Here is a 72089-nt window from a genome sequence, read left to right as displayed (position 1 = left end):
AGGGGCCTTCTGGGGGTCAAATCTCCTCCAGCTGGGAGCCTATCAGTGTGGGAAACCGTGGGGGTCAAATATGTGCGTGATTGCATGTCAAATCAAAGTTTATGGGTCACGTACAGAGATTCCCAGATGTTTTCACAGGTGCACTGAAATGCTTGTGTTTCTAGCTCCAACAGTGCAGTTATAATACCTAGCAATACAAAACAATACACACATAATCCATAAAGTAAAAAGAAAGAAATTAAGAAATATCAGAATGAAAAATGTCAGTCTGGAAACACACACACACACACACACACACACACACACACACACACACACACACTACATGACCAAAAGTATGGGGACACTTGCTCGTCGAACACATTCTCATTTCCACCACTCCAACCGACGCTTGGCATTGCACATGGTGATCTTAGGCTGCTCGGCCATGGAAACCCATTTCATGAAGCTCCCGATGAACACTTCTTGTGCTGATGCAGTTTGGAACTCGGTAGTGAATGTTGCAACCGAGGACAGACGATTTTTACGCGCTTCAGCACTCGAAGGTCCCATTCTGTGAGCTTGTGTGGCCTACCACTTCGCGGCTGAGCCATTGTTGTTCCTAAACGTTTCTACTTCACAATAACAGCACTTACAGATGACCGGGGAAGCAATAGCAGAGCAGAAATGTGACGAACTGACTAGTTGGAAAGGTGGCATCCTATGATGATGCCACGTTGAAAGTCAACTGAGCTCTTCAGTACGGGCTATTCTACTGCCAATGTTTGTCTATGGAGATTGCCTGGCTGTGTGCTCGATTTTAGCCATGCTGGTTAAGTGTGCCTTGAATTCTAAATAAATCACAGATAGTGTCACCAGCAAAGCACCCCCACATCATTACACCTCCTCCTCCATGCTTCACGGTGGGAACCACACATGTTGTGATCATCCGTTCACCTACCCTCTCCACTGGGATTCTCTGCCTCTAACCCTATTACAGGGGCTGAGTCACTGGCTTACTGGTGCTCTTCCATGGAGGGGTGCATCACTTGAGTAGGTTGAGTCACTGACGTGGTCTTCCTGTCTGGGTTGGCGCCCCCCTTGGGTTGTGCCGTGGCGGAGATCTTTGTAGGCTATACTCGGCCTTGTCTCAGGATGGTAAGTTGGTGGTTGAAGATATCCCTCTAGTGGTGTGGGGGCTGTGCTTTGGCAAAGTGGGTGGGGTTATATCCTGCCTGTTTGGCCCTGTCCGGGGGTATCATCGGATGGGGCCACAGTGTCTCCTGACCCCTCCTGTCTCAGCCTCCAGTATTTATGCTGCAGTAGTTTATGTGTCGGGGGGTTTGGGTCAGTCTGTTATATCTGGAGTATTTCTCCTGACTTATACGGTGTCCTGTGTGAATTTAAGTATGCTCTCTCTAATTCTCTCTTTCTCTCTTTCATTATTTCTCTCTCGGAGGACCTGAGCCCTAGGACCATGCCTCAGGACTACCTGGCATGATGACTCCTTGCTGTCCCCAGTCCACCTGGCCATGCTGCTGCTCCAGTTTCAACTGTTCTGCCTGCGGCTATGGAATCCTGACCTGTTCACCGGATGTGCTACCTGACCCAGACCTGCTGTTTTCAACTCTCTAGAGACAGCAGGAGCGGTAGAGATACTCTCAATGATCGGCTATGAAAAGCCAACTGACATTTACTCCTGAGGTGCTGACCTGTTGCACCCTCAACTACTACTGTGATTATTATTATTTGACCGTGCTGGTCATTTATGAACATTTAAACATCTTGGCCATGTTCTGTTATAATCTCCACCCGGCACAGCCAGAAGAGGACTGGCCACCCCTCATAGCCTGGTTCCTCTCTAGGTTTCTTCCTAGGTTTTGTCCTTTCTAGGGAGTTTTTCCTAGCCACCACGCTTCTACACCTGCATTGCTTGCTGTTTGGGGTTTTAGGCTGGGTTTCTATACAGCACTTTGAGATATCAGCTGATGTAAGAAGGGCTATATACATTTATTTTATATTATTTTATTTGATACTCTGCGTCTCACAAAGACACGGCGGTTGGAACCAAAAATATGGACTCAGACCAAAGGACCGATTTCCACCGGTCTAATGTCCATTGCTTGTGTTTCTTGGCCCAAGCAAGTCTCTTCTTGTTATTGGTGTCCTTAAGTAGTGGTTTCTTTGCAGCAATTCAACCATGAAGGCCTGATTCAGGTAGTCTCCTCTGAACAGTTGATGTTGAGATGTGTCTGTTACTTGAACTCTGTGAAGCATTTATTTGGGCTGCAATCTGAGGCTAGTAACTCTAATGAACTTATCCTCTGCAGCAGAGGTAACTCTAGGGTCTTCCTATCCTATGGCAGTCCTCATGAGAGCCAGTTTCCTCATAGCGCTTGTTGGTTTTTCTACTGCACTTGAAGAACCTTTCAAAGTTCTTGAAATTTCCCGGATTGACTGACCTTCATGTCTTCAAGTAGTGATGGACTCTTTGTTTCTCTTTGCTTATTTGAGCTGTTCTTGCCATATTATGGACTTGGTCTTTGAAAATGGTTGAGAAAATGCCAAGATTGTGCAAAGCTGTCATCAAGGCAAAGGGTGGCTACTTTGAAGAATCTCAAATATAAAATATATTTTGATTTGTTTAACACTTTTTTGGTTACTACATGATTCCTTATGTGTTATTTCATAGTTTTGATGTCTTCACTATTATTCTACAATGTAGAAAATAGTCAAAGTGAAGAAAAACCCTTGAATGAGTAGGTGTGTCCAAACTTTTGACTGGTACTGTATATAATGTGTGTACATGAATAGAAAAGGTGTGTACAGCACTAGTTATATAGGATGAGCCATGACTAGATTACAGTATATACATATAAAGTGGGTTAAAGTATGTAAACATCATTAATGTGACCAGTGTTCAATGACTATGTAGGTAGGGCAGTAGTCTCTAAGGTGCAGGGTAGAGTACCGGGTGGTAGCTGGTTAGTAACAGTCTCTAAGGTGCAGGGTAGAGTACCGGGTGGTAGCTGGTTAGTAACAGTCTCTAAGGTGCAGGGTAGAGTACCGGGTGGTAGCTGGTTAGTAACAGTCTCTACGGTGCAGGGTAGAGAACCGGGTGGTAGCTGGTTAGTATCAGTGACTAAGGTGCAGGGTAGAGTATCGGGTGGTAGCTGGTTAGTAACAGTCTCTAAGGTGCAGGGTAGAGTACCGGGTGGTAGCTGGTTAGTAACAGTGTCTAAGGTGCAGGGTAGAGTACCGGGTGGTAGCTGGTTAGTGACAGTCTCTACTGTGCAGGGTAGAGAACCGTGTGGTAGCTGGTTAGTAAGAGTGTCTAAGGAGCAGGGTAGAGTACCGGGTGGTAGCTGGTTAGTAACAGTCTCTACGGTGCAGGGTAGAGTACCGGATGGTAGCTGGTTAGTAACAGTGTCTAAGGTGCAGGGTAGAATACCGGGTGGTAGCTGGTTAGTGACAGTCTCTTAGGTGCAGGGTAGAGAACCTGGTGGTAGCTGGTTAGTAAGAGTGACTAAGGAGCAGGGTAGAGTACCGGGTGGTAGCTGGTTAGTAACAGTCTCTACGGTGCAGGGTAGAGTACCGGATGGTAGCTGGTTATTAACAGTGTCTAAGGTGCAGGGTAGAGTATTGGGTGGTAGCTGGTTAGTAACAGTCTCTAAGGTGCAGGGTAGAGTACCAGGTGGTAGCTGGTTAGTAACAGTCTCTACGGTGCAGGGTAGAGTACCGGGTGGTAGCTGGTTAGTAACAGTCTCTAAGGTGCAGGGTAGAGTATCGGGTGGTAGCTGGTTAGTATCAGTGACTAAGGTGCAGGGTAGAGTATTGGGTGGTAGCTGATTAGTAACAGTCTCTAAGGTGCAGGGTAGAGTACCGGGTGGTAGCTGGTTAGTAACAGTCTCTAAGGTGCAGGGTAGAGTACCGGGTGGTAGCTGATTAGCAACAGTCTCTACGGTGCAGGGTAGAGAACCGGGTGGTAGCTGGTTAGTATCAGTGACTAAGGTGCAGGGTAGAGTATCGGGTGGTAGCTGATTAGTAACAGTCTCTAAGGTGCAGGGTAGAGTACCGGGTGGTAGCTGGTTAGTAACAGTCTCTAAGGTGCAGGGTAGCGTACCGGGTGGTAGCTGATTAGTAACAGTCTCTACGGTGCAGGGTAGAGAACCGGGTGGTAGCTGGTTAGTAACAGTCTCTACGGTGCAGGGTAGAGTACCGGGTGGTAGCTGGTTAGTAACAGTCTCTACGGTGCAGGGTAGAGAACCGGGTGGTAGCTGGTTAGTAACAGTGACTAAGGTGCAGGGTAGAGTACCGGGTGGTAGCTGGTTAGTGATCGTCTCTTAGGTGCAGGGTAGAGAACCTGGTGGTAGCTGGTTAGTAAGAGTGACTAAGGTGCAGGGTAGAGTACCGGGTGGTAGCTGGTTAGTAACAGTCTCTACGGTGCAGGGTAGAGTACCGGGTGGTAGCTGGTTAGTAACAGTCTCTACGGTGCAGGGTAGAGAACCGGGTGGTAGCTGGTTAGTAACAGTGACTAAGGTGCAGGGTAGAGTACCGGGTGGTAGCTGGTTAGTGATCGTCTCTTAGGTGCAGGGTAGAGAACCTGGTGGTAGCTGGTTAGTAAGAGTGACTAAGGTGCAGGGTAGAGTACCGGGTGGTAGCTGGTTAGTAACAGTCTCTACGGTGCAGGGTAGAGTACCAGGTGGTAGCTGGTTAGTAACAGTCTCTACGGTGCAGGGTAGAGTACCGGGTGGTAGCTGGTTAGTAACAGTGACTAAGGTGCAGGGTAGAGTACCGGGTGGTAGCTGGTTAGTAACAGTCTCTAAGGTGCAGGGTAGAGTACCGGGTGGTAGCTGGTTAGTAACAGTCTCTACGGTGCAGGGTAGAGTACCAGGTGGTAGCTGGTTAGTAACAGTCTCTAAGGTGCAGGGTAGAGTACCAGGTTGTAGCTGGTTAGTAACAGTCTCTACGGTGCAGGGTAGAGTACCGGGTGGTAGCTGGTTAGTATCAGTGACTAAGGTGCAGGGTAGCGTACCGGGTGGTAGCTGGTTAGTAACAGTCTCTACGGTGCAGGGTAGAGTACCGGGTGGTAGCTGGTTAGTATCAGTGACTAAGGTGCAGGGTAGCGTACCGGGTGGTAGCTGGTTAGTAACAGTCTCTAAGGTGCAGGGTAGAGTACCGGGTGGTAGCTGGTTAGTAACAGTCTCTAAGGTGCAGGGTAGAATACCGGGTGGTAGCTGGTTAGTAACAGTGACTAAGGTGCAGGGTAGAGTACCGGGTGGTAGCTGGTTAGTATCAGTGACTAAGGTGCAGGGTAGAGTACCGGGTGGTAGCTGGTTAGTAACAGTGACTAAGGTGCAGGGTAGAGTACCGGGTGGTAGCTGGTTAGTAACAGTGACTAAGGTGCAGGGTAGAGTACCGGGTGGTAGCTGGTTAGTATCAGTGACTAAGGTCCAGGGTAGAGTACCGAGTGGTAGCTGGTTAGTAACAGTGACTAAGGTGCAGGGCAGAGTACCAGGTGGTAGCTGGTTAGTAAAAGTCTCTAAGGTGCAGGGTAGAGTACCGGGTGGTAGCTGGTTAGTAACAATCTCTAAGGAGCAGGGTAGAGTACCGGGTGGTAGCTGGTTAGTAACAGTCTCTAAGGTGCAGGGTAGAGTACCGGGTGGTAGCTGGTTAGTAAAAGTCTCTAAGGTGCAGGGTAGAGTACCGGGTGGTAGCTGGTTAGTATCAGTCTCTAAGGTGCAGGGTTGGGTACCGGGTGGTAGCTGGTTAGTAACAGTCTCTACGGTGCAGAGTAGCGTACCGGGTGGTTGCTGGTTAGTAACAGTCTCTAAGGTGCAGGGTAGAGTTCCGGGTGGCAGCTGGTTACTAACAGTCTCTACGGTGCAGGGTAGAGTACCGGGTTGTAGCTGGTTAGTAACAGTCTCTAAGGTGCAGGGTAGAGTACCGGGTGGTAGCTGGTTAGTAACAGTCTCTTAGGTGCAGGGTAGAGTACCGGGTGGTAGCTGGTTAGTAACAGTCTCTACGGTGCAGGGTAGAGTACCGGATGGTAGCAGGTTAGTATCACTGACTAAGGTGCAGGGCAGGGTGCTGGGGGAGGCCGGCTAGTGGTGACTGTTTAACAGTCTGATGGCCTGGAGATAGAAGCTGTTTATTAGTCTCTCTGTCTCAGCTTTGATGCACCTGTACTGTCTCCTCCTAGATGGTGGCTCAGGTGGCTTAAGACCCTCACAAACTTCTACAGATGCACCATTGAGAGCATCCTGTCCTTGATGATCTTCTTGGCCTTCCTGTGACACTGGGTGCTGTAGATGTCCTGGAGAGCAGGCAGTGTGCCCCTGATGTTGTGTTGGGCTGACTACACCCACATCTGGATAGCCCTGCGGTTGCGAACGGTGCAATTGCCATATCAGGCGGTGATACAGCCCGACAGGATGCTCTCAATGGTGCATCTGTAGAAGTTTGTGAGGGTCTTAAGGGCCTAGATGAATTTCTTCAGCCTCCTGCTGCGCCTTCTTCACCGCACTGTGTGTGTGAAGGGACTATTTCATCTCTTTAGTGATGTGCACACTGAGGAACTTTAAGCTTTTGACCCTCTCTACTGCGACCCTGTCGATGTGGATGAGGGGTCGTGCTTTCTCTGCTGTCTCCTGTAGTCCACAATCAGAACCTTCGTTTTGTTGACACTGAGGGAGAAGTTATTTTCCTGGCACCACTCCACCAGGACGTGCGTGTGTGTGTGTGTGTGTGTGTGTGTGTGTGTGTGTGTGTGTGTGTGTGTGTGTTTGCTTAATGGAGCATGTGTAGACTCTTCAGACAATAAGCGTGCAGCTTGCCTGAGAATGGACTCCCATAGGCCCATTAAGGCATCATTCCTACAGAAAATGAATCCGCCTTGATCTAAGTACAGATGCTGGCGCCCAAATCCACCCCCCTGCAAGACATCTCAGATCAAAAAACAATGGCGTTTGGCTGCTTGTCTAGGTGTCATTGAGTGTGTTTTTGCTTTTCTGTGGGAGTGAGGGCTTTGATAATGGAAGTCTATTATCAGGGCAAGCTCAGAACATCAGATTCAGTACTGTTGTTGCGCTAGCGTAGCTGTAGACTGCAGTCTGATGACCTCAGATTGTTGTTGTTCCAGGGGGTGATCATAGCCGTAAAACATCTCTTCTCCATCTCCCCAGTGGGTAAAGTATCATTTGTCTTGGTCCCTTTGATCTTTAAGTACCGCAGAATTGATGTTTCCTCTCTCTAGCTGAAATCAACACTGTTATTTAACTCTGGATTTTAGATGAAGTCCCTCAGTGGTTGGTAGTGATGTGATTGTGGAGCGTGTGTGTGTGCGTCTGAACGTTTGTATACTCTGTATGTGTGTGTGCCTGAGAATGCTTCTCTTCCCAGAAGGAGTGAGTCAGGTACTGTTGAGTCATCAGCTGAATTGGCTCCCTTCATTGTTGATGTGAATACTGTGTGGCTATGGTGAAGGAACCAGGTTATATTAGTGTCCTTGACGTTGCCTGAACAAAAGCCTTGGGAGAGTCCTGGTCAATTGCAAACGTATGCTACCCGGTGACTTCTCCCTCAAAGCCCTTTTTATTGCACCATCTGGGCGCGTCGGCTACTGTCTTGTTATGCTAATACAAGAGGGTTACGTCCCAAATGGCACCCTATTCCCTATATAGTGCACTATGTTATGAAACACAGCTGACCAGCCCTTGTCAAAAGTAGTGCACTATATAGGGAATAGGGTGCCATGTGGGATGCTATCTAGGATATGGCAATGAAAGGATTTACGGTCCCCAGCATTGAGTGAACCGGAAATTGGAGTTTAGTTTTTGGGCAGAGATTTCCCCCTGGCAGACGATAGGCATGGCAGGGAGAGGGAGGGAGGGGAGCAAACACATACAGGAAGAAGATGTTGATAGAGTTGGCAGAGAGAAGAGGTACGGGAGTGCTGATGCACAAAGCGGGAAGCTGGCTAGAATGTGACTCTAAAGGCGTCATATCCTCATTGTGCCCTCTGAAAGAACAAGCTATGGTTATGACACACAGCTGGTTATGACATGTTATGAAACACAGCTGCTTATGACACACAGCTGCTTATGACATGTTATGAAACATAGCTGGTTATGACATGTTATCAAACACAGCTGGTTATGACATGTTATGAAACATCTGGTTATGACATGTTATGAAACACAGCTGGTTATGACATGTTATGACACAGCTGGTTATGACACACAGCTGGTTATGACATGTTATGAAACACAGCTGCTTATGACACACAGCTGCTTATGACATGTTATGAAACATAGCTGGTTATGACATGTTATGAAACACAGCTGGTTATGACATGTTATGAAACAGCTGGTTATGACATGTTATGAAACACAGCTGGTTATGACATGTTATGACACAGCTGGTTATGACACACAGCTGGTTATGACATGTTATGAAACACAGCTGCTTATGACACACAGCTGCTTATGACATGTTATGAAACACAGCTGCTTATGACACACAGCTGCTTATGACATGTTATGAAACATAGCTGGTTATGACATGTTATGAAACACAGCTGGTTATGACATGTTATGAAACACAGCTGGTTATGACATGTTATGACACAGCTGGTTATGACACACAGCTGGTTATGACATGTTATGAAACACAGCTGGTTATGACATGTTATGAAACAGCTGGTTATGACATGTTATGAAACACAGCTGGTTATGACATGTTATGAAACACAGCTGGTTATGACATGTTATGACACAGCTGGTTATGACATGTTATGAAACACAGCTGGTTATGACACACAGCTGGTTATGACATGTTATGACACGTTATGACATATAGCTGATTATGATTCACAGCTGGTTATGACATGTTATGACACAGCTGGTTATGACCAGTGGTGCAGTGGAAGGTAAACGCACTTAAACGATCCTACCTTTTTATTTTGTGCATATGGTTAACCCACCTTTTTATTTTGTGCATATGGTTAACCCACCTTTTGCAGAAAAGTGCATTGAAAGTATAGGGAGCTTTACTTTACTCACCCTGACCAGCGTTTTTCTACCTTTTTATTAGCACTATATCACTATTTATGATAGTCTCCTTATCACACTCTTCACAGTATGCCTCTTCCTTTGTCGCTCTCTCCCTATTTTTTATATCTTTCTCTCTCATGTCTCTGGCCTCTGTTCTGTCACTCACTCCCCACCCATCTCTTTTCTCTGGGCACTTGCTCCCTCACCTCCATTAAACCTGTAATGGATTTAACGAGGTGGTGTTACAAAATGATGAACTAGTCAACCTCACATAAAACCTCACATAAAAACCTACTTTAAAGTTGTTTGACATAAGAACAAAGTCTTGTTGTTGCAGTCTAGTATTTGTCTAGTCGATTTAATAGATATGGCGCTGTGCACATTTTTGTGGTAGCCATTGAAGGTCTAGCATGAAAATAATGTTTGTTTAAAGTTGAGAACTCTTCCAGATATTGCGGTCATAAGGATGATGCTCTTAATGGATTTGTTTAAGACTGAAAGTCAGACAGCCATTTTAGCACCACGTGCTGATATGCATTTGCAGTGATTGTGTGTCTGAGTGATTGTTACCAAATCCTTTGGGCTGGGGTGTGAGTGATGAATTGGTCGAAGTACAGGCCTTAGCACCACCCAGAGTAGCCGCTAGACTTCCAAAATAAAGGGTCTTATGAAAGAATGTGTTCCTTTAAAAATACATTCTGCTTCGTTTGATTACACTTACTGTTTCAAATGTAGAGTTCTCTTGTTATCACGTCTACCACAGGCACAGCTGAGTATATGGACATGAGATACCATCAGAATACAAATACTGCAATGTGTCAAAACATGGGATGGATTATTGTGCAGACAACTTGGCAGTAAGAGGTCTGTTATAGCAGAAATTCAAGATGGTGATTGTTGTCCCTGCTTGTGACCGGACTTTAAACAAACATTCACTCCAGGTTAAAAAGTTGTCCTTTGGCACTGATCTAGGATCAGCTTACCCCTCTCGACATCCAACCCTTAACCACTAAGGGGACACTCAAAACAGGCCGAAGATCAGTCTCATACTACTCCGCAAACAAATCATATGGAGAGGAAGCCATGACCTTGCCAGTTGGGTAGAGGCAGTGATCAGCAGGCTGTCTATCTTATTTGTCTTGGGATAGACAAACCCTTGTTCTGTCCTAAGGGCAGAATTTCACAACTAGAGGGCAGCTTGTGCAACTGAACCAACTTGCCGCCCACCAGTACACATTTTCATTGTAGCCCCGGACAAACACTCCTCTACTCCATTCAACTCACTGATGGCTTAATGATTAGTTGACAGGTTGAATCGGATGTGCTTGTCCAGGGCTACAGTACAAATGTGTACTGTTGGGGGAACTCGAGGACTGGAGTTCAGAAACACTGTTCTAATGCATTTCATCAGCTGATTTTCATAAGAAAATGTACTAAGAAAAGGATCTATCTTTTTACACAGAGCAGAAAATTGCAGATTTCACTTATTTAGACACTGGTAAAGTGATGGAGATAAAAAGGGGAAATCTACAGTTGCTTCATCCATTTTTGGACTTCTGAAGCAATGCAATGTACCCAATGATTCTTGAAGAATATAACTTATGCCTCATGAACTTAGTTCAGCTGTCATACCCCATCAGAACCCAGAATATAAGCTTGTTTCACTCCAATGTTTGAAAAACAAAGTAAATGTAAAAACACCATATAGCCTATCATTTTGATATTATGGATCGTCAGTCCTTGCATCCATAGCTCCGTCTATGAATCAGAGAGTGGTTACATTTCTGATTGTTGCTTTAAACCGGGCATTACTAGCACGTACTGAACTAAATGTTTACTCTCTCTAATGGCTTTGCTAATGAGGCTTTTGTAAACTTGAAATGTGTGAACTTGTTCAAATGTCTTACTAGTGCTTTTGCTCAAGTGCAGTGAGTGACATGTACTTTGCTCAGGGCCCAGATCGTGTTACATGATATGAAACAAGGGATATGGTGGCCAAACTGGCCATTGCTAATTTCTCCCACAGTTTGTGTTTAGCCTATCATAGCACACTGAAACTAAGAAATACACGACATCTGATAACTACTAGGACTCAGAGCAACATGCCTGCAAGATCATCAGGGTTTAATCTAACATTCATTTCTCTGGTTCATCTTTCATCCCAGGATAATGATGTGTATTGCCACTGTATGAGATTAAAGATCTGCTTTGATTGGACAACTAGACATTTGATGCAGTTAAAATGCTTGATCCATGTCAGTCTCCTTTCATTAATTTGAGAATGCGCGTCAACGTATACAAACAAGAGGAACATAGGGCAGAGGATGAAAGAGAGATGTGTGTGTTGTGCATAGCTACCTAGGGATGATGAAGGGCAGATGATGACGAGGCGAGTAGGTACATGACATTCTAGGATGCTTCTCCTTTAAAATGTTTGTGTCTGTGAGTGACTGGTAGATGCCTAGACTACAGAACACACTGTAACATGTGAGTGACTGGTAGATGCCTAGACTACAGAACACACTGTAACATGTGAGTGACTGGTAGATGCCTAGACTACAGAACACATTGTAACATGTGAGTGACTGGTAGATGCCTAGACTACAGAACACATTGTAACATGTGAGTGACTGGTAGATGCCTAGACTACAGAACACACTGTAACATGTGAGTGACTGGTAGATGCCTAGACTACAGAACACACTAACATGTTATTTATTAGGTGCATATGGGCATCAGTGGAGGCTGCTGAGGGGAGGACAGCTCATAATGGCATCGTTTGATACCAGCCATTACCACCAGCCCATCCTCCCCAATTAAGGTGCCACCAACCCCCTGTGATGGGCACATGCCTCCACTTTACAGCTGCATGGGGCTCTACATGGGAATTGAAGTTATGCTAAGAAAAGTTATGCTTATCTCCTCCGAATATTAAACTGATGGGTTGGAGCAATCGGCACTTTATACTCCACTTAATTTCCCAGGCAGCCGAGTGGTTTTCAGACAAGTCCCAGGCCACGTCTCTCTGCACCCTGTCAGCTTTAAGCACATTAGTCTATCTGGTCATGTGCTTCATCCTTCTAGCTATGATAAATCCAGCCCCATCTCGACTCCATATGGTTATTACTGATTGTGGCAGTGTATCCGAGTGCGTGTTTGAGATTGCAATGTGTGTTTGAGAGAGTACAACTGTGTGTTTGTGTTACGTTGGTGGATCCACACCAGTGGGATTCTATGATACTGCAGAAACACCACTCCCAACTACAACACACACCAGAAAAGGATGCAAGTTGCAACCTCTATGGCAGGGGTGTCAAACTCATTCCATGCAGGGCCTGGTGTCTGCAGGATTTTGGTTTTTCCCTTTCAATGAAGCCTTAGACAACCAGGTGTGGGGAGTTCCTTACTAATCAGTGACCTTAATTCATCAATCAAGTACAAGGGAGGAGCAAAAACCCACAGCCACTCAGCCCTCTGTGGAATGAGTTTGACACCTGTGCTCTATGGTATTCAAATATGCTTTCAGCTAATTCACATTTCCACTTACCAGGAATACTTTGGTGTTAAGAATTAACTACAATTCAGGTGAGAGGACTAGACTTGAATGCAACACTTTAACTAGTTGCCTTATACACAGATCCCTAATAACTCAACAAGCACCAGATGCTACTAATTGCTAATCAGCCTCCACACCTGTTTGCAACATTTTAAGTAGTTGTCTTGAACACAGCTCCTCAACAAGCATCAGCTGCAGATAATTGCTAATCAGCCTCCACACCTGTCCGCACTCAGCTTAATCACCACTGCCTCCCTACCTAAACCTGACCAAACTAACATTCCTCCTCTTTGCTCTGCAGTGCATGTCAAGTCACTAGCCTTATCAAGTTGTGCATCCCATCTCCACCTTCTAGCTAGTATCTCTTAGGTTCTTCCACAGATCTCTGGATTGCCATCACCACAGCAACCTAACGACAATGTCTACCTTAGACTCCAAGCCACACTCTAGAGTCCACCAAACAATCATGAGCTGCTCAATTCTGTACCACCATGAACATAAAATAAAAAACCAAATAAATCCTTAACTTCTACCACCCCCTCCCCAACCCCATTAATCTTTATCTATATCATGCTGAAACACTCCACCCTTAGAATTGTTCAGCATGTCAACAACCGTTTGAACAGTAACATGTTACCCCCCCATATCTATTTTCCCGTCTCCACAATAACCTTCAACCTGGCATTTTTGCTTTCCACAACCCGAGTCGTATATGAGTTGATAACCTTACCAATAAAAGCTATGAAGTCAACTTTATTCATTATCAAAGTGTCCTTTGACACCGCACATTCATGAGCACAAGATTTCTGAACAGGCCTTGAAACCACGCCAGGACCACTAGATGCACCAGCCCCATCAATCGGTCCACTTACTACAAGTACATCCATGTAAACTCCATCAGTCTGACAGTAGGTCCACCTACTACAAGTACATCCATGTAAACTCCATCAGTCTGACAGTAGGTCCACCTACTACAAGTACATCCATGTAAACTCCATCAGTCTGACAGTAGGTCCACCTACTACAAGTACATCCATGTAAACTCCATCAGTCTGACAGTAGGTCCACCTACTACAAGTACATCCATGTAAACTCCATCAGTCTGACAGTAGGTCCAACTACTTCAAGTACATCCATGTAAACTCCATCAGTCTGACAGTAGGTCCACCTACTACAGGTACATCCATGTAAACTCCATCAGTCTGACAGTAGGTCCACCTACTACAGGTACATCCATGTAAACTCCATCAGTCTGACAGTAGGTCCACCTACTACAGGTACATCCATGTAAGCTCAATCAGTCCGCACTGTAGTTCTACCAATCTGTTTTACGACCTCTGCATACAATACATCATGAATGATCCTATATCTGAGCCGCTCTCTATACCTGGCATCCACCAAAAGCTGCACAGTGTTCTCCCCCACAATTACAGCACTTAACCTTCACATTGCTTCCACATTCACCGTAATCATGTTCCTCTCCACACTTGGCACATCTTTTCTTTACACTGAGCAGCTACATGTCCCATTCTTTGGCATTTAAAACACCACAGTGCATATGGGACAAATTCCCTAACATTGAAACTAAGGAATCCTATCTGTACTTTTCCAGGCAAGACTTTCTCAAACCTCAGCATCACTAATAAGCTTCACTTATTTGACCCTCTTTCCTACTGATCAACATTTTGGCCTCAATCACTCTGTCCCCCTTCACATTTTATTTCATATCTGTAGCAAGATTTTGTAATTTAACCAGGTAGGCCAGTTGAGAACAAGTTCTCATTTACAACTGCAACCTGGCCAAGATAAAGTAAAGCAGTGCGACACAAACAGCAGAGTTACACATGGGATAAACAAACCTACAGTCAAATACACAATAGAAAAATCTATATACAGTGTGTGCAAATGTAGAAAGGCAATAAATAGGCCATAGTGGCAAAATAATTACAATTTAGCATTAACACTGGAGTGATAGATGTGCATATGATGATGTGCAAGTAGAGATACTGGGGTGTAAAAGAGCAAAAAGATAGTGGGGATGAGGTAGTTGGGTGGGCTATTTACAGATGGGCTGTGTACAGGTGCAGTGATCAGTAAGCTGCTCTGACAGCTGATGCTTATAGTTAGTGAGGGAGATGTAAGTCTCCAGCTTCAGTGACTTTTGCAATTCATTCCAGTCATTGGCAGCAGAGAACTGGAAGGAAAGGCAGCCAAAGTAGGTGTTGGCTTTGGGGATGACCAGAGAAATATACCTGCTGGAGCGTGTGCTATGGGTGGGTTTTTCTATGGTGACCAGTGAGCTGAGATAAGGCAGGGCTTTACCTAGCAAAGACTTAGATGACCTGGAGCCAGTGGGTTTGGCAATGGATATGTAGCGAGGGCCAGCCAACGAGAGCATACAGGTCGCAGTGGTGGGTAGTATATGGGGCTTTAGTGACAAAACAGATGGCACTGTGATAGACTACAACCAATTTGCTGAGTAGCGTGTTGAAGGCTATTTTATAAATGACATCGCCGAAGTCGAGGATCGGTAGGATGGTCAGTTTTACAAGGGTATGTTTGGCAGCATGAGTGAAGGAGGCTTTGTTGCGAAATAGGAAGCTGAATCTAGATTTAATTTTGGATTGGAGATGCTTAATGTGAGTCTGGAAGGAGAATTTACAGTCTAACCAGACACCTAGGTATTTGTAGTTGTCCACATATTAAGTTAGAACCGTCCAGAGTAGTGATGCTAGTCTGGCGGGCAGGTGTGGGCAGTGATCGGTTGAAGAGCATGCATTTAGTTGTACTTGCATTTAAGAGCAGTTGGAGGCCACGGAAGGAGAGTTGTATGGCATTGAAGCTTGTCTGGAGGTTAGTTAACACAGTGTCCAAAAAAGGGCCAGAAGTATACAGAATGGTGTCGTCTGCGTAGAGGTGGATCAGAGAATCACCAGCAGCAAGTTGCTGTAGGGGTTGCAGAGCTGTTGGCCGGGGTAGGGGTAGCCAGGTGAAAAGCACGGCCAGCCGTAGAAAAATGCTCATTGATATTCTCAATTATCGTGGATTTATCGGTAGTGACAGTGTTTCCTAGCCTCAGTGCAGTGGGCAGCTGGGAGGAGGTGCCATTATTCTCCATGGACTTTACAGTGTCCCAAAACGTTGAGTTTGTGCTACAGGATGCAAATTTCTGTTTGAAAAAGCTAGCCTTTGCTTTCCTGACTGCCTGTGTATATTGGTTCCTCACTTCCCTGAAAAGCTGCATATCGCCGGGGCTATTCGATGCTAATGCAGTACACCACAGGATGTTTTTGTGCTGGTCTAGGGCAGTCAAGTCAGGAGTGAACCAGGGGCTATATCTGTTATTAGTTCTACATTTTTTGAATGGAGCATTCTTATTTAAGATGGTGTGGCAACACTAAGAACAACCAGGCATTCTCTACTGACAGGATGAGGTCAATATCCTTCCAGGAAACCCGGGCCAGGTCGATTAGAAAGCCCTGCTCGCTGAAGTATTTTAGGGAGCGTTTGATAGTGATGAGGGGTGGTCGTTTGACCGCGGATCCATTACGGACGCAGGCAATGAGGCAGTGATCGCGGCGATCCTGGTTGAAGACAGCAGAGGTGTATTTGGAGGGCAAGTTGGTCATGATGATCTCTACGAGGGTGCCCATGTTTACGTATTTAGGGTTGTACCTGAGATTCCCTCAATCTCACACAAATTATCAAGGAACCTATCTTAGATTGTAGGACGGCCGGTGTGTTAAGCATATCCCAGTTTAGGTCACCTAAGAGTACAAACTGAAGATGGATGGGGAAATCAATTCACATATGTTGTCCAGGGCACAGCTGTGGGGCTGAAGGGGGTCTATAACAAGCGGCAACAGTGAGACATTTCTGGAAAGATGGATTTTCAAAAGTAGAAGCTCGAACTGTTTGGGCACAGACCTGGACAGTCTGACAGAACTCTTCAGGCTCTCTTTGCAGTAGATTGCAACTCTGCCCCCTTTGGCAGTTCTATCTTGACAGAAAAGGTAGTTGGGGATCGACATTTCTGAATTTTTGGTGGCCTTCCTAAGCCAGGATTCAGATACGGCTAGGACATCAGGGTTGGCTAAAGCAGTGATGAAAGCAAACTTAGGGAAAAGACTTCTGATGTTAACATGCATGAAACCAAGGCTTTTACGGTTACAGAAGTCAAGAAATGAGTGACCTCGTGATTACATTTACATTTTGCAGACGCTCTTATCCAGAGCGACTCACAGTAGTGAATGCATACATTTCATTAAAAAAAAAAATTCTGTACTGGTCCCCTGTGGGAATCGAACCCACAACCCTGGCGTTGCAAACACCCTGCTCTACCAACTGAGCCACACAGGTGGGTGTAGTACTGGAGGCTACAGGGCCTGGGTTAATCTCAACATCACCAGAGGAACAGAGGAGTAGGTTAAGGCTACGGTTAAAGGCTATAAGAACTGGTCTAGTGCATTGGGAACAGAGAATAAATTGAGTTCTCTGGGCGTGGTGGAATAGATTCAGGGCATAGTGTACAGACAAGGGTATGGTAGGATGTGAGTACAATGGAGATAAACCTAGGTATTGAGTGACAAGAGGTTGCGTCTCTGGGGGCACCAGTTAAGCAAGGTGAGGTCTCCGCATGCGTGGGACAAAAGAGCCATCTAAGACATGTTGAGCAGGACTAGGGGCTCTACAGTGAAAAAAATTAACCGAAACAGCAGACAAGGCATAAAGCAATCACAGGTATTGAACCGCGTCGGACAATTACGTCGGCAGACCAGTCGTGATGGATCGGCGACACGCCGTGTCAACAATAAGGGGTCCAGGCCAATTGGCAAGATATTGGGACCCCGGTGATGACTCCCTTCAACCTAGCATAAGCACCAGGGACATGTCTTTTAATCTTCCCATTTTCAGAATATTCTCTTGCTGAGCCTGGCTACCACACAATATAAACAATCTACCATTTCCAATGAGCCAAGATAATTTCACTTCACCCATCTCTATGGCATTAGTTGGATAGGGTGCAAGTAAGGCCCTGTGGTCTTATCAAACACCATCACCACTCTTGTTTTCTACTTTGGCCCTTTTTATGCTTTCTTTACTAGACACTTGAATGCTTTCTGTATCACAATCTCACTTCTTCCTATGTTATGTACACCTCTTGGAGGAGGAAACAACACCCTGCTACAACTCAACTCCCCATGGAGTGAAAGAGGTATGTGATTGTAGGTGCGGGTAAGGATGACAGAGGCAGAGAATATTACCATTTACAGGGAATTTATTTCCTTAACAGGGTAATGTGGGGGTAAAGGGGCTAGACAGAACCAAAGCAAAGAAAGTAAAAAAGTTAGAGCCCCTCCTACCTTACCTACCCACTACTTAACTAACCTTTTAGCACCTCCTGGCACACTAACCAAAATACAGGGGGTGGTCTGCCCAGGTCTTACCTAGTGTGCATAGACAGTAAATACTACGGGTTATGTATGCCCGCAGGTCTCTTGCCTAAGCACTCCCAAGGTACCTTCTCCTTCCCCCCTGGAAACAAAGACAGAATAATTACTAACATAAAGTGAACAATTTCAATAATCAAAAACACTGAGTCATATAGGCATTAAAAAACATTAAGTCCTACCTAAGAAGTAGCCGCCACAAAATACCTTCAACAAAACTGTCACTGGACAGCACCAACCAACACAGAATATCAAAGAAGCTCCCTTCTTTTGATAAAGGAACAATGGCTTTTATCCAGCTGGAGAAGGAGTTGGTAATTGAAAACAGCTGTTTCCCCTGACGAGAGGGAGGGTTCAGAGCTCCAATCATCGATGGGGCTGACCAATCAGCTGCTTAGAATCCAGGAAGACATCCTGAAATACACACATACAAACACATACAAACCCAAAACACAGAAACTGGGGAACATAACATATTTCTTTCCACTACCGACCATTCTGGTCATTGACCCTTATCCTCCCGCTCCATAACATCAGAACTGACACCCATATTGTTGCTTCACCAACTTTTTCTCCATTCCGTCCGCACGACTCACTCCCCGTTGCGACCTCGAATCTGTATGTCAGACATTTACTAGGCTTTAGTGCTGAGCATTAAGCAACATTTGGGGGGGTGATCACAACCAACTGACAGGTGCATATACCACCACCTATCATTCTCACATGCATTCCATTTTCTCAATGAATATTCTAAACCCATTTAAATTTCTGGTCCTTAAACTGTCAATTTTCTTTTCACAGCAATTTGCACGTTTTTTTTCCAACCCAATGGATCTACAACTAATGTACATTTATTCAGATGCAATTACAGGAAAAGCAACACTCTTTCCATTCAAACTGTGATTTCAGGCAAACTATTGATGTAGCTAGCATGAACAAAGCTGTTGCATGATTGCATGTGCATTAGAGAAAACACTCATATTTCAATAATAGCCTACTATCAAGTAAGTGACTGCATAATATGCATATTATTGCTACAACGGTTCTGTCATCAATATGATTTTGACGAAACAGTGCGAAAGGATATCCGGTTCGACCGGAAATCTTATATTTGGCGTTACTGCTGAAAGATATGGCTGCATACATTGTATTAGCCTGCTAACTCGACGTTTACGTTTGACATAAGCTTAATTATTCGACCAACGTTTTGAAATTGTATGATAACAAAGAAGTTATATCGCTTCTGTAGACACAAACAAATCGTTAACCATGTTAACGACTTTCTGAGTTTTGTAAATCACGTTAGCTACCAAGCTATACAAAGGAGAAACCAGTTAGCCAGCTACTAGCCTAGCTAGTGCTAGGTGGCTAGCTAGTTTAGCTCCTTACGAAGTGTTTTATTGTTATTTTGTTACCAGCTAGATTAAAAAAAAACATAGCTGGATACATTTGCTGGTGTTACAAAGAAAAAGCGTCTATCGAGCCTCAATGCCCGAACAAGGCCCAAGGATGAATGGTTTTTCCCTCGGCGAACTATGCTGGCTATTCTGTTGCCCGCCCTGTCCCAGTCGCATCGCATCCAAACTAGCCTTTCTCCCTCCCGAACCCACGTACTCCGTACACACCGATGCTAACGGGACGAGTAGCCTGCATCTAACCGAGCGAGCAGACTGGCAGTACTCCCAACGCGAACTGGACGCTGTCGAGGTGTTCAATACCAGAACCAGTCGGGGAAACCGACTGGGTTGCATGTTTGTACGATGCGCACCCAACAGCCGGTACACGTTACTCTTTTCCCACGGTAACGCAGTGGACTTAGGCCAAATGTGCAGTTTCTACATCGGCCTCGGTTCGAGGATAAACTGCAACGTCTTCTCGTATGATTATTCGGGCTACGGTGTCAGCAGCGGGAAACCGTCAGAAAAGAACCTGTATGCGGACATCGAGGCTGCCTGGCAGGTGCTAAGGAACAAGTGAGTATAGCACTAGCCTATACAGCCAGTGTCAACAAGCTAACATGCAAGCTACATAGCTAGTTGGGTTTATTGTATTGGGCTTTGTTAGTTAGCTAACGTTTGCTTGCTACTGTACTCCCATTTCTATGGCTGCCCCCCTCCCCCTCCATATTTGATTGCTATGACAACCACTATAACATGCCTGTACAGCTTTTTTATTGATTTGCCTACACAGCTGAGAGCAGAGCATTAGCTATTAATTTATATGGCTGAGAGGACTGGTAACATTTGATGCTGTGCACACGTTTAGGTGGTAGCTAGCTGCATAGTGATTTGATACTTCGCACATATTCAATTGATTTTGTGGCATGCTACTCTGAACATGTCCAGAAGCTTCCATGTTTAAACTTTGATGATCTGTGCAGGCCAGACAACTCCTCTTGAAGCCCACACTGGAACGTTAAACATTAATTTACAATAGCTTGCGTCTTATACTTAATCAGGTAAAACCTTCTGAATGTATCCAAAAACGGTGATCTTCCAGAAATCATAATAACAGGTTTGACCTGTCTCCTCTTTATGCCGAGGACAGTGAGCTTTAGTTATAAACCAGCCATAGCAGGTGACACTAGCTTACTAGCCCAGCTATGAGATGCTTATGGCAGGGCAGACTGCCTGGCATGCTGTGTCATTTTAGTTGCTAGATTACTGAGAGACAACCGCCAACTCCCAGCTTCCTTTCCTTGTTTACTTGCTCTTTATCCTGACAGGCTGTTAGTTCCTTCAGTTTCAGATAATGTGACTGTCTGTCACATAACTCTTCAATGTATGCCTAGCACAGGAGGCTGGTGGCACCTTAATTGGGGAGAACAGGCTTGTGGAGTGGAAGCAGTGGAATGGTATCAAACACATGGTTTCCAATATTATAAGCCATCCTCCCCTCAGCAGCCTCCACTGATGTCTAGGTGCTGCCCATGTGACTTAACTCCCAAATTAAGTAGGAAGTAAAGGAGGCCTGGTACAACTCTGCTGCCGGCGCCTTTTCAGTTCCACATTCAATATTCAAGACAACGACAGTGGTTGGATAAAGCAGAAACTTATAGGCAGCCATGTTGCTAGTCTTAATGAATATCTACCAGAAAAGAGACCCAAAACGGTTATTTTGTTCCTCTGCCTATTCCCCAAAAGTGTGCATGGATGAAAAGTAATGGAAAGTAATCTACTGGTTTAAGGGCTATGATGGAAACTCCTTCCAGCCCAATGCTTTGTCATTTACCACGTTTCTGGCCACAGTTTTTCTGCAAGTAAAGTCCTACTGTATAAAACAAAATCAGGACAGCTGTTATGGAAACAGGAAGTTTTGGTACAATTTTGATAAATGCCAAATTTGTTCGTTCGACATGGTTTGATCTTTTTGTCCGTAAAATGAATTATGTGAGAAATGGCAGTAGAAATGCTGATATATTGTTATAATAACCATGTTGAAGTGATGTGATTATATGGTGTGTGTGGTCCTCCCGCTACAACACGGGGAAACCATGCAGTGTGTTAGGCTGCAGATGAACTTCACAGGCTGGTGAAAGTGCCAGTGATCAGGTTGATGCTGCTTTCCAATGAATATCAAGAGTCTTCTAGGAACATGGTCGACGCTTAACTGCCGTTTGACAAAAAAAATTCTCGCTCTTAGTCTTGTCCATAATCTCATCATGTACACTAGCCTATCCGCACAGCCTATCCGCACAGCCTATCCGCACAGCCTACCCGCACTGTATCTGTGAGCGGTTGGCTAGAGTGCATGTGCCAAGACCAGAGTAGGCACATTTGCTATTTAACTCAACAGTTTGTGACAACTATTATTTGGTACATGAAAACTAAAGCAAAAAAAAAGTACATTTTGTGTCCACTGTCATCAGCAAAAAGTCAGTTTGGTGGCTCACCACTGGTAGGGAAGATGTGCATATTTCTTTTCATGTGGCGTTTTGAATATTCGCATGAAAACCTTCCAATTGGATGGAAACCTAGCTAGAGGGGGATAGAACGAGGCCACACTTCAGGTAGGAGCAAGTGAGAAAATAAATAGTCTAATGAATAGTATGTTGGAAACTGGGAACCTCTCCCACCATAACTGGACCACTCACACCAGGGGTTGTGTTTATGAAGGAAACAACAACATCAGGAGACGGTGTGAAAGGTTGAGCAGTGAAGCAGTGTCTTAAACGTTTCTCAGCTCTTAAGGTTTCATTACTGGCTCCTTTCACATTGGGATAGGGTCAAGGCCAGGGATCAGTTTGGCTGGCTCCTTTCACATTGGGATAGGGTCAAGGCCAGGGATCAGTTTGGCTGGCTCCTTTCACATTGGGATAGGGTCAAGGCCAGGGATCAGTTTGGCTGGCTCCTTTCACATTGGGATAGGGTCAAGGCCAGGGATCAGTTTGGCTGGCTCCTTTCACATTGGGATAGGGTCAAGGCCAGGGATCAGTTTGGCTGGCTCCTTTCACATTGGGATAGGGTCAAGGCCAGGGATCAGTTTGGCTGGCTCCTTTCACATTGGGATAGGGTCAAGGCCAGGGATCAGTTTGGCTGGCTCCTTTCACATTGGGATAGGGTCAAGGCCAGGGATCAGTTTGGCTGGCTCCTTTCACATTGGGATAGGGTCAAGGCCAGGGATCAGTTTGGCTGGCTCCTTTCACATTGGGATAGGGTCAAGGCCAGGGATCAGTTTGGCTGGCTCCTTTCACATTGGGATAGGGTCAAGGCCAGGGATCAGTTTGGCTGGCTCCTTTCACATTGGGATAGGGTCAAGGCCAGGGATCAGTTTGGCTGGCTCCTTTCACATTGGGATAGGGTTTTAAGGCCAGGGATCAGTTTGGCTGGCTCCTTTCACATTAGGCTATTGTGTCAAATAGCCCCCTTGATATGCAACTTTTCAGGGAAGTTAGGAACCAATATACACAGGCAGTTAGGAAAGCAAACAGAAATTTGCATCCTGTAGCACAAACTCCAAAAAGTTCTGGCACACTGTAAAGTCCATGGAGAATAAGAGCACCTCTTCCCAGCTGCCCACTGCACTGAGGCTAGGAAACACTGTCACCACCGATAAATCCACGATAATTGAGAATTTCAATAAGCATTTTTCTACGGCTGGCCACGCGTTCCACCTGGCGAACCCCTACCCCGGTCAACAGCCCTGCACCCCCCACAGCAACTCGCCCTAACCTCCTCCATTTCTCCTTCACCCAAATCCAGATAGCTGATGTTCTGAAAGAGCTGCAAAATCAGGACCCCTACAAATCAGCCGGGCTAGACAATCTCTTTCTAAAATTATCTGCTGAAATTGTTGCAACCCCTATTGATCAACTCCCTTAACCCCAATTGCTCCTGTAAGTCTGCTAAATGACTCAAATGTAACGAACTAGCTTGCAATTTGTGATGAGTGAGTGTGTTGCATTAATAAATAGGCCTATGCTAAAACAATAAGTAGCTACAGAAGCAGTTTGTACAGTATGTTATACATTTCTAGATATGAATTCTGAAAGTATATATTTTTTATATGGTGCCTTTTATTTTTAGCACCTGTCCCCTGAAAGGTCTGCACACCACCAGTGTTCAACAAAGGAATAGGGGCCTCGGACTAGCTCCTTCTGTTATTTCCAACAGTTTTCAAGCTACCTTTTCTTATTGGGCTATTGTCGCTTGGCAGCAGTTCTCAAGCAAAGTGGTGTCAAACCATTTTCCCTGGACTTGTTAGACACAATCAGCCTTTTCAGGAGCATGTCAGCTGCAAATGAATGGCTCTATAAAGTGGGCTGCTGCTGCCCTGGCGTGCTTCAGGAGAAGCCAGTGTGACACGTTGAGAGCCTGCCTTCAGTGCCTGGTGATAAAGCCCCCTTCAGTCACAATGGCCTGGTGATAATGTCCCCTAGTGTGGGAATGCACGTGTGTTTGCAATTGTGTAAGCCTTTCATCATTCCTCTCTTAAACAGCAGTTTGAGTGATACATGTTTGCCTGCCTGTAGGCAGGATTATATCATTATCAACTTCCCACCACTATTTCAACTAGTTTAATTTGCATTCTATTCCGCTGCCTTCCGATGGGTAATGGCAGGAGCTTCTCCATCATAAACCTCACAGCCATCCTGTCATGGGGATCTGCCACCATATTTGTTATATTGTGTTTATTGTACTTATCAGTTCAGTGCAACCGTGGCATCTTTACCAGTGTTGCAGCCAACTTCACGTCATTCAATGCTCTGTGAGCTTTTTTTGGCCTTATTTTTTAATACAGCTATGATTACAGAAGAACAAATTACTTACACACTGTAATTCATTTTGTTTGCTCGCTGTCACACACTGATCAATAATCCTCGCGCTTAACCTCTTCCCTCAAATGAACATGAATTAAAAATAGGATCACAGAAGAATAACACGTACTCCAGCCAGGCCATCTCATCTCCCATTCCAAACATGTCTCTAATTAAAACTGGATTTGACAGATTGTCTGAATGCCATTGAAGGGAGAGCCTTTAATAACTCCTCCTTTTGTGCGTTAAACATTAAAACATTTCATTATGCCCTGACCCTCCTGAGCTGCCTGCCCATGCATGAAAACACTGTTAATCATTTCTCTGCTCTTTGGGGTGGCCGCCGTACCTGTGGAAAATATTTATGTGTATTCAATATCTTTTTAATCACATTTGGTGGGGAAACCATTAAGATTGTGCCTGGAAACAAACACGTGCGCACGCACACAACCAATTTGATTTCTTAGAAATGAAAAAGGCGTACCTCGGGCAACTCTCTTGAATTGGACAAAGTTGACTAGTGTTCAGTTATTGAGATAGCTACATCAATACTGCTCATTAACGGCTCACTTGATGCCTCAGCTGAGGAGAGCCCATATCTCCCAACCACCCTGCCTGTAACACACTGACTTCACATCTCGGATGCCGTTGATTTAAAGGGATAGTTAACCAAGAATATCAGTGTCTGCAGGTTTTAGACTTAAAGGGGTCTGTTGTGTTGATCCCACTATATGCGTTCAGAGAAATCCACAGGCCTCAGTCCCAGATGAATTGGAAAGATTGTCAGTGGCAACATATTATTCCATTTCAAGTCAAATGTATTTGTCACATACACATGGTTAGCAGATGTTAATGCGAGTGTAGCGAAATGCTTGTGCTTCTAGTTCCGAACATGCAGTAATATCTAACAAGTAATCTAACCTAACAATTTAACAACAATTTTTTATTATTAAAGTGGCTAGAGATGAGTCAGTATGTTGGCAGCAGCCACTCAATGTTAGTGATGGCTGTTTAACAGTCTGATGGCCTTGAGCGTTGTGGAGATGTTGTTACCTACCCTCACCACCTGGGGGCAACCAGCTGGTCTGCGCATACTCTGAGGACGCGGCTGGGGATGGATAGCCCGCAGGTTTTGGTAGTGGGCCGTGTCAGTGGCACTGTGTTGTCCTCAAAGCGAGCAAAGAAGTTGTTTAGTTTGTCTGGGAGCAAGACATCGTGGTTCGCGACGGGGCTGGTTTTCCTTTTGTAGTCCGTGATTGACTGTAGACCCTGCCACATACCTCTCATGTCTGAGCCGTTGAATTGCGACTCTACTTTGTCTCTATACTGACGCTTAGCTTATTTGATTGCCTTGCGGAGGGAATAGCTACACTGTTTGTATTCGGTCATGTTTCCGGTCACCTTGCCCTGATTAACCTCTTACATCTAGACGTTCCGCTAGCGGAACACCTGCTCCAATATCCAATGATCGGCGTGGCGCGAAATACAAACTCCTCTAAAATCCGAAAACTTCAATTTTTCAAACATATGACTATTTTACAGCATTTTAAAGACAAGACTCTCGTTAATCTAACCACACTGTCCGATTTCAAAAAGGCTTTACAGCGAAAGCAAAACATTAGATTATGTTAGCAGAGTACCCAGCCAGAAATAATCAGACACCCATTTTTCAAGCTGGCATATAATGTCACAAAAAAACAAAACCACAGCTAATGCAGCACTAACCTTTGATCTTCATCAGATGACAACCCTAGGACATTATGTTATACAATGCATGCATGTTTTGTTCAATCAAGTTCATATTTATATCAAAAACCAGCTTTTTTACATTAGCATGTGACGTTCAGAACTAGCATACCCCCCGCAAACATCCGGTGAATTTACTAAATTACTCACGATAAATGTTCACAAAAAACATAATTATTTTAAGAATTATAGATACAGAACTCCTCTATGCACTCGATATGTCCGATTTTAAAATAGCTTTTCGGTGAAAGCACATTTTGCAATATTCTCAGTAGATAGCCCAGCCATCACGGCTAGCCATTTAGACACCGACCAAGTTTAGCCCTGACCAAACTCCGATTTACTATTACAAAAGTTTGATTACCTTTGTTGTCTTCGTCAGAATGCACTCCCAGGACTGCTACTTCAATAACAAATGTTGGTTTGGTCCAAAATAATCCATCGTTATATCCAAATAGCGGCGTTTTGTTCGTGCGTTCAAGACAATCCGAAGTGTAAATAAGGGTCACGAGCATGGCGCAATTCGTGACAAAAGATTTCTAAATATTCCATTACCGTACTTCGAAGCATGTCAACCGCTGTTTAAAATCAATTTTTATGCAATTTTTCTCGTAAAAAAGCGATAATATTCCGACCGGGAATCTGCGTTTAGGTAAACAGACGAAAGAAAACAAAGCATGGGGTCGACGCGGGCACGCGCCTGAGTCTCACAGTACTGTAACCAGCCACTACCCAAACGCGCTACTTTTTTTCAACCAGAGCCTGCAAAGCCACGATTCAGCTTTTTGCCGCCTTCTGAGAGCCCATGGGAGCCGTAGGAAGTGTCACGTAACAGCAGAGATCCTCTGTAATGGATAGAGATAATCAAGAAGGGCAAGAAATTGTCAGACAGGGCACTTCTTGCATGGAATCTTCTCAGGTTTTGGCCTGCCAAATGAGTTCTGTTATACTCACAGACACCATTCAAACAGTTTTAGAAACTTTGGAGTGTTTTCTATCCAAAGCTAATAATTATATGCATATTCTAGTTTCTGGGCAGGAGTAATAATCAGATTAAATCGGGTATGTTTTTTATCCGGCTGTGAAAATACTGCCCCCTAGCCATAACAGGTTAAAAGCAGTGGTTCGCGCTTTCAGTTTTCTGTGAATGCTGCCATCAATCCACGGTTTCTGGTTGGGGAATGTTTTAATAGACACTGTGGGTACATCACAGATGCACTTGCTAATAAACTCGCTCACCGAATCAGCGTATTCATCAATGTTATTATCCGACGCTATGCGGAACATATTCCTGTCCACGTGATCGAAGCAATCTGAATCCGATTGTTCGGAACAGCGTTGAACAGACCTGGGCACTGGCTCTTCCTGTTTTAGTTTCTGTCTATAGGCTGGGTGCAACAAAATGGAGTCGTGGTCAGATTTTCCAAAAGGAGGGCGGGGGAGGGCTTTATATGCGTCGCGGAAGTTAGAATAACAATGATCCATATGCTGATAAAATCTAGGGAGCCTTGTTTTCAGATTAGCCTTGTTAAAATCCCCAGCTACAATAAATGCAGCCTCATGATATGTGGTTTTCCAATTTACATAGAGTAAAATGAAGTTTTTTCAGGGCCATCGATGTGTCTGATTGGGGCGGGATATACACGACTGTGATTATGATCAGAGAATTCTCTTGGTAGATAATGCGATCGGCATTTGATTGTAAGGAATTCTAGGTCAGGTGAACAAAAGGACTTGAGTTCCTGTATGTTGTTATGATCACACCACGTCTCGTTAATCATAAGGCATACACCCCCGCCCTTCTTCTTACCAGAGAGATGTTTGTTTCTGTCGGCGCAATGCGTGAAGAAGCCGGGTGGCTGTACCGACTCTGATGACGTATCCCGAGTGAGCGATGTTTCCGTGAAACATAGAACGTTACAATCTCTGATGTCTCTCTAGAAGGCAACCCTTGCTCGGATTTCGTATACCTTGTTGTCAAGAGACTGGACATTGGTGAGTAGTATGCTCGGGAGCGGTGCGCGATGTGCCCATCTACGGAGCCTGACCAGAAGACTGCTCCGTCTGCCCCTTCTGCTGCGCCGTTGTTTTGGATTGCCGGCTGGGATCCGATCCATTGTCCTGGGTGGTGGACCAAACAGAGGATCCGCTTCGGGAAAGTCGTATTCCTGGTCGTAATGTTGGTGAGTTGACGTTGCTCTTATATCCAATAGTTCCTCCCGACTGTATGTAATAAAACCTAATATTTCCTGGGGTAACAATGTAAGAAATGACACATAAAAAAACAAAATACTGCATAGTTTCCAAGGAACGCGAAGCGAGGCGGTCATCTCTGTCGGCGACAGAAGTCGGCGCATTTCATTAAATGGTGCCCATCTTTTCCACTGTTTGACTTGAGACTGTTTTTTTTAGGTATACGTGAAGGCATCTGTTATTCTTTTATACAGGGGTGGGTGTTGAAGTAGGCCTATCCCTTGAAGCAGGGTGCACGTTTTGGTTTTTGCCCCTGCACTACACAGATGATTCAAATAACCAACTCATCAAGCTTTGATTATTTGAATCAGCTATGTAGTGTTAGGGCAAAACCGAAAGGTGTAGTTCGGGAAACCCTGCCTTGAAGTATGGCATGCAGTTAGTAGGCACTATTGTATAGGCTAGACCTAGGTTAGCCTACATAATGAGACCAATATACTAGGGCTGGACGGTATACCGGTATTGTTGCATGGACCGGTTTGGGTATTTACTTTACTTTCTATAGCTGTATTTCAATGTTTGGTTTGTTAAATGTGATACGCCACTTCGTTTTTATAGTTTACTCCACTACTTGAGTCGTCTCTCTCTCTCCCTCTCTCACCAACCCCGCCCCCTGTCACTCAAGGAGTGCAGTTGTTGATCGACCATAAGGTCATTTGCTGACTGTTCACTCTTCAGTCTGCATGATCAATGCGCAGATGCAACAATATGTTGATGACAACGATGCTGCTTTCCACTTCGCTTCTTAACCTCTATGGGCTAGGTGGGACGCTAGCGTGCCACCCGTGGTGCACTCCATCAACAGCAGGTGCATTTCAAGAGCGGCAAATTTGAATCCAAATAAATGTCAAAATTCAAATTTTTCAAAAATACAACTATTTTACACCATTTGAAAGATAAACATCTCCTTAATCTAACCACGTTTTACGATTTCAAAAAGGTTTTACGGCGAAAGCATAAATTTAGAGTATGTTAGGACAGTACATTTACAAGAGTTGTGTGTAATGTTTTGTCAAGTCAAAGACAGGGTCACCAAAACCATAAAACCAGCTAAAATGATGCACTAACCTTTTACAATCTCCATCAGATGACACTCCTAGGACATTATGTTAGACAATGCATGCATTTTTAGTTCTATCAAGTTCATATTTATATCCAAAAACAGCGTTTTACTATGGCATTGATGTTGAGGAAATCGTTTCCCTCCAATAACCCGGCAGTCAAGTCAGCGTCACAAATTAAATAATTAAAATTAGAAAACATTGGTAAAATATTATATTGTCATTTAAAGAATTATAGATTTACATCTCTTGAACGCAATCAACTTGCCAGATTTAAAAATAACCTTACTGGGAAATCACACTTTGCAATAATCTGAGCACTGCGCCCAGAAAAATACGCGTTGCGATACAGACTAGACGTCGTGTTGGGGAGATCTAAAATCGAAAATACTATGTAAATAATCCATTACCTTTGATTCTCTTCATCAGATGTCACTTCCAGGTATCACAGGTCCATAACGAATGTAGTTTTGTTCAAAAAAGCTCATCATTTATGTCCAAAAATCTCCGTCTTGTTCGCACATGATCTAAGCCAGCCGGACTTCTCGTCATGAACGAGGGGAAAAAATATATTTCCGTTCGTTCAAACATGTCAAACGTTGTATAGCATAAATCATTAGGGCCTTTTTTAACCAGAACATGAATAATATTCAAGGTGGACGAATGCATACTCTTTTATAATGTATTGGAACGAGGGTACCCAACATGAACTCGCGCGCCAGGTGTCTAATGGGACATCATCGTTCCATGGCTCTTGTTCGGTCAGATCTCCCTCCAGAAGACTCAAAACACTTTGTAAAGGCTGGTGACATCTAGTGGAAGCAATAGGAAGTGCCAAAATCTTCCTAAACCCCTGTGTTTTTCAATGGGATAGGTTTAAAGTCAATACAACACATCAGGTATCCACTTCCTGTCAGAAAATGTCTCAGGGTTTTGCCTGCCAAATGAGTTCTGTTATACTCACAGACACCATTCAAACAGTTTTAGAAACTTTAGAGTGTTTTCTATCCATATATAATAAGTATATGCATATTCTAGTTACTGGGTAGGATTAGTAACCAGATTAAATCGGGTACATTTTTTTTATCCAGACGTGCAAATGCTGCCCCCTAGCCCTAACAGGTTAATATAAATCCACGAATGCATTTTATAATGACACCTAGTTTGTGTATCTTACTGTCTGCAAACAGTTTGTCTTTGCTTAGCAAGTTGTGGCTACAAGAAATCGTTAGCTGCTAATTGCTAGTTAGATGAAATGTACTGAGTCAGTGAAAATGTAGCTAGCTAATACAGCCTGATACCTGTGCTTCAACATGTTTGTGCAACAACATCTTCTAAATCAGAGAGGAATAGGCAAAGCATGAATATGTTAACTACATGAAGTAAGATAACATTTTAATGTAACCAAAGATTATAGGGTCCCTGGGAAACACTGACCAACACTTTGGTTCTTACTCTGTCACAATAACGCCTCCATTGAGAATCTATTAGTATTGTAATTCCTAATTCTATGAACGCCTCCATGGCTTTTTCATTTCTTGTCATGTCAAACAACACTATTATTCAGTGCCATATTACATTTTAACTATAGAATTTGAATAATCATTCTATTTCCATGATTCCAACAGTTCACCCAAGAAAATTGATCTAAATCGCAATTGCAATATTTGGTTAAAAATAAGGCCTTTTTTTGCCCTGCCTTATAAAGTACAGAAAGCATTCATACACCTTTTTCCATGTTTTGTTGTTACAAAGTGGGATTTAAATTGATTTAATTGTAATTGTTTCGTAACAATTTACACAAGTGGAAGAAAAGTTCTCACATTTGTAAAAGACATTTTTACAAATTAAGTTTTCAACCCTCTGAGTCAATACATGTTAGAATTCCCTTTGGCAGCGAGTCTTTCTGGGTAAGTCTGAGCTTTCCACACATGGATGGTGCAACATATGCCTGTTATTATTTTTTAGTTCTTCAAGTTCTGTCCAATTGGTTTGTTGATCATTGCTAGAAAACCATTTTCAGGTCTTGCCATAGATTTTTAAGCAGATTTAAGTCAAAACTGTAACTCAGCCATGCAAGAACATTCACATATTTGGCCTTGTGTTTTAGGTTATTGTCCTACTGAAAGGTGAATTCATCTCCCAGTGTCTGGTGGAAAGCAGACTGAACCAGGTTTTTCTCTAGGATTTTGCTAGTGCTTATATCCATTCCGTTACATTTTTATGCTGTAACTCCCCAGTTGTTAATGATTACAAGCATACCCATAACATGATGCAACCACCACTGTGCTTGAAAGTATGGAGAGTGGTACTCAGTAATTTGTTGTATTGGATTTGCCCCAAACATTTTGTATTCAGGACAAAAGGTTAATTGCTTTGCCACATTTTCTTCAGTATTTCTTTAGTGACTTGCTGCAAACAGTATGCATGTTTTGGAATATTTTTAGTCTGTACAGGCTTCCTTATCACTGTTATTTAGATTAGTATTGAAGAGTAACTACAATGTTGTTGATCCATCCTCAGTTTTCTCCTATCACAGCCATTAAACTTAAACAAACTGTTTTAAAGTCACCATTGGCCTCATACTGAATTCCCTGAGCGGTTTCCTTCCTCTCCAGCAACTGAGTTTTACTCATTTACTGCCTTTTTAAAAAAGCTGATAGCTTTTCATAGCTGATATGGCTGACTTGCTTATTAATGAGCAAGCGACGACGGACGTAGTCAATATAAGTATTTGTTCAGCACTTTTGAAATGTACAGCAACAGAATTCAGAACATGGGCTGTTCTTACAGTGTACTCCCTGTACACCAAGTCAAAACTGTAGCATAAATAAAGGGCACATATAAACAGACCATGAAAGCTCTTACGATGATTACGTTTCTCTAAAACAGGTTATAGGCTATATGTGCACCACCAAATTAGAACAGTAGACGAAATTAAGAGGTGAAAATAGACCAAATTATTAGGGTGAGGCACATTGAACGCCGTTTGGGTCTTTGCGTGTCAAAAAAAGATACCTGTCATATAACACTATTTGACGGGTTAAATAAGCTTTTAATTTGACACGTCAAATAACACAATTCTATTATAGGATAATGTGTGTGCTGAATTTGCAAGCACTACCACTACTATCAGTAGCACTGTCAAAGCACTTTCTTAGCTACAGTATACATTTCTCCCTTGCATATTACATTTATGCAGCAGCATACAATACATTTTTGGACTCACCTTGTGAAGGTGGCACAGCGGTCCTTTGTGATGACAAACTTTGACAAAAGTTGCCCAGTCTGGCATTCTCTGGATTTATGGTGCGAACTTGGGGGGGGGGGGGGGGGGGAGAAACACAGCCACTCCATTGAATATAGCAGGCTAACATTAGTGGTTTCTTTGGAAAGCTTGCAGTTAGCCACTGATTCCTTCCAAACAACTCATTTCCAACTTGTGTAATCTTTATGGCCGATTTGCACTGAAAAGTTTGTATATATTATTTCTCTTCATATGAGGAGGATTAAATAGGATTTGCCAGTAGATTGTCGACTTGATTCATGTTGATGACTGCTAGCTAAGATCAGTCCAATCAAAGCTACTGTAGATAATGTGATTTGACGTCGTTTTATCTGTGGCCAATGACCTTGAGCCTTCTTGGATGGACACTTCTAATCTAAGTCCATGGCAGAACCCAAAGGGCTCACATTTTTTATATCTACCCTTACTGAAGGTGTGTGACGTAGTGTCCCCATGAGTGACAGAACACTGAGCCAATCACGGTGCAATGCTGAGCTAATCACGGTGCAATGTTCCTATTTTCTGCTGGCCTGCCCCTCCACCACAGAAAGCACTGAGCTAGGCTGAAACACCTGCGTTTTGGAGCTGCTTTACTCAAGAAAACAAAAAAGAGACCATGTTTGTATGTGGCTTCATTAACTCAATTATATATAAAAAAATGTACGTTATTTGAAAACTGATATGTGACACGTATTAATGCCAAAATGACAGGCAAGTCCCCAAACCCCCCGCCCAAAGTATTTTCTGCCCCACCTGCCCTGAATGACGGGTCGCCATTGTGAGACGAGCCTGATGCTGCTCACCTTGCATCGCTCACCGGGATATTCTCTCCAAGCTACATTCATATTAATGTCATGTCAGTTGTTTGACTAGGCATGTGCAGGCCTCCGTCCTCGTGCATTATACGGTTATTTTCAACACAGCTAAGGGCAGTCACAAAGTTAAGGGACAGATTCCTTGAATGTCATTGCTTTCAGATGACAATGAAAAGAATCAGAAAAACCTCCTTTATTGGTTTCATTCTTTCATTACTACTTGTCTTTCTCTGCCATCCTTCACTGTTGCCGGGGTAACGCTGGCGGGAGTGGAGGCGTGCCGCGGCATAGATGAAGTGTGGTTTCCCCCATGCTCTGAGACAAGATTACTGCCCCTTTTAGAGGAGATGGCTGAATGCTGGGGAAGGGCCAGGCACAATATCCCCAAGCTTCCAGAAATGATTTGGTCTGTTATAATACCCTACCTGTAGAATTAATTCAAATCCAACCTTATGTAGGCCTTCTGAACATGAATGCATAGGGTTTTGCCAGCTGAACATGCAGGTTACTCAGTGCATTAAAAGTACTGGTAAGAAAGTGAGGATGAAGTTTTCATGATGTCAGATCATATACCAGAAGTCCACAGCATGGCCTTAATATACACTGCTCAAAAAAATAAAGGGAACACTTAACAACACAATGTAACTCCAAGTCAATCACACTTCTGTGAAATCAAACTGTCCACTTAGGAAGCAACACTGATTGACAATACGTGTCACATGCTGTTGTGCAAATGGAATAGACAACAGGTGGAAATTATAGGCAATTAGCAAGACACCCCCAATAAAGGAGTGGTTCTGCAGGTGGGGACCACAGACCACTTCTCAGTTCCTATGCTTCCTGGCTGATGTTTTGGTCACTTTTGAATGCTGGCGGTGCTTTCACTCTAGTGGTAGCATGAGACGGAGTCTACAACCCACACAAGTGGCTCAGGTAGTGTAGCTCATCCAGGATGGCACATCAATGCGATCTGTGGCAAGAAGGTTTGCTGTGTCTGTCAGCGTAGTGTCCAGAGCATGGAGGCGCTACCAGGAGACAGGTCAGTACATCAGGAGACGTGGAGGAGGCCTGTGGAGGGCAACAACCCAGCAGCAGGACCGCTACCTCCGCCTTTGTGCAAGGAGGAGCAGGAGAAGCACTGCCAGAGCCCTGCAAAATGACCTCCAGCAGGCCACAAATGTGCATGTGTCTGCTCAAACGGTCAGAAACAGACTCCATGAGGGTGGTATGAGGGCCCGACGTCCACAGGTGGGGGTTGTGCTTACAGCCCAACACCGTGCAGGACGTTTGGCATTTGCCAGAGAACACCAAGATTGGCAAATTCGCCACTGGCGCCCTGTGCTCTTCACAGATGAAAGCAGGTTCACACTGAGCACGTGACAGAGTCTGGAGACGCCGTGGAGAACGTTCTGCTGCCTGCAACATCCTCCAGCATGACCGGTTTGGCGGTGGGTCAGTCATGGTGTGGGGTGGCATTTCTTTGGGGGGCCGCACAGCCCTCCATGTGCTCGCCAGAGGTAGCCTGACTGCCATTAGGTACCGAGATGAGATCCTCAGACCCCTTGTGAGACCATATGCTGGTGCGGTTGGCCCTGGGTTCCTCCTAATGCAAGACAATGCTAGACCTCATGTGGCTAGAGTGTGTCAGCAGTTCCTGCAAGACGAAGGCATTGATGCTATGGACTGGACCGCCCGTTCCCCAGACCTGAATCCAATTGAGCACATCTGGGACATCATGTCTCGCTCCATCCACCAACGCCACGTTGCACCACAGACTGTCCAGGAGTTGGCGGATGCTTTAGTCCAGGTCTGGGAGGAGATCCCTCAGGAGACCATCCGCCACCTCATCAGGAGCATGCCCAGGCATTGTAGGGAGGTCATACAGGCACATGGAGGCCACACACACTACTGAGCCTCATTTTGACTTGTTTTAAGGACATTACATCAAAGTTGGATCAGCCTGTAGTGTGGTTTTCCACTTTAATTTTGAGTGTGACTCCAAATCCAGACCTCCATGGGTTGAGAAATTGGATTTCCATTGATTATTTTTGTGTGATTTTGTTGTCAGCACATTCAACTATGTAAAGAAAAAAGTATTTAATAAGATTATTTCTTTCATTCAGATCTAGGATGTGTTGTTTAAGTGTTCCCTTTATTTTTTTGAGCAGTATATTTTCTGTGGCTGCATCGTAATGACACCCTGATCCTATTATAGGCTAGACCAGGGTTTCCCAAACTTGGTCCTGGGGCCCCCCCGGGGTGCATGCTTTGGTTTTTGCCCTAGCACTACACAGCTGATTTCAAATGACCAACTCATCAAGCTTTGATTATTTGATTCAGCTGTGTAGTGGTAGGGCAAAACCCAAAATGTGCCCCCCGGGGGGGCAGGACAGAGTTTGGGAAACCCTGGGCAAGTACACTACATTTGTTTTTGCCTGGGTTGCTTGGTGCTCTGCCCAAAGGAGTGCACTATAGGAAATCAGGTGCCATTTCAGACTTGTACACTAATATAGGCCTTCTGATTTAGACTGGTCTACCTAGCTAGCTGGGCTACCTCAACCTCCCTAGCCTTGGTAATGCTGGCAGGCAGGTGTGATATGTCCGGATTACCACAGGAGCTGCTTTGTAAATGAGGTCACCCTCTGCATTAATCTGCCCTTAGTACTATAAAGTCCTGTGGCTGCCATACCCTGCCTAGTAACACACCGGCTGCATTTCATTCCAGATAGGTTTTTCTCCTTGCTTGCTCAACGTTTCCGAGATGGTCGTGCCATGTTATTGTTGAAATAGTGGTGAAGAGACACTTGACGTACACATGACGCAGAGCTGTAGTCGTGACTCACTGTTGTGCCCTGCCTGACCCCCTGAGGTTACAGGGAGACAGAATTTACAGTGCTCGTTACACACCATGTTGGCCTTCTGCTTTATGAGCTTGAAGTACATGTCTGTCGGTCGTAAATCTCCTGTATCTTCACATCCCGACTTACCCGACCCCTGGGACTGTCTCTTGGATGGGAGAGAAGGGACAGTGTTACACTGGTTCACCTGTAGGTGGTGTTTGATCATCCTAATGTAACCTAGCTGATGTTCTGGTCTTCAGGGAGTATTTTCCAACACTGCAATCATAGAGGCCTATTTACCCAGCTGGTCTAATGTTCCTGGATATTCTCAGATATTTTATAGACCCTATATCTCAAAATATAGCCTAGTTCAGGTAGCCTTTGTCTAGCTGAAATCACAGGTGGGCCAAAAATCACCATGTTTTAGACCTAACTCAGCTGCCAATACACTCAACCTAGGCCTACCTACAGTCTAACCACAAACACATTTGACTCTCTGTAGAGACAAGTTGGGGGTTTATCACTGTATCCTGATATTAGACTGTTGTAGCAGATCAGAGGAGGCTGTAGATCTCCCAGGTTCTTTCAGGGCCATCCCATAATCCACTGCTCAATTCATGGAATTACCAGGAGATGAAAGGTCAGCGTGCTTTAGCCAGGTCTGACATATTTATTGGCCTGTGTGTCATGGTTAGGCCTGGCTACCTGTTAATGACACTGTTGCTTGACAGAGAGACATGCCTCGCTCCAAAAGGTATGGTTATAAACGGCTATTAACCATTAGTAGGCCTAGATATTATTTTAACCATCATTTGGTCAAATTTATTTGACCTACTTTAGTGAATGTACTTAAGTCACTTTATCCTTACCTACAGTATATGTACATAGCTACCTCATACCCCTGCACATTGACTTGGTACTGGTACTCCCTGCATATAGCCATGTTATTACCTCATACCCCTGCACATTGACTTGGTACTGGTACTCCCTACATATAGCCATGTTATTACCTCATACCCCTGCACATTGACTTGGTACTGGTACTCCCTACATATAGCCATGTTATTACCTCATACCCCTGCACATTGACTTGGTACTGGTGCTCCCTGCATATAGCCATGTTATTACCTCATACCCCTGCACATTGACTTGGTACTGGTACTCCCTACATATAGCCATGTTATTACCTCATACCCCTGCACATTGACTTGGTACTGATACCCCTGCACATTGACTTGGTACTGAGACCCCTGCACATTGACTTGGTACTGAGACCCCTGCACATTGACTTAGTACTGGTACTCCCTGCATATAGCCATGTTATTACCTCATACCCCTGCACATTGACTTGGTACTGGTGCTCCCTGCATATAGCCATGTTATTACCTCATACCCCTGCACATTGACTTGGTACTGGTGCTCCCTGCATATAGCCATGTTATTACCTCATACCCCTGCACATTGACTTGGTACTGGTACTCCCTGCATATAGCCATGTTATTACCTCATACCCCTGCACATTGACTTGGTACTGGTACTCCCTACATATAGCCATGTTATTACCTCATACCCCTGCACATTGACTTGGTACTGGTACTCCCTGCATATAGCCATGTTATTACCTCATACCCCTGCACATTGACTTGGTACTGATACCCCTGCACATTGACTTGGTACTGATACCCCTGCACATTGACTTGGTACTGGTACTCCCTACATATAGCCATGTTATTACCTCATACCCCTGCACATTGACTTGGTACTGGTACTCCCTGCATATAGCCATGTTATTACCTCATACCCCTGCACATTGACTTGGTACTGGTACTCCCTGCATATAGCCATGTTATTACCTCATACCCCTGCACATTGACTTGGTACTGGTACTCCCTACATATAGCCATGTTATTACCTCATACCCCTGCACATTGACTTGGTACTGGTACTCCCTACATATAGCCATGTTATTACCTCATACCCCTGCACATTGACTTGGTACTGGTACTCCCTACATATAGCCATGTTATTACCTCATACCCCTGCACATTGACTTGGTACTGGTACTCCATTCATATGTGATGTTATTGTTATTCACTGTGCATTTATTCCTTGTGTCACTAAATGTTTAATTTGTTACTTTTTATTTTTAACACTGCATTGAAGGACCCGTAAGAAAGCATTTCACTGTTAGTCTACACCTGTTGTTTACGAAGCATGTGACAAATAAAATTGGATTTGATGTCCTATTGAGAGCCTGACAAATAACCTGCCTTGTTGCTAAGCTACATATTGTAAACTAAGTATAGGTTCAGATATGGAACCATATTTCTTGTTCAGCTTGAATCCCTGTAATAAATCATATACAACAGGCTGCTAATTGTTGCCAATAAATGAAAATGATGAATAAGCAGACCTTCAAATCCCTCCTCACAATTTCACCTGGCCATGCACATCTTCTCTACACCAGCTCTAGTCACAACTTCACCTGGCCATGCACATCTTCTCTACACCAGCTCTAGTCACAACTTCACCTGGCCATGCACATCTTCTCTACACCAGCTCTAGTCACAACTTCACCTGGCCATGCACATCTTCTCTACACCAGCTCTAGTCACAACTTCACCTGGCCATGCACATATTCTCTACACCAGCTCTAGTCACAACTTCACCTGGCCATGCACATCTTCTCTACACCAGCTCTAGTCACAACTCCACCTGGCCATGCACATCTTCTCTACACCAGCTCTAGTCACAACTTCACCTGGCCATGCACATCTTCTCTACACCAGCTCTAGAGTCACAACTTCACCTGGCCATGCACATCTTCTCTACACCAGCTCTAGAGTCACAACTGGTTTTGTGGAGGAACCCTCCTTTCTTAACATTCACATCAATAAACAAGCTGGTGTATGCTAATGTCGCTCATTACAGTTCTCACACAGCCCCATCATTTAGGCTTAGCCCCATGCTGCACGTGTGTTTACGAGCAGCTAATAACATTGCACTAAATTATTCATTGGTGGGAGGCTTAGCTTTATCAATCCCGCTGAATTAATTTCACCCTTTTCCCCACCCATAAAGCACGTGAACATTGAACCATATCCACGAGGGGATTAAGTCATTACGGCAAAATAATTGAAAACTATTTAGAAAGGGGTCTGGAATGTACGTTGTGCCCAGTTTCTAATCCTCCACAGCTGTCGACATGTTAGGGGGATCAATCAGACACTCACTGTCATGTTGGCAGTGTCTTCTCAGAAGCCCTCAGTGGTGCGTCATGGTCTCTTTGTGCTCCAGGGACTAAGGACTTGACAAAGTGTAGCCCTACACCAGTTGTTTCATCCTCCAGAGGGGAGGTGCTTTTTAATGCTCCTTTTCTACAAGCGTTAAGGCTTTTTAACTCCATGCCCCTTTTGTGTTTTCAGGCAAATAGGGTCAACGGGCTAAATGGTTACAATGTGGGTGAAGTGCACAAGAGTACTCCATAAACGCTTGGCTGACCCCGGCCCTACTGCTCCCTCAGGATGCTCATCCTGTCGCTTCCCTGTTCCCTTCCTACCGTGGCGTGGTCTAGCTAGCCTCATAGCTTGGCTGGTGCTCTGTGGGAGAAGCAGATTCTAGTATGGACAGTAGAGTACAGACCAAGCTAAAGAGAGGCTGGGTTACAGTTGATGGTAATGTGCCCACATCCAGCAGACTGTGCAGGCTGTAGGCTATTAGACCATGTGACCTGACATGGGAAAACTCCAGGGCCTGGCTTAAAGATATCCTTTGAAAAGAAAGGAAAAGACGAAACTCTGAAATCATCTATGCAGCACCCTTCTGCCCCACGGGGGTGGAGTATCAGTTTCAACGCAGCACCCTTCTGCCCCACGGGGGTGGAGTATCAGTTTCAACGCAGCACCCTTCTTCCCCGCGGGGGTGGAGTATCCGTTTCAACGCAGCACCCTTCCGCCCCACGGGGGTGGAGTATCCGTTTCAACGCAGCACCCTTCCGCCCCACGGGGGTGGAGTATCCGTTTCAACGCAGCACCCTTCCGCCCCACGGGGGTGGAGTATCCGTTTCAACGCAGCACCCTTCCGCCCCCGGGGTGGAGTATCAGTTTCAACGCAGCACCCTTCCGCCCCACGGGGGTGGAGTATCAGTTTCAACGCAGCACCCTTCCTCCCCACGGGGGTGGAGTATCCGTTTCAACGCAGCACCCTTCCGCCCCACGGGGGTGGAGTATCCGTTTCAACGCAGCACCCTTCCGCCCCACGGGGTGGAGTATCAGTTTCAACGCAGCACCCTTCGCCCACGGGGTGGAGTATCAGTTTCAACGCAGCACCCTTCTTCCCCACGGGGGTGGAGTATCCGTTTCAACGCAGCACCCTTCCGCCCCACGGGGGTGGAGTATCAGTTTCAACGCAGCACCCTTCCTCCCCACGGGGGTGGAGTATCCGTTTCAACGCAGCACCCTTCCGCCCCACGGGGGTGGAGTATCAGTTTCAACGCAGCACCCTTCCGCCCCACGGGGGTGGAGTATCCGTTTCAACGCAGCACCCTTCCGCCCCACGGGGGTGGAGTATCAGTTTCAACGCAGCACCCTTCTTCCCCACGGGGGTGGAGTATCAGTTTCAACGCAGCACCCTTCTTCCCCACGGGGGTGGAGTATCAGTTTCAACGCAGCACCCTTCTTCCCCACGGGGGTGGAGTATCCGTTTCAACGCAGCACCCTTCTGCCCCACGCGGGTGGAGTTGACCAGTTGCGTATGGTTTGAGCCTAGATGTTAATGGACCTTTGTGCCTCATTTCTGTTCACTCTCCACAGCCTGTGACCAGTTGTCAGAGCTGTCTAGGTGCTCTCTGCCAGGCTGTTTTCCACTGAATCGTTTCAATCATGACAGGAGTAAAGACCTCTCTCCTCTCCTCTCACCTCTCCTCAGGCTGGCCATCCCAGTGCCTCAGGCATCCATGGACATATGACCTGACCAGTTCTGAACCTCCTCTGTCCTTCTAAGAGAGAACCTACTCATGCTGTTTAACAAGTTGTTAACGAGCATCTTTAACCCAGCATGTATTCCTATGTGATAACATGGTAATATTATTATTTTTCTTAAATAAGACATGGGGACATTGAATGACAATTGGTGCATAAGATGAGTAGCTAGATGGAAACACAGTAGGCTGAAACGTGGCTGAAACCCAGATACAGAAAATAACTAGTGTAAAGAATTAAATAGAAACTCAATTACGACAACACAAAGAAAACAAAAACAGCCAATATACAGGAAAGGACAAAATGGTTGGAAATTAAAAAACTAAAATCTCACATTCATTATTAATGCATTGAGAACGGCGAATGGGCTTGTAGAATGCCAAGGCTAGGTCTCGCTAAATGTCATCAGAAGTTCAAATTAAATTGTCTGTACCGCCGAATACCCGAGGCTCTTGCCCCTTTGTCCTCTCCACGTAGCTTACATCCTTGGAAATGTTCTCTGAACACATTTGCACATACTGTAGGCTGCACCATGGTTTAAAGTGGCTTCCTCTCCTCGTCTTCATCTGACAATTTGAGGGTTGAAAGTATTGCTGGTAGTGTCTACCTGGAATTCGCATGAGTGGAAAACGAGAGGAAACTACTTGAGATGCACACCTGGAGTTTGATAAATTCTTAGGCAGGATGCTCTGAATAACAACCAATAAGATCCTCTCTTCAAACAAAAGTGCTCAACTCCAACTCCTTCTAACAAACTATTCTTCCAATTAAACATCTGATTTATTGTGATAGAAAACACCAAAGAAATTCACTAGAATGGGTGAGCTGGTATTTGCAGTCGTATTTCCACAACAAGTTTGGTTTTGTGATGTTTAATTCACCTCAGAGCTGGGGTAAAGACTGTCAACCGGAGGGAAGTTTCTGCCTGACAACATCGGCTCCCATGAGCCGTTTCGCAAAACTGAGACTACTGTATATAAGGCGCTTTATCTCGCTAACACCCTTCTCTCGCGACACGAAACACTCTTTTAGTTCATGTCCAAGGCACTTAGGGCTTGCTTTCATTATTTCTGCTACCTGTTAACTCGCTCTTCTTCTGGTTCTAGTGAATGCTCGTGAGTTCAACTCGGTGCTGGCTTTTTGACTTGAAGGTTGATTTCAAGTCTGTATATTTGGCATGCTCTGATGATTAGTCTACTGTTATAAGGATTCATCAGCCCACAAGTGTAAGGACTTTTTGAGCGAGCACTTCTTTGCAATTTGTTGACTTGACAAGGTTTCCCTGTACAACTGCTTTCATTCTTGCTGTGCTCCCTCTCAGCCTAACTCTTTCTCTTTCACCAGTTATGGTAAAAAGTATGACATGTACGGGGGAATGCAAACCTAGCCTATATATTGGGCTACATTTTGTTGGTTTGTTACGTAGTGGACTTTCTTGAGGTCGATTCAGTGCTGACCTGGACGTCAAGGTTGCCCTGTCGTGCTAGCCCCATTTTCCCATTGAATCTCACCAATGGATGTTTGTTTATGGAAACATGGCATCCGCACTGGGCTTGACTACTCTTTTGAATATCTCTCTTTTCCTCTCCAGTAGTTCTCTCTCTGTAGCTTTCCTTCCATTCAGTGCCTCTGGTGTTTGGACAAGTGTTTTCACTAAACACTTTATTTTCCCTCACTCCACATGTCACTGCTTCTCCAAGCGGTGGGTTATGATCAATTCCCTGATTAGCATGGATTAAGAGAATGTTCTTGTTTTTGTCCAGTTTAAACGCAATTCGATTTCCTGTCCATTTTTCTCTCGAGCGAACAGCCCTTTTTCCAGTCATACTTTGGCAGTGGATGTCTTTTTAAATTTCACATCTGAAATCACCACTTGGTGTGTCTCAGTGACTTTTTGACCTGTTTATCTCAATGCCTGACCTTTACTCAGGTCAAGGGTCATTATTCCTCATATTGGAGACCCACATGGTTTGTTTGCAGGCATTTCTTATTTTCTTCTAACCCAGTTCTAATATACCTCATTCAACTAGGCTTGAATATTCACTACATTGGTGTTAGAATGGCGTCTGATATGGTATGTTAATACTGGGCTGGAACAAATATCCTGTACACCTTGTTGCTTTCTCCAGAACTGGGAGAACACTGCCTTAGGGACTTCAATAACAGCCGTGTCTGCAAACAAAGATGTCCAGCTTGTGATACCTTAGCAGGGGAAACTAAAAGGGAAGTGGACTTGTCTCATCCTTTAAACATCCCTGGTTAATAAATACCTGCATCAAACTTAAAGCGTCAATCAGCAGTTGAAACGATAACAAAGCGTTTGCTAAAAAGCTGAGGGATAGGGCTATAGAAATGGAACCACTCTCAAATTCATACACAGCGCTATGGATGCAAGGACTGACCATCCATGATATTAAAATAGTTTTAACCATGTTTTGAGGTTATACAGTGTTTTTTACATTTACTTTGTTTACAAACATTGGAGTAAAGCTTATTTTGGGTTCTGATTTGGTTACGACAGTTGATCTGAGCTCCTGAGGCATTTCTACGTTATATTCTTTAAGAATCACTGGGTCCATATTATTCATTTATAAGTCAGTTTTTTTGTAGCTACTGCAGCTTGCCTCTAAGGCCAAAACCTTGAACTTTTCCTCCTGGATGGAACAGTTAGATTTGGGTTGGGATCTTGTTATTAAAGCGCTCTTGGCTGACTGGATGAAAAGTGAGGGGCACGTCGTCCACTCACTCCTCTGTTTCTGTGTTTATTTCTTGGTTACACTATTTTCCTCACTCACCTTCTTGCTCTCTCTAGATGCCCCTCTCAAACGCACAAACGTTGTAATTTGAACTATCGTGGGGCCGTGACTGGTGTCCTGTAATATAGGTATCTTATTGATACCGGCTCAGTTTCCTACTGTAGGCAGTTAGCTGCCTAGTGATTGCAACATTGGAACTATCCGATGTGAATAGATGACAACGATGTTTAGTTTCCAAGTGCTACGGAATAAGCTCAACTGAAATGCACCAATTACACATGATCCACAATGCACCAATTACACATGATCCACAATGCACCAATTACACATGATCCACAATGCACCAATTACACATGATCCACAATGCACCAATTACACATGATCCCTTTACTATATAAATCCATTCCAAATCTTTATACTGTACATGACATGGCCGGCATATGTTGATCTGGCCTAGGGCGGCAGCAGAACTGCTAGGACCAGGCCTGACTAACACAATTTGCCTCTAATTTACTTGAGTTTGCAGCGGACCTTTGCCTGCTCAAAGTGAGCCGCTGCTGTTGGGATGTCCAAACTGTCCTACTCCTTGGAGTAGCTTAATGTGCATCAGCCTCGTTACTGTGTCTTCGAGAAGGAGCGATCTGGAAGCCATCGGCCTCGTTACTGTGTCTTCGAGAGAGCGCGCTCTGGAAGCCATCTTTACTCTGTTTTGGAGAAAGAATCCCCTCTCGGGCTCAGTGAAACGGGCATAATCAACACAATCTGGGGAAATGTTGCCCAGTCGGTGTGTACTTAGCTGGTCCCTTATGGGAACCTCACATCTTTTGCGTGAGTGAAAATAGAAACACACATGAATTACCCAGCAGCCTGAGGATTTATTAACCCATGCAGTATATTTGCCTTTGAAGTTAGAGCACGTCGACTGGCATTTCCATCAATTAATAAAAAGCATTATTTTGAGAGAAAGAAATTGAGCCGGCAACATTTTGGCTGACTTTATCGGCTTTTCATTTATTTTTGGGGGCCAAAAGCCAGCATTTACTGGGTAACAGAAACCCTGGTGCACACCCTCAAACACACACACCCAATCACACACCTCCTTCAACCCTCCGCCTCCTTAGCTGGGCCTAATTGTACAGCGTAATTTCATGGGTAAATTTACATGCACCTACTCACCTTCCACATATTTAGCCATGCCTAACTGTAAGGCGTGTTGCGTGTTACATCTTAGCTTGTGTAAGCCTTTGATTCACCCCCATGCATTCCACACTTTCTTGGAGTTCTCAGAGTTCATTCTAAAAGGCCCAACAAAGCAGAACGTGACGTTGAGGGCAGTCTCAGGGAACACCGTGTACAGTACTCCCTTCCTCTCTGCCTTGCCTGCCTTTGTACGCACGCACGCACACACACGGGGTTCGCAGCTGTTTTGTCTCCCCGGGAACTTTCGCCTTCAAAGGGGACTAGCCTTTCGAAACCTTTGTAAGGCCTGGCCTTTAGGTCAAGTATCAAATGTTTCCATTTTGTTGGCAGACTTCACCGCATACCTGACACACAGCTCCCCGAAGATCGGGTTCCCTGAGGTTTGCTCTCGCCACGAGCCTAGAGACTAAGCTACATAGCAACGTAGCTGAGCTACATACAGTGTGTATATATAAGTATAGCTCTGTACACAAGTCTGGATTTAACTACACAGCTCTCCTTTCACTGTGTAAACTCAACTCAACTCTAACTGATGTGCTGATAAGAGTAGATGTTTCATGTCAGTTGGATTTGATAAGGGTTAAGTATATCATGATGTCATCAATGTTATTTCATGACATCCTCTGTAGCTCAATTGGCAGAGCATGGTGCTTGCTACGGCAAGATAGTGGGTTCAATTCCTGGGTCCACCCATACATAAAATGTATGCCAGCATGATTAGGTCGCGTCGGGCTAAAAGCCTCTGCTAAATGGCATGTATTATTATATTGCATTGTTTACTTATTACATTGTAAACTTCCTGTTATGGCGTGTTGTTGTACAGGGATGTCATGTTGAGTTAGCTGGGGAGATATCGTCTCCTTGTTGTACAGTGATGTCATGTTGGGTTAGATAGGAGGTATCGTCTCCTTGTTGTACAGTGATGTTAGATAGGAGGAGGTATCGTCTCCTTGTTGTACAGGGATGTTAGATAGGAGATATCGTCTCCTTGTTGTACAGGGATGTTAGATAGGAGATATCGTCTCCTTGTTGTACAGGGATGTTAGATAGGAGATATCGTCTCCTTGTTGTACAGGGATGTTAGATAGGAGGAGGTATCGTCTCCTTGTTGTACAGGGATGTTAGATAGGAGGAGGTATCGTCTCCTTGTTGTACAGGGATGTTAGATAGGAGGAGGTATCGTCTCCTTGTTGTACAGGGATGTTAGATAGGAGGAGGTATCGTCTCCTTGTTGTACAGTGATGTTAGATAGGAGGAGGTATCGTCTCCTTGTTGTACAGGGATGTTAGATAGGAGGTGGTATCGTCTCCTTGTTGTACAGGGATGTTAGATAGGAGGAGGTATCGTCTCCTTGTTGTACAGGGATGTTAGATAGGAGGAGGTATCGTCTCCTTGTTGTACAGGGATGTTAGATAGGAGGAGGTATCGTCTCCTTGTTGTACAGGGATGTTAGATAGGAGGAGGTATCGTCTCCTTGTTGTACAGGGATGTTAGATAGGAGGAGGTATCGTCTCCTTGTTGTACAGGGATGTTAGATAGGAGGAGGTATCGTCTCCTTGTTGTACAGGGATGTTAGATAGGAGGAGGTATCGTCTCCTTGTTGTACAGGGATGTTAGATAGGAGGAGGTATCGTCTCCTTGTTGTACAGGGATGTTAGATAGGAGGAGGTATCGTCTCCTTGTTGTACAGGGATGTTAGATAGGAGGAGGTATCGTCTCCTTGTTGTACAGGGATGTTAGATAGGAGGAGGTATCGTCTCCTTGTTGTACAGGGATGTTAGATAGGAGGAGGTATCGTCTCCTTGTTGTACAGGGATGTTAGATAGGAGGAGGTATCGTCTCCTTGTTGTACAGGGATGTTAGATAGGAGGAGGTATCGTCTCCTTGTTGTACAGGGATGTTAGATAGGAGGAGGTATCGTCTCCTTGTTGTACAGGGATGTTAGATAGGAGGAGGTATCGTCTCCTTGTTGTACAGGGATGTTAGATAGGAGGAGGTATCGTCTCCTTGTTGTACAGGGATGTTAGATAGGAGGAGGTATCGTCTCCTTGTTGTACAGGGATGTTAGATAGGAGATATCGTCTCCTTGTTGTACAGTGATGTCATGTTGAGTTAGATATCTCCTAGGAGGAGGATGACGGTTGTAGTCTGGGTCGGATATCTCCTAGGAGGAGGATGACGGTAGTAGTCTGGGTCAGATATCTCCTAGGAGGAGGAGGATGATGATGATGGTAGTAGTCTGGGTCATATCTCCTAGGAGGAGGAGGATGATGATGATGGTAGTAGTCTGGGTCATATCTCCTAGGAGGAGGATGACGGTAGTCGTCTGGGTCAGATATTTCCTAGTAGGAGGATGATGGTACTAGTCTGGGTCTGATCTATTAACCTTAATTTGTTTCTTTCCTTTTTTTATCACCCCCTTTCCTTCATATCCTTGTCTACAACTATCGGACTGTCTATCCCCCATCTTCTCTCGCCTAACCCCTCTCTCTCTCGCCTAACCCCTCTCTCTCTCTCGCCTAACCCCTCTCTCTCTCACCTAACCTCCTTCCTCTCGAGGTATGGAGTGACCCCAGAGAACATCATCCTGTACGGCCAGAGCATCGGCACGGTACCCACGGTGGATCTGGCGGCGCGCTACGAGTGTGCTGCCGTCATCCTGCACTCACCTCTTATGTCCGGCCTGCGAGTGGCCTTCCCTGACACACGCAAGACCTACTGCTTCGACGCCTTCCCCAGGTGGGTTATTATGGGGTGAGATGATGAGATAGTGGGTCGGCGGAAGTAGATGGAGTCTAGGGACAGAGGGAAGGGATGTTGGATGTGTTGGCTTTCTTGGCCTGTTGTCTTTGACTGACTGACAGTTGAAATACAGCCATGTGCCACAGCCCTGATTTGGATTTTGGGTAGGTAGTGTTTAGAGGTCGACCGATTTATGGTTTTTCAACGCCGATACCGATTATTGGAGAACCAAAAAAATGCCGATGCCGATTAATCGTCCGATTTAAAAAGAAGAGGGAAAAAAAGAAATTATTTATTTGTAATAATGGCAATTACAACAATACTGAATGAACACTTATTTTAACTTGATATAATACATCAATAAAATCAATTTAGCCTCAAATAAACAATGAAACATGTTCAATTTGGTTTAAATAATGCAAAACAAAGTGTTGGAGAAGAAAGTAAAAGTGCAATATGTGCCATGGAAGAAAGCTAACGTTTAAGTGCCTTGCTCAGAACATGGGGACATATGAAAGCTGGGGGTTCCTTTTAACATGAGTCTTCAATATTCCCAGGTAAGAAGTTTTAGGTTGTAGTTATTATAGGACTATTTCTCTCTATACGATTTGTATTTCATATAGCTTTGACTATTGGATGTTCTTATAGGCACTTTAGTATTGCCAGTATAACAGTATAGCTTCCGTCCCTCTCCTTGCTCCTACCTGGGCTTGAACCAGGAACACATCAACAACAGCCACCCTCGAAGCAGCGTTACCCATGCAGAGCAAGGGGAACAACTACTCCAAGTCTCAGAGCGAATGATGTTTGAAATGCTATTAACGCGCATCCGGCTATCTAGCTAGCCATTTCACATCGGTTACACCAGCCTAATCTTGGGAGTTGATAGGCTTGAAGGGGTGGGTATAATTTGTGGAACGTAACAACAGGAATCTGTTCCAACAAACGTAAAGTAAGAGGTTGCCAACCAACAACGCATACAAAGTAGCAACGCATACAAACCTAGCTAACTAGCTGCCGAATAGGCATCAACTCACCACGTAGCTTATTCTTAATGTTTGTCCATAGGCAACCAGAGTGAGGACAGACATTTTTCGGAAATAAATGTGACGAGTGAGAAACAATGAAATAAACCACTCCCTACCCGGTATCTTATTCTGCCACTATACAACTTTGTATGCATTGTTTTTTGTCAACCTTGTTATTTACCAAGTTTTTGGAGTAGATTCCTTTTGGAACGTTCCACAAATTATACCCACCCGGCTTGAAGTCATAAACAGCGCAATGCTTGAAGCACAGTGAAGAGCTGCTGGCAAAACGCACGAAAGTGCTGTTTGAATGAATGCTTACGAGCTTGCTGCTGCCTGCCATCGCTCAGTCAGGCTGCTCTATCAAATATCAAATCATAGACTTAATTATAATATAATAAACACAGAAATACGAGCCTTAGGTCATTAATATGGTTGAATCCGGAAACTATCATCTCGAAAACAAAACGTTTTTTACTTTCAGTGAAATACGGAACTGTTCCGTATTTTATCTAACAGGGGGCATCCCTAAGTCTAAATATTCCTGTTACATTGCACAACCTTCAATGGCATGTCATAATTACGTAAAATTCTGGCAAATTAGTTCGCAACGAGCCAGGCAGCCCAAACTATTGCATATACCCTGACTCTGCGTTCAATGAACGCTAGAGATGTGACACAATTTCATGTTAGCAGGCAATATTAACTAAATATGCAGGTTTAAAAATATATACTTGTGTATTGATTTTAAAGAAAGGCATTGATGTTTATGGTTAGGTACATTGGTGCAACGACAGTGCTTTTTTCGCAAATGCGCTTGTTAAATCAACACCCGTTTGTCGAAGTAGGCTGTGATTCAATGCGATATTAACAGGCACTGCATCGATTATATGCAACGCAGGACAAGCTAGGTAAACTAGTAATATCATCAACCATGTGTAGTTAACTAGTGATTATGTTAAGATTTATAGTTTTTTATAAGATAAGTTTAATGCTAGCTAGCAACTTACCTTGGCTTCTTGCTGCCCTCGCGTAACAGGTAGTCAACCTGCCATGCAGGCTCCTCATGGAGTGCAATGTAAGGCAGGTGGTTAGAGCGTTGGACTAGTAACCGAAGGTTGCAAAAACTAATCCCCGCTGAACAAGGCAGTTAACCCCAGTTCCTAGGCCGTCATTGAAAATAAGAATGTGTTCTTAATCTGACTTGCCTTGTTAAATAAAGGTGTTAAATTATTATATATCTATTTTTTTAAATCGGCTAAAATCGGTGGCCAAAAATACCGATTGTTATGAAAACTTGAAATCGGCCCTAATTAATCGGCCATTTCGATTAATCGGTCGACCTCTAGTAGTGTTATCTCTCTCCTGCAGGGTGCTGAGGGAATGTTAAGGTGCAGCGGTAGGTACGTAGGTTGGTAGTAACTCGCCATGCTAGCTAGCTATGAAAGGATGGCGGCTGGGCTCACAGACTTAGTGTGGCTGGCATCTATCAGATGCCTGTAATATCCATAGGGTTTGTATTGTGTGTCCCGTAGTCATATTCCATGAGCAGCTACTTCCTGTACTGTGCTGCTTTATTGTAAAGGGTCGGCAAACTAGAAAATAAGTCTTGGTTATCAGATGGAGAACAAGCTATTAGGATGAGAAGTACTGTACATTTGGTGCAGGTGGGAGGAACAGATAGCATCAAACATATCAGCCTCAGCCCTGACACCTGTGGAACAATGGCATCAAACTGTTATCAGCCATGAGATCTGTGGGGCAGTGGGTAGAAGAGGAGGGGGGGTGGATAGCGGGCTGAAGTTGAATCTGCAAGTGGCTCTCCTAAGCTGGTACTGCTATAGAGGACTGCTATAGAGGTCTACAGGTAACTGCCAAAATAATGGAATCACTTGAGTAAATGAGGGTTCTGTGGTCTCTGTTATGGTGTGGAGTGCATTGTCCTGGCATGGTTTAGGACCTCTCATCCCCTTTGAGGGTCTCTGTTACAGTGCCTTGCAAAAGTATTCATCCCGCTTGGCATTTTTCCTATTTTGTTGCATTACAACCTGTAATTTAAATCTATTTGGATTTCATGTAATGAACATAAACAAAATTGTCCAAATTTGTGTAGTGAAATGAAAAAAATAACATGTTTCAAAAAATTATAAATTAAAAATAGAAAAGTGGTGTGTGCATATGTATTCACCCCCTTTGCTATGAAGCTCCCTGGTGCAACCAATTACCTTCATAAGTGGCATAATGAATTAAAGTCCACCGGTGTGCAATCTAAGTGTCACATGTTCTGAAAGGCCCCTAAGTCTGCAACACCACTAAGCAATGGGCACCACCAAGCAAGCGGCACCATGAAGACCAAGGAGCTCTCCAAACAGGTCAGGGACAAAGTTGTGGAGAAGTACAGATCAGGGTTGGGTTATAAAAAATATCAGAAACTTTGAACATCCCACGGGGCACCATTTAATCCATTATTAAAAAATGGAAAGAATATGGCACCACAACAAACCTGCCAAGAGAGGGCCACCCACCAAAACTCACAGACCAGGCAAGGAGGGCATTAATCAGAGAGCCAACAAAGAGACCAAAGATAACCCTGAAGGATCTGCAAAGCTCCACAGCGGAGACTGGAGTATCTGTCCATAGGACCACTTTAAGCCGTACACTCCACAGAGCTGGGCTTTACGGAATAGTGGCCAGAAAAAAGCCATTGCTTCAAGAAAGAAAATAAGCAAACACTTTTGGTGTTCGCAAAAAGGCATGTGGGAGACTCCCCAAACATATGGAAGAAGGCAATCTGGTCAGATGAGACAAAGATTTAGCTTTTTGGCCATCAAGGAAAAAGCTATGTCTGGTGCAAACCCAACACCTCTCATCACCCCGAGAACAGCATCCCCACAGTGAAGCATGGTGGTGGCAGCATCATGCTGTGGGGATATTTTTCATTGGAAGGGACTGAGAAATTGGTCAGAATTGAAGGAATGATGGATGGTGCTAAATACAGGGAAATTCTTGGGGGAAACCGGTTTCAGTCTTCCAGAGATTTGAGACTGGGATGAAGGTTCACCTTCCAGCAGGACAATGGCCCTAAGCATACTGCTAAAGCAACACTCAAGTAGTTTAAGCGGAAACATTTACATGTCTTGGAATGGCCTAGTCAAAGCCCAGACCTCAATCCAATTGAGAATCTGTGGTATGACTTAAAGATTGCTGTACACCAGCGGAACCCATCCAACTTGAAGGAGCTGGAGCAGTTTTGCCTTGAAGAATGGGTGAAAATCCCAGTGGCTAGATGTGCCAAGCTTATAGAGACATACCCCAAGAGACTTGCAGCTGTAATTGCTGCAAAAGGTGGCTCTACAAAGTATTGACTTTGGGGGGTGAATAGTTATGCATGCTCAAGTTTTCCGTTTTTTTGTCTTCATGTTTCACAATATAAAATATTTAGCATCTTCAAAATGTTAGGCATGTTGTGTAAATCAAATGATACAAACCTCAAAAAAATCTATTTTAATTCCAGGTTGTAAAGCAACAAAATAGGAAAAATGCCAAAGGGGGGTGAAAACTTTCACAAGCCACTGTATGGTGTGGGGTGCATTATCCTGGCATGGTTTAGGTCCTCTGCCCCCTTAGAGGGCCAGGTAAATGCCAATATATGCATGACTGTGTGTGCCTTTGTTGTTAGTCTCTGAACCCTTTGAGATTATAGTCTTATTCCACCTGGAATGTGATGATCCTGCTTTAAAGCTACAATGCAGACATCACATCATTTCTGGGTAACAATTAAGTAAGTACCTTGCTGTGATTGTTTTCAATTCAAATGGTCAATAATAGCATAGCAAAGAACAATTTCTGAAGCAAGAATTCTGATAGCACAGTCACAGTGTGTTTAAGGGAGGGGACAACTGAAAACTACCTGGAATTGGTATTTAAATACATTTACCGCCTGGTGATGTCACCAGTCCGGTTAGAACTCCAGCTCTTACATTAAAAGGGCATTGTCCGCAATGTTACTGTATTATTCCAACCTCACAGTGTGTGTGTGTGTGTGTGTGTGTGTGTGTGTGTGTGTGTGTGTGTGTGTGTGTGTGTGTGTGTGTGTGTGTGTGTGTGTGTGTGTGTGTGTGTGTGTGTGTGTGTGTGTGTGTGTGTGTGTGTGTGTGTGTGTGTGTGTGTGTGTACATACACTAATACCAAAAAGTATGTGGACACCTGTTCGTCAAACATCTCATTCCAAAATCATGGGCATTAACTTCTTACGGCTGAAATCCCGTTAATGGGATCGATATGACAACAGCCAGTGAAAGTGCAGAGCGCCAAATTCAAAACAACAGAAATCTCATAATTAAAATTTGTGAACCATACAAGTTTTTTACAGCATTTTAAAGATAAACTTCTCATTAACCCAACCACAATGTCCGATTTCAAAAAGGCTTTACAGCGAAAGCACACCAAACGATTATGTTAGGTCAGCAACTAGTCACAAAAAGCAGAAATAGAGATAAAATGAATCACTAACCTTTGATGATCTTCATCAGATGACACTCATAGGACTTCATGTTACACAATACATGTATGTTTTGTTCGATAAAGTTCATATTTATATCCAAAAATCTCAGTTTACATTGGCTCGTTATGTTCAGTAATGTTTTGCCTCCAAAACCTCCGGTGATTTTGCAGAGAGCTAAATCAATTTACAGAAATACTCATCATAAATGTTGATGAAAATACAAGTGTTATGCATGGAACTTTAGATAAACTTCTCCTTAATGCAACCGCTGTGTCAGATTTCAAAAAAGCTTTATGGCGAAAGCAAACTTTGCAATAATCTGAGTACAGCGCCCAGACATCAAAACAAGCCATACAGATACCTGCCATTTTGGAGTCAACAGAAGTCACAAATAGCATTATAAATATTCACTTACCTTTGATGATCTTCATCGGAATGCACTCCCAGGAATCCAAGTTCCACAAAGATGTTTGTTTTGTTTCGATAAAGTCCATATTTATGTCCAAATACCTCCTTTTTGTTTGCGCGTTCAGTCGAGTAATCCAAATGCACTGTGCTCGTGCAGTAAGTTCAGACGAAAAGTCAGTTCTATTACAGTTCGTAGAAACATGTCAAACGATGTATAGAATCAATCTTTAGGATGTTTTTATCATAAATTTTCCATAATATTCCAACCGGATGATTCCTTTATGTTCAGAAATGAAAAGGAACACACCTAACTCTCACGGGAGGGTGCGTGATTGAGCTCATGTCATTTTCTCAGTCAGCTGATTCCATATGCCCTTATTCTCTCCCCATTCACAGTAGAAGCATGAAACAATGTTCTAAAGACTGTTGACATCTAGTGGAAGCCTTAGGAAGTGCAAAATGCCCCCCCTCAACACTTCCTGGTTGGATTTTTTTCCTCAGGTTTTTGCCTGCCGTATGAGTTGTTATACTCACAGACATCATTCAAACAGTTTTAGAAACTTGAGTGTTTTCTATCCAAATCTACTAATAATATGCATATCTTAGCTTCTGGGCCTGAGTAGCAGGCAGTTTACTCTGGGCACCTTCTTACTCCAAGCTACTCAATACTGCCACCCATCCATAAGAAGTTAATATGGAGTTGGTCCCCCCTTTGCTGCTATAACACCACTCTTCTGGGAAGGCTTTTAACTAGATATTGGAACATTGCTGCGGGGACTTGCTTCCATTCAGACACGAGCATTAGTGAGGTCAGTTGCTGATGTTGGGCGATTAGGCTTGGCTCGCAGTCATGCTGAAACAGGAAAGGGCCTTCCCAAACTTTTGCCACAAATTTGGAAGCACAGAATTGTCTAGAATATCATTGTATGCTGTAGTGTTATGATTTCCCTTCACTGGAACTAAGGGGCCTATCCCGAACCACGAAAACAGCCCCAGACCAATATTTCTCCTCCACCAAACTTTACAGTTTGCACTATGCATTCGGGCTTGTAATGTTCTCCTGGCATCCGCCAAACCCAGATTTGTCCATCAGACAGCCAGATGGTGAAGTGTGATTCACTGGCAGCTTCATTAAATAGTACCCGCAAACACCAGTCTCAACGTCAACAGTGAAGAGACGACTCTGGAATGCTGGCCTTCTAGGCAGAGTTGCAAAGAAAAAGCCATATCTCAGACTGGCCAATAAAAAGAAAAGATTAAGATGGGCAAACGAACACAAACACTGGACAGAGTTATGGCTTTTTCTTTGCAACTCTGCCTAGAAGGCCAGCATCCCGGATTCGCCTCTACTGTTGAAGTTGAGTCTGGTGTTTTGCAGGTGCTATTTAATGAAGCTACCAGTTGAGGACTTGTGAGGCGTCTGTTTCTCAAACTAGACACTCTAATGTACTTGTCCTCTTGCTCAGTTGTGCACTGGGGCCTCCCACTCCTCTTTCTATTCTGGTTAGAGACAGTTGGTGCTGTTCTGTGAAGGGAGTAGTACACAGCGTTGTACGAGTTCCCTGTGGCTCAGTTGGTAGAGCATGGTGTTTGCAACGCCAGCATGGTGTGTGCAACGCCAGGGTTGTGGGTTCGATTCCCACGGGGGGCCAGTACTATTATTTTATTTTTTTTATGTATGAAATGAAATGTATGCATTCACTACTGTAAGTCGCTCTGGATAAGAGCATCTGCTAAATGACTAAAATGTATTGTAAAATGAGATCTTCAGTTTCTTGGCAATTTCTCACATGGAATAGCCTTCATTTCTCAGAACACGAATAGACTGACGAGTTTCAGAAGAAAGTGCTTTGTTTCTGGCCATTTTGAGCCTGTAATCGAACCCACAAATGCTGATGCTCCAGATACTCAACTAGTCTAAAGAAGTCCAGTTGTATTGCTTCTTTAATCAGAACAACAGTTTTCAGCTGTGTTAACATAATTGCAAAAGGGTTTTCTAATGATCAATTAGCCTTTTAAAATGATAAACTTGGATTAGCTAACACAACGTGCCATTGGAACACAGGAGTGATGGTTGCTGATAATGGGCCTATGTAGATATTCCATAATAATTCTGCAGTTTCCAGCTACAATAGTCATTTACAACATTAGTAAATGTCAACACTGTATTTCTGATCAATTTGATGTTATTTTAATATATACACTGCTCAAAAAAATAAAGGGAACACTAAAATAACACATCCTATATCTGAATGAAATAATCTTATTAAATACTTTTTTCTTTACATAGTTGAATGTGCTGACAACAAAATCACACAAAAATAATCAATGGAAATCCAATTTATCAACCCATGGAGGTCTGGATTTGTAGTCACACTCAAAATTAAAGTGGAAAACAACACTACAGGCTGATCCAACTTTGATGTAATGTCCTTAAAACAAGTCAAAATGAGGCTCAGTAGTGTGTGTGGCCTCCATGTGCCTGTATGACCTCCCTACAACGCCTGGGCATGCTCCTGATGAGGTGGCGGATGGTCTCCTGAGGGATCTCCTCCCAGACCTGGACTAAAGCAACCGCCAACTCCTGGACAGTCTGTGGTGCAACGTGGCGTTGGTGGATGGAGCGAGACAGGATGTCCCAGATGTGCTCAATTGGATTCAGGTCTGGGGAACGGACGGGCCAGTTCATAGCATCAATGCCTTCCTCTTGCAGGAACTGCTGACACACTCCAGCCACATGAGGTCTAGCATTGTCTTGCATTAGGAGGAACCCAGAGCCAACCGCACCAGCATATGGTCTCACAAGGGGTCTGAGGATCTCATCTCGGTACCTAATGGCAGTCAGGCTACCTCTGGCGAGCACATGGAGGGCTGTGCGGCCCCTCAAAGAAATGCCACCCCACACCATGACTGACCCACCGCCAAACCGGTCATGCTGGAGGATGTTGCAGGCAACAGAACGTTCAGAACGTCTGTTTCTGACCGTTTGAGCAGACACATGCACATTTGTGGCCTGCTGGAGGTCATTTTGCTGGGCTCTGGCAGTGCTCCTCCTTGCACAAAGGCGGAGGTAGCGGTCCTGCTGCTGGGTTGTTGCCCTCCTACGGCCTCCTCCACGTCTCCTGATGTACTGGCCTGTCTCCTGGTAGCGCCTCCATGCTCTGGACACTACGCTGACAGACACAGCAAACCTTCTTGCCACAGCTCGCATTGATGTGCCATCCTGGATGAGCTGCACTACCTGAGCCACTTGTGTGGGTTGTAGACTCCGTCTCATGCTACCACTAGAGTGAAAGCACCGCCAGCATTCAAAAGTGACCAAAACATCAGCCAGGAAGCATAGGAACTGAGAAGTGGTCTGTGGTCCCCACCTGCAGAACCACTCCTTTATTGGGGGTGTCTTGCTAATTGCCTATAATTTACACCTGTTGTCTATTCCATTTGCACAACAGCATGTGAAATTTATTGTCAATCAGTGTTGCTTCCTAAGTGGACAGTTTGATTTCACAGAAGTGTGATTGACTTGGAGTTACATTGTGTTGTTTAAGTGTTCCCTTTATTTTTTTGAGCAGTGTGTATATGTATGTATGTATGTATGTATGTATGTATGTATGTATGTATGTAGTGCACATAAGGTGCACACACCCACTCTGTATGATGTGTAGTTAATGGTTTGGCAGCGTGCTGTGTGGAGTCGGTCTCTACACCCCTGCTGTTACTGCGCCGCTACAAGACAGATGGATACACTACTAATGCCCCCAAGGAGGTCCATTTGTCTTAATGTGTTTGTCTTCCCCACTCTCTCCCTTTTCTCTCTTTCTCTCCCTTTTCTCTCTTTCTCTCCCTTTTCTCTCTTTCTCTACATTTTCTCTTTTTCTCTCCCTTTTCTCTCTTTCTCTCCCTTTTCTCTCTTTCTCTCCCTTTTCTCTCTTTCTCTCCCTTTTTTCTCTTTCTCTACATTTTCTCTCTTTCTCTCCCTTTTCTCTCTTTCTCTCCCTTTTCTCTCTTTTTCTCTCTCTCCCTTTTCTCTCTTTCTCTCCCTTTTCTCTCTTTCTCTCCCTTTTCTCTCTTTCTCTCCCTTTTCTCTCTTTCTCTACATTTTCTCTCTTTCTCTCCCTTTTCTCTCTTTCTCTCCCTTTTCTCTCTTTCTCTACATTTTCTCTCTCTCTCCCTTTTCTCTCTTTCTCTCCCTTTTCTCTCTTTCTCTCCCTTTTCTCTCCCTTTTCTCTCTTTCTCTCCCTTTTCTCTCTTTCTCTCCCTTTTCTCTCTCTTTCTCTCCCTTTTCTCTCTTTCTCTCTCTCTCTGCCGCGCGGGTTCTCGCTTTGTTAAAGCATTGATAAAATGTAACCCCTTCTCTCTCCCCAGCATCGACAAGGTGTCCAAGGTGGCGTCGCCGGTGCTGGTGATCCACGGCACGGAGGATGAGGTGATCGACTTCTCGCACGGCCTGGCTATGTACGAGCGCTGCCCGCGTGCTGTGGAGCCCCTGTGGGTGGAGGGCGCCGGGCACAACGACATCGAGCTCTACGCCCAGTACTTGGAGCGACTCAAGCAGTTCATCTCCATCGAGCTGCCCACATCCTGATCTCCCTTGGCCTCCTCCACTAAAACCTAGAGGGGGGCTGCGTATCAAGTCTAAAATGGCTTCCTTTTTTCTTTCCTTGATCTGTGCAGAGAGAAGTGGATTGGTGGAAATTTGATACCTGAAATCCACCATGTTGGTTTGTATTGTTTATCGGTACAGATGTTGGAGAGGAGGGGAGGAAGTGTTGAAATGCTTCCCCCAGGGCTTAACCAGGTCAGGCTGAGCTGAGCCAGGCCAAGGCATCCCCGGCGCTCATATGTGGACAGGTCTCTTTGCCAAGGAGCTAGGGCCCCCTCAGTATATGCACTTGCTCTTCAATCTGGATCTCGATTTGATTCTCCTCTCTCTCTCTGTCTCTCTCTCTGTCTCTCTGTCTGTCTCTCTGTCTGTCTCTCTGTCTGTCTCTCTGTCTGTCTCTCTGTCTGTCTCTCTGTCTGTCTCTCTGTCTGTCTCTCTGTCTGTCTCTCTGTGATAAATTCCATCTGCGATCTTGTTCTCTCTATTTCATCTGTTTCTCTGTCTTTTATGCTCATGATTGATTGACTTTGTATTTTATACCTGATGAAGAACAATCTGTTTTGCACCACAGATACATGATTGATGTTCTTGCTTGTTTGTTTTTGTTTAAAATCGTTTTGTCTTTTTCTTTCATTCAGGGTGAATTCAAACGAATGCACTTTTATTGTGCAGATATTTTCAGGTAATCAAACTATGTTTTTTGTTATCTTATTGACATTCCATGTGTTTCACAACACAGAGAAACTCATTCCCATCTTGTTTTCAAGGCCAGTGTGTGTGACCGTGTGATAGATGGGTGTGGTTGAAAAACGTCATTACCCAGCTCACCCCTGGGTGTCTCACCTCTGTAACAGTGCTCTTGTTAACTGGAGGTCATGTGGAAAGGAGGGCCAGGTGTTTTTCCTCAACTGGGGTTTTCAGTGAGGGACACCACCTGACCCTAATGATGACACTAGGCCATGTATCAAATAAAAACACACCTACAATGTACTGTAATTGAACCTGTGTCCCAGGACAGAATCAGCCCCTGACCTCGCGGCCTGGATTTGAACACCCCTATGCAGAATCCCAAATCAACCCCAAGCCAGAACTGTCTCTAGATGACACCTGATCAACCTCTAGCCAGTACTGTCTCTAGATGACACCTGATCAACCCCTAGCCAGTACTGTCTCTAGATGACACCTGATCAACCTCTAGCCAGTACTGTCTCTAGATGACACCTGATCAACCTCTAGCCAGTACTGTCTCTAGATGACACCTGATCAACCCCTAGCCAGTACTGTCTCTAGATGACACCTGATCAACCTCTAGCCAGTACTGTCTCTAGATGACACCTGATCAACCCCTAGCCAGTACTGTCTCTAGATGACACCTGATCAACCCCTAGCCAGTACTGTCTCTAGATGACACCTGATCAACCCCTAGCCAGTACTGTCTCTAGATGACACCTGATCAACCCCTAGCCAGTACTGTCTCTAGATGACACCTGATCAACCTCTAGCCAGTACTGTCTCTAGATGACACCTGATCAACCCCTAGCCAGTACTGTCTCTAGATGACACCTGATCAACCCCTAGCCAGTACTGTCTCTAGATGACACCTGATCAACTCCTAGCCAGTACTGTCTCTAGATGACACACCTGATCAACTCCTAGCCAGTACTGTCTCTAGATGACACACCTGATCAACCCCTAGCCAGTACTGTCTCTAGATGACACACCTGATCAACCCCTAGCCAGTACTGTCTCTTGATGACACCTGATCAACCCTTAGCCAGTACTGTCTCTAGATGACACCTGATCAACTCCTAGCCAGTACTGTCTCTAGATGACACCTGATCAACCCCTAGCCAGTACTGTCTCTAGACACACCTGATCAACTCCTAGCCAGTACTGTCTCTAGATGACACACCTGATCAACTCCTAGCCAGTACTGTCTCTAGATGACACACCTGATCAACTCCTAGCCAGTACTGTCTCTAGACACACCTGATCAACCCCTAGCCAGTACTGTCTCTAGATGACACACCTGATCAACCCCTAGCCAGTACTGTCTCTAGATGACACACCTGATCAACTCCTAGCCAGTACTGTCTCTAGACACACCTGATCAACTCCTAGCCAGTACTGTCTCTAGATGACACACCTGATCAACTCCTAGCCAGTACTGTCTCTAGATGACACACCTGATCAACTCCTAGCCAGTACTGTCTCTAGATGACACACCTGATCAACTCCTAGCCAGTACTGTCTCTAGATGACACACCTGATCAACTCCTAGCCAGTACTGTCTCTAGATGACACACCTGATCAACTCCTAGCCAGTACTGTCTCTAGATGACACCTGTAGATCTGAAAGGAGCAGATTTAAGCAGTATTCATGTTTTTCTGCCTTGCTTTTCAGAGGATTTTTTACCATATTTCTAAGACCTATCCATTCATTTCAGATCTAGAGGTATGCCTTGGGCGTAGGAGTTGATTTGGAATTCGGCACCAGTGTAGATGTTTTTCTTCAGAAGTTTTCCATGAAGCCATTTTGTTTGTCTGTTTAAAATTAAGATTGTGTTTAACGTAAATGCTTTGGGTTGCTTTTTAGCAGTATGTATCTGTTCCTTTCATTTCAACACTACAAATAAAGCCTTAAGTCTGTGGACATTTCACCCTAACATTCCTGTCGACTTGAGTTGGGGAGTCTCATGGTCTGCAGGGGGACTGACTGCTGCTATCGGTTCGGTTGGAGGGATCTTCTCAATCACTGTGAAAAGATGTTTTGGGGTAATACTGATCAAAAAGGTACTTCACCTAATGCAATCTCAATGAGTCTTCACATGTAGATGAGAGATTTTTGAGCCATTTCACCACCTTTTGCAGATTCTGGCTGTATCCCTTTTTCCTGGGGGTAAGGGGGGATTCCCCCCCCAACAGACCCCTTCCCTGCTCCCCATCTCGTTTCACTCCAAAGAACTCTGCAAGTGTCACCAAGACTACGTTTTGGAAGAAACACTGCATGCAAACAACTTTTCATAAAGGACATTTTGAGTGTAGAGAGTGTAGAAGCCAAAGGAATCACTGGGTTGAAGTATTCTGCAGATGTTCTCAGCTGGAAAAAGAGAAACACTACACTGCTCACAGTGTCCTTTTCGAAGGAGGAGGTACAATTGAAGGATATGTACGTAGCAACTTGTGATTAACGTTTTGACTGACCAGTGTATTGCTGTGTGGTGATGGCTGTATTTTGCGGTCGTGGTTGGGTTTTCGTGTGATGAGTAAAAGATTCTAGTGTTTTCTCGTCATAACTTACTAAGGGGCCTATGTTTTGACAGCAAGCCCTTTAACTTAACATCTAGTTTTTTCTGCTTGTCTTTTTAAAAAAAATTAAACTGCTTTAGTCCCATTTTATTGTTTTGATACTGACATTTTTACAATGTTATTTTCCAGTAAATGTTGATAGATTTACACTAATGCTGGTTTGTCAGAACCATATGTAATGTATCTATATATCCTCTATACATAATATAAAACATTGATTTAAGGGCTATTCTAGCCTACTTGAGTTTAACACTGGAGTCACAGTATGCAAATCTAATGCATAAAAAAAACTAGTGGGTACAGAGGTTTATTAGTGTTAAACTGACAAAGAAAAAGCCTTAAATGTGCCGTGCTACAGATTGTCATTCATGTTGGCTGTGTTGCTTTCTGGCAACACGGTGGATGTTTTAATGCTTAATGGAATAAAGAATGCATGGAATTACATAAACTAGTCTGTTCTATTGTTTTTAAACGTATTATCTCGGTCTTCTACTGTGCTGATGTTCCTGTCAATGTTCTAGCATCCATGAAGGACCATTTTTACTTTATTTTACACCTGAGTAAATGAGGGATACAAGGTATTTTGAAAGCAGTTGCTTCCACACAGGTGTGGTTCCTGAGTTAATTAAGCAATTAACATCCCATCGTGCATAGGGTCATGGATAATAATGCCCAGTTGATTATTATTTTGGCTACCATGGCTAGAAGTGATCTGTGACTTTGAAAGAGAGGTCTCAAAGGAGCATAGGGGCTTTAAAGGTTGTGTGTGTCTGTCACCAGATCTCAACCCAATTGAACACTTATGGGTGCAACTCTATATTAGGAAGGTGTTTTTAGAGGCTAGTCATGCGTTGCTCAGTTTACTAAACTCTCGTTGAATTATCACCTCCATGGTAGCCTGGGATAGTAAGCTTTATAGCTAGTTACTAGCTTTATTATAGTTACAGTATATTGGGTGGCAGGTAACCTAGTGGTTAGGGGTGTTGGGCCAGCAACTGAAAGGTCGCTGGTTCGAATCCCAGAGCCGACTAGGTGAAAACTCGGTCTGTGTCCATGAGCAAGGCTCTTAACCCTAATTGCTCCTGTAAGTCTCTGGTTAAGTGACTTGCTAATCTGCTAAAATGACATAAAATACAGGGTACTGTAGGTTATAGGCAATACTCTTTCAGTGTTAAGAAATCTCTGTAGTCCAGGGATGGCGAGGGGAAACTTGAAGCCTCTTGTGAGAGTGTACACTGGCCAGCTGCCAGGCTTAGAAATCTCTAGTCCAGGGATGGCGAGGGGAAACTTGAAGCCTCTTGTGAGAGTGTACACTGGCCAGCAGCCAGGCTTAGGGGTTCCAGGCGAGGAAGGGGAGGTGAGCCAACAACCTGTTTTACATGTCTGGGTGTCTGCCTGGAGGCTGGGAGCTGGGGTCTGGGGCAGTGTACAGACAAAGATATGTGTTATTGAGGTGTTTACCTGATATGACTGTTGCCATCTGGGGTCTGAAGCCTTATGTAGTAGCTACTATACAGTGCATACGAAGGATTGGTCCTTGGAGCCGAATAGCAGTGTTTTCCTCTAATTGAATAGGGAGCTGGATTGGTATGACTATGTTGCGTCTACATACTGTACAGAGCCACTTGTTAAAAAGTTTCATTTGTGTGGTGTGGTGGCAGCAAGCACAATTGAAAGTTAGAAGAAAATCGAACATAAAAAGGACAAGTGAGTTTTCATATCAAAGTCCCAAGATGTGAGAATTCACTGTAGAACTTCAGGAATGTATTACATTTGCATTGTGGATCATGATCAAGCACGTTGACACTTGATCTGAGAAAACACTAGCCATCCAGTGGACCCAAGCACTGCAACAACTACGTTTAAACAAGCACTGCAACAACTACGTTTAAACAAGCACTGCAACAACTACGTTTAAACAAGCACTGCAACAACTACGTTTAAACAAGCACTGCAACAACTACGTTTAAACAAGCACTGCAACAACTACGTTTAAACAAGCACTGCAACAACTACGTTTAAACATGCACTGCAACAACTACGTTTAAACAAGCACTGCAACAACTACGTTTAAACAAGCACTGCAACAACTACGTTTAAACAAGCACTGCAACAACTATGTTTAAACAAAGGCATTTGTAGTTAAGATAAATAAACTAAATACACATATGGGTAATTCCACGGTTACAGAGGGATGTTGAGACTCAGACTTTTCACTTTAAAATGTATGCCAAACAAAAAACAATGATTGCAAAGAGCAGTGCAGATGTAAAGGTTGGTAACAGAATGACTGCACCAACAGCACAAACGGTCATTCTGTTACCAACCTTTGCATCTGCACTGTTATACGAGTAAATGTGTTTTTGTAAAATGTTCAGTGTAAGTTAAAAGTTGTCAAGTTGAATGTCTGTAACTTTGCAATCATTGGGTTTTGTTTGGCATACATTTTAAAGTGCCAAAATCTGAGTTTCAACGTCACTCTGTCACTCTCATATCTAAAGACAAGCTCTGTAGCTGCAGTGATCTATTGAAATGTCCTTACTACTCTCTCCTCCTCTCCCTCTCACTCCCTCCCTTGCTCGCTATACCATCCCCAAACTAAAGTAGCAGCACAAACATCAAGTTAAATGTAATCATCCCATGCAGATTTTACTGCTCAAGTCCTTCAGTAATCAACGTGTAGGCTAATGAAATATTTAGTGTAATTCCAGCATTCCTCAGATAATGCCAGAAATCTACAAGGATTATTTAGTAGGAAATGACTGATTAACCAGCTAATCCATTTCTGGCTCTAGATAGATTTAAGTGATCCTTTAACCACAGGTTTAGGATCAGTTGATCATCGCTACATTTGAACTTTAAGTTAATTTCTCTTTGAGGTCATGGGCTGGTCACATCCGTACTGTACATGACGTGTGAGATGTGGAAAAGGTCTGGATGTGTGGTAGGGTGATTAAGGTTCCTGTGAACATTTTTCCCTGGCGCAAGACAATGACCCTGGCTGGCTGTTTCCTCAGACCATCTTCCTCACTGGGAATTCTGTAATTCCCACACTCAGCTGGAATGAACACAGATTATGCACACTTCCCCATAGACATAGACACAAAGACATACACACTCACCTCCTGAAAGATTTACAGAGACACATTTTCCACATACGCACTCACACACACTCCCAGATACCCACACACGTCCTGAAACAGACAGACATCCCACAGCCCACCGAATCCCATGGGCATCCTCAACTAATAATGTAATGTCAAGCCTGAGCAGTGAGTTGTCCACTACCCTCAAGTCAGGTTCTATCTTCAGGGAAAATGTAACAGGCTTTCAGCCTGAGCAGGTTACTAACCTTCATAGAAGAGTGAGTCTAATGATTAAACTGTAATGCTTGGGTTTCCTTTTGTTCTAGTAATCTAACATTTTTAGACATCCTATTGATTTATCTGTTTTCTTTGAGTTTCTGGCGATTACCCTGAAACTTCTGAAGCAACATCGACCTAAGGGAGTGCACCGTCCAGGTTCCTGAGGAGATCTTGAGGAGAAGATGGGGATGGATCGTCTACACCCTCCGAAAGGCCCCCTCCATCCCCACCGGGCATAGACATGCTCTATCCTGGAGCCCATAAGGCTCCTCCATCCCCACCGGGCATAGACATGCTCTATCCTGGAGCCCACAAGGCTCCTCCATCCCCACCGGGCATAGACATGCTCTATCCTGGAGCCCATAAGGCTCCTCCATCCCCACCGGGCATAGACATGCTCTATCCTGGAGCCCATAAGGCTCCTCCATCCTCACCGGGCATAGACATGCTCTATCCTGGAGCCCACAAGGGAAATGGAATAGAGCACGCCCACACTGTAGGTGGGAGCTTGAGGCAATAGAGAATCCTGGAGAATCCTGGAGGCTGGAGAATCCCAATAGAAAATCCTGGAGGCTGGAGAGGTACTTACTTAGGAACTAACAGGATTAGGTACAATGTGGAACATAAGGCTTCCACAAGACAGAACTACTTGGAGATGGTGTTCCATGACAGACCACAGCCCTTCATCTCCTTTTCCACCGTAATTCTCCAGGTTTCCTTTTAGTCTGGACAAAAGTACCTGAAGAAGAGTGGGATTAGAGTTGACAAATTTCAGTACCTTTCCCAAAGTTCCCAGATGTTCCAGAAATCCCAGTTGGAAGATCAGCAGGAAATCCAGAATCCTCCAACCAGGATTTCTGGAAAACCTAGGAATTAGTGAAAATTGCATACATTATGCAACCCTACATGGGATGGAGAGGAGTCATCGATGGCCTATGCTCCCTGCAGGAGTGATGAGCCTGTAAAGTAATTTCAATGTTCTTCCACTTTGTTGTATGTGTAGTAGTCAGATTTTTCCCAGTATACTTCCTTTAGCTTGTGGATATAAATTCAATAACATATTGTTGATGTGGACAGTCTTTCCTAATGTATTTAGGTATTACTCTACACACGAGCACACGCTCTAGCGTACCTACCGAGAAACAAGTTGGAAAAACAACTCTATCAATGAACAGTGAGGGGTTCTTCCACCTTGAAGTAGTTGTCAATGACAGTAACACTAAGGTATATTCAAAGCATGCATGTCTCACTGCTAAGCCATTCTCTGCTCTCTTTCACTCCATCTTGCCTTCCTCTCTATCTCACCTGCTCTCTCTCCTCTCTCCCTGTCTTCTCTTTCCGTCTCACTCCTCCTTCTCTTTCCCTGTCTTACCCCTCCCTCTCTCTCCCCGTCTCACCCCTCCCTCTCTCTCCCCTTCTCACCCCTCCCTCTCTCTCCCCGTCTCACCTCTCTCTCTCTCCCTCTCACCCCTCCCTCTCTCTCCCTGTCTCACCCCTCCTCTTTGTTACAGCATTGATAACGTTCTCAGCCTTCATTATCCCAATTCCTTACAATTCTGAAGATGGACCGCTACTGGCACACACTCACCCCGTCTCTCAGCTGATGGAGGTCATTGTAGAGGAAATGGAAGCCCTCTCCTGGAACTGGCCTCACACTGAGGGAGTTCCTGACAACTGTGGAACAGGCCTCACACTGAGGGAGTTCCTGACAACTGTTGATCAGGCCTTACTCTAAGGGAGTTCCTGACAACTTTGGAACAGGCCTCACACTGAGGGAGTTCCTGACAACTGTTGATTGTTGTCAGGTGGTTGAAGATATCCCTCTAGTGGTGCGGGGGCTGTGCTTTGGCAAAGTGGGTGGGGTTATATCCTTCCTGTTTGGCCCTGTCCGGGGGTATCATTTACATTTTTACATTTTAGTCATTTAGCAGACACTCTTATCCAGAGCGACTTACAAATTGGTGCATTCACCTATAATATCCAGTGGAACAACCACTTTACAATAGTGCATCTAAATCTTTTAAGGGGGGGGTTAGAAGGATTACTTTATCCTATCCCAGGTATTCCTTGAAGAGGTGGGGTTTCAGGTGTCTCCGGAAGGTGGTGATTGACTCCGCTGTCCTGGCGTCGTGAGGGAGCTTGTTCCACCATTGGGGTGCCAGAGCAGCGAACAGTTTTGACTGGGCTGAGCGGGAACTGTGCTTCCTCAGAGGTAGGGAGGCGAGCAGGCCAGAGGTGGATGAACGGAGTGCCCTTGTTTGGGTGTAGGGCCTGATCAGAGCCTGAAGGTACGGAGGTGCCGTTCCCCTCACAGCTCCGTAGGCAAGCACCATGGTCTTGTAGCGGATGCGAGCTTCGACTGGAAGCCAGTGGAGAGAGCGGAGGAGCGGGGTGACGTGAGAGAACTTGGGAAGGTTGAACACCAGACGGGCTGCGGCGTTCTGGATGAGTTGTAGGGGTTTAATGGCACAGGCAGGGAGCCCAGCCAACAGCGAGTTGCAATAATCCAGACGGGAGATGACAAGTGCCTGGATTAGGACCTGCGCCGCTTCCTGTGTGAGGCAGGGTCGTACTCTGCGAATGTTGTAGAGCATGAACCTACAGGATCGGGTCACCGCCTTGATGTTGGTGGAGAACGACAGGGTGTTGTCCAGGGTCACGCCAAGGCTCTTAGCACTCTGGGAGGAGGACACAAGGGAGTTGTCAACCGTGATGGCGAGATCATGGAACGGGCAGTCCTTCCCCGGGAGGAAGAGCAGCTCCGTCTTGCCGAGGGTTCAGCTTGAGGTGGTGATCCGTCATCAACACTGATATGTCTGCCAGACATGCAGAGATGCGATTCGCCACCTGGTTGTCAGAAGGGGGAAAGGAGAAGATTAATTGTGTGTCATCTGCATAGCAATGATATGAGAGACCATGTGAGGATATGACAGAGCCAAGTGACTTGGTGTATAGCGAGAATAGGAGTGGGCCAAGAACAGAGCCCTGGGGGACACCAGTGGTGAGAGCACGTGGTGCGGAGACAAATTCTCGCCACGCCACCTGGTAGGAGCGACCTGTCAGGTAGGACGCAATCCAAGCGTGCGCGGTGCTGGAGATGCCCAGCTCGGAGAGGGTGGAGAGGAGGATCTGATGGTTCACGGTATCAAAGGCAGCAGATAGGTCTAGAAGGATGAGAGCAGAGGAGAGAGAGTTAGCTTTAGCAGTGCGGAGAGCCTCCGTGACACAGAGAAGAGCAGTCTCAGTTGAATGCCCAGTCTTGAAACCTGACTGATTAGGATCAAGAAGGTCATTCTGAGAGAGATAGCAAGAGAGCTGGCCAAGGACGGCGCGTTCAAGAGTTTTGGAGAGAAAGGAAAGAAGGGATACTGGTCTGTAGTTGTTGACATCGGAGGGATCGAGTGTAGGTTTTTTCAGAAGGGGTGCAACTCTCGCTCTTTTGAAGACGGAAGGGACGTAGCCAGCGGTCAAGGATGCGTTGATGAGCGAGGTGAGGTAGGGGAGAAGGTCTCCGGAAATGGTCTGGAGAAGAGAGGAGGGGATAGGTTCAAGTGGGCAGGTTGTTGGGCGGCCGGCCGTCACAAGACGCGAGATTTCATCTGGAGAGAGAGGGGAGAAAGAGGTCAAAGCACAGGGTAGGGCAGTGTGAGCAGGACCAGCAGTGTCGTTTGACTTAGCAAACGAGGATCGGATGTCGTCAACCTTCTTTTCAAAATGGTTGACGAAGTCATCCGCAGAGAGGGAGGAGGGGGGGAGGAGGATTCAGGAGGGAGGAGAAGGTAGCAAAGAGCTTCCTAGGGTTGGAGGCAGATGCTTGGAGTTTAGAGTGGTAGAAAGTGGCTTTAGCAGCAGAGACAGAAGAGGAAAATGTAGAGAGGAGGGAGTGAAAGGATGCCAGGTCCGCAGGGGAGGCGAGTTTTCCTCCATTTCCGCTCGGCTGCCCGGAGCCCTGTTCTGTGAGCTCGCAGTGAGTCGTCGAGCCACGGAGCAGGAGGGGAGGACCGAGCCGGCCTGGAGGATAGGGGACAGAGGAAATCAAAGGATGCAGAGAGGGAGGAGAGGAGGGTTGAGGAGGCAGAATCAGGAGATAGGTTGGAGAAGGTTTGAGCAGAGGGAAGAGATGATAGGATGGAAGAGGAGAGAGTAGCGGGAGAGAGAGAGCGAAGGTTGGGACGGCGCAATACCATCCGAGGAGGGGGAGAGTGAGAAGTGTTGGATGAGAGCGAGAGGGAAAAGGATACAAGGTAGTGGTCGGAGACTTGGAGGGGAGTTGCAATGAGATTAGTGGAAGAACAGCATCTAGTAAAGATGAGGTCAAGCGTATTGCCTGCCTTGTGAGTAGGGGGGGAAGGTGAGAGGGTGAGGTCGAAAGAGGAGAGGAGTGGAAAGAAGGAGGCAGAGAGGAATGAGTCGAAGGTAGACGTGGGGAGGTTAAAGTCACCCAGAACTGTGAGAGGTGAGCCATCCTCAGGAAAGGAACGTATCAAGGCGTCAAGCTCATTGATGAACTCTCCAAGGGAACCTGGAGGGCGATAAATGATAAGGATGTTAAGCTTGAAAGGGCTGGTAACTGTGACAGCATGGAATTCAAATGAGGAGATAGACAGATGGGTCAGGGGAGAAAGAGAGAATGTCCACTTGGGAGAGATGAGGATTCCAGTGCCACCACCCCGCTGGCTCGATGCTCTAGGGGTATGCGAGAACACGTAGTCAGACGAGGAGAGAGCAGTAGGAGTAGCAGTGTTATCTGTGGTGATCCATGTTTCCGTCAGCGCCAGGAAGTCTAGGGACTGGAGGGTAGCATAGGCTGAGATGAACTCAGCCTTGTTGGCCGCAGACCGGCAGTTCCAGAGGCTGCCGGAGACCTGGAACTCCACGTGGGTCGTGCGCGCTGGGACCACCAGGTTAGAGTGGCAGCGGCCACGCGGTGTGGAGCGTTTGTATGGCCTGTGCAGAGGAGAGAGAACAGGGATAGGCAGACACATAGTAGACAAGCTACAGAAGAGGCTACGCTAATGCAAATGAGATTGGAGTGACAAGTGGACTACACGTCTCGAATGTTCAGGAAGTTAAGCTTACGTTGCAAAAATGTTATTGACTAAAATGATACAGTACTGCTGGCTGGTGGAGTAGGCTAGCTAGCAGTGGCTGCGTTGTTGACTTTGAACGTGTAGCTGGCTAGGTAACCTCGGTAGTTTCAGTACTACACCTTGTCATGATACAAAGCAACTTTGTAGCTAGCTAGCTAACATAACACTAATCACAGTGTCTCCTGACCCCTCCTGTCTCAGCCTCCAGTATTTATGCTGCAGTAGTTTATGTCGGGGGGCTAGGGTCACTTTGTTATATCTGGAGTATTTCTCCTGTCTTATCCAGTGTCCTGTGTGAATTTAAGTATGCTCTCTCTAATTCTTTCTTTCTCTCTTTCTCTCTCTCTCTCTTTCTCTCTCTCTCTCTCTCTCTCTTTCTCTTTCTCTTTCTCTTTCTCTTCTCGGAGGACCTGAGCCCTAGGACCATGCCTCAAGACTACCTGACATGATGACTCCTTGCTGTCCCCAGTCCACCTGGCTGTGCTGCTGCTCCAGTTTCAACTGTTCTGCCTGTGGCTATAGAACCCTGACCTGTTCACCGGACGTGCTACCTGTCCCAGACCTGCTGTTTTCAACTCTCTAGAGACAGCAGGAGCGGCAGAGATACTCTCAATGATTGGCTATGAAAAGCCAACTGACATTTACTCTTGAGGTGCTGACTTGTTGCACCCTCGACAACTACTGTGATTATTATTATTTGACCATGCTGGTCATTTATGAACATTTGAACATCTTGGCCATGTTCTGTTATAATCTCCACCTGGCACAGCCAGAAGAGGACTGGCCACCCCTCATAGCCTGGTTCCTCTCTAGGTTTCTTCCTAGGTTTTGGCCTTTCTAGGGAGTTTTTCCTAGCCACCGTGCTTCTACACCTGCATTGCTTGCTGTTTGGGGTTTTAGGCTGGGTTTCTGTACAGCACTTTGAGATATCAGCTGATGTAAGAAGGGCTATATAAATAAATTTGATTTGATTTGATCAGGCCTCACTCTAAGGGAGTTCCTGACAACTGTGGATCAGGCCTCAAACTGAGGGAGTTCCTGACAACTGTTGATCAGGCTTCACTCTAAGGGAGTTCCTGACAACTGTTGATCAGGCCTCACACTGAGGGAGTTCCTGACAACTGTTGACCAGACCTCACACTGAGGGAGTTCCTGACAACTGTTGATCAGGCCTCACACTGAGGGAGTTCCTGACAACTGTTGATCAGGAGCTCCCTATCTGACATGTTTTCCAAAAATGTGGAACGCACTCACTGACTCAGTTGTTTTCTATAGCAACACAACACACTGCCAGAGGAGGGTTGGTAGGAGGGAAGGAGAGGGAGGTGGTGGATGGAAGGAGGGGTTTTAGGCAACGTTTCATAGTCAACTGATTAAAAGTAATTATATAGTTCATAGTCTATTCATAACACTGTTTATAGCCTTGATAATTTAAATGGGAAATAGGCTAATTATTCAGCAGTGTTTATCCTACTCATCTATCGAGACTTCGGGTGGAAGGAGGGGATTGGAAAGAGGGAAGGCGAGGGAGGAGGGAAGGTGAGGGAGAAGGGGTGGAGGGATTGAAGGCTGGAAGGAGGGAAAGAGGGGGGTAGAAGGAGGGAATGAAGGGGTGAGGGGACACAGGGACCAGTGTTCCCTTCTAGTTCCTCTCTATCAGTAGCCTAAAGTAACTCTCTCTCGCACACACAAACACATATGCACAGAAGGTGGTCAGAGTTGTGCAAATTGAGAGATGACACATTGTGGTTTTTTTCTGTTATATATCTTTCCTTTGGATTGGCCATTTTCGACAGTCTTGCATGAAGAG

The 72089-nt window shown here is 44.8% G+C and overlaps 1 protein-coding gene across 1 annotated transcript; it reads left to right on the top strand.

Annotated features, from left to right (window-relative positions):
• Positions 1–19128: 19128 nt before the first annotated feature.
• abhd17c (abhydrolase domain containing 17C, depalmitoylase) lies at positions 19129–62268 on the top strand. The gene is made up of 3 exons (XM_045689457.1): positions 19129–20011; positions 47790–47969; positions 58278–62268. The coding sequence occupies exons 1-3, from the start codon at positions 19527–19529 to the stop codon at positions 58495–58497; spliced, it is 885 nt and encodes a 294-aa protein (XP_045545413.1). The 5' UTR covers positions 19129–19526; the 3' UTR covers positions 58498–62268.
• The last annotated feature ends 9821 nt before the right edge of the window (positions 62269–72089 follow it).

The sequence above is a fragment of the Salmo salar genome, chromosome ssa11 (genome assembly GCF_905237065.1).
Source record: "Salmo salar chromosome ssa11, Ssal_v3.1, whole genome shotgun sequence".
In the NCBI taxonomy this organism is placed as follows: domain Eukaryota; kingdom Metazoa; phylum Chordata; class Actinopteri; order Salmoniformes; family Salmonidae; genus Salmo; species Salmo salar.
This window is presented reverse-complemented; position numbering and strand designations above follow the sequence as displayed.

What these genes read in the sequence shown, in the direction of transcription:
- abhd17c (XM_045689457.1), top strand. Translation starts at nt 19,527, where the DNA reads ATGCCCGAACAAGGCCCAAGGATGAATGGTTTTTCCCTCGGCGAACTA. An exon ending in TGGCAGGTGCTAAGGAACAA is followed by an intron (nt 20,012 to 47,789) that starts GTGAGTATAGCA and finishes CTTCCTCTCGAG; the next exon opens with GTATGGAGTGACCCCAGAGA. An exon ending in TGCTTCGACGCCTTCCCCAG is followed by an intron (nt 47,970 to 58,277) that starts GTGGGTTATTAT and finishes CTCTCTCCCCAG; the next exon opens with CATCGACAAGGTGTCCAAGG.